Source organism: Falco cherrug, chromosome 4, assembly GCF_023634085.1.
Source record: "Falco cherrug isolate bFalChe1 chromosome 4, bFalChe1.pri, whole genome shotgun sequence".
NCBI classification, from domain to species: domain Eukaryota; kingdom Metazoa; phylum Chordata; class Aves; order Falconiformes; family Falconidae; genus Falco; species Falco cherrug.
This window is the reverse complement of record NC_073700.1, coordinates 42,925,255-42,997,343: the sequence shown is the minus strand read 5'-3', so window position 1 is coordinate 42,997,343 and position 72,089 is coordinate 42,925,255. Positions and strand designations below refer to the sequence as shown.

At 39.5% G+C, this 72,089-nt stretch overlaps 1 protein-coding gene and 1 long non-coding RNA gene across 3 annotated transcripts; one reads left to right on the top strand and one right to left on the bottom strand.

Moving 5' to 3' along the window:
- Positions 1 to 39,826: 39,826 nt before the first annotated feature.
- On the top strand, positions 39,827 to 62,949 carry EMP2 (epithelial membrane protein 2). Its single transcript, XM_055709207.1, has 5 exons — positions 39,827 to 40,017; positions 55,709 to 55,820; positions 57,991 to 58,084; positions 59,445 to 59,591; positions 60,179 to 62,949. Exons 2-5 carry the CDS (start codon positions 55,743 to 55,745, stop codon positions 60,361 to 60,363), a joined length of 504 nt encoding a protein of 167 aa, XP_055565182.1. The 5' UTR covers positions 39,827 to 40,017; positions 55,709 to 55,742; the 3' UTR covers positions 60,364 to 62,949.
- LOC129735992 (uncharacterized) lies at positions 53,919 to 71,698 on the bottom strand. Of its 2 annotated transcripts, none has more exons than XR_008732047.1 (5): positions 71,345 to 71,698; positions 70,797 to 70,841; positions 68,688 to 68,749; positions 65,989 to 66,061; positions 53,919 to 54,418 (listed from the first exon to the last, which is right to left on the bottom strand). It is a non-coding gene; the product is annotated as an uncharacterized LOC129735992 (long non-coding RNA). The 2 variants fall into 2 exon arrangements; XR_008732048.1 differs by lacking the exon at positions 53,919 to 54,418 and adding an exon at positions 64,484 to 64,599.
- Positions 71,699 to 72,089: the final 391 nt, after the last annotated feature.

Here is a 72,089-nt window from a genome sequence, read left to right as displayed (position 1 = left end):
TTCTTAACTTAGGAAAAGGTTAAATAACTAAAAGAAGCAGCAAGACCAGCATTCTTAACAGTCAAAAACCCCCACATACTTCAAACAACAGAAGTATTGTTACTGATTGCAATGATGTTATAGTTGCATGACCTGGCAAGAATAATATGCAGTTTCCAGAACTCAAACAGAGGTGCTGCGAGAGAAATATTATAGACTGCCATTCTTTCTTTTGCAGCTGAAAACAGAAAAAGTAGTCAAAACAGATACAGGCCCCCAGCCTGCACAGGCCACATGCAAGTCAAGAATTTACCTGTTTATTAATTAAAAAAAAAAATCACAGAAATTACAATAAAATCCTGAAATTCCACTGCGGTTTCAAGTCTGGAATGTAAGGCTAGGATTTGGAAGACACACACAGATGTCCTCTCCAGCACAGGAAGTGTCCTTTCTTGGGAACATTCTGAATTTTTATTTAGCAAACTTTACAGTTATTGCAATGGCCCAAAAACTTGTGGTGAACTTCATCCTCTTGCTGTCTGTGGCTTTGGGATCTTCTTTACTGATACAGAATTTGTTATATGGTTTTGGAAAGCAGTTTTACAGCCCAGTGGTCTATATTGTTACCATTTTATACCCTTTTGAACTGGCTACTGCTGCACTGTTACTTGTAACTGCAAGGCTGGCCCTATCCAGTTGCTTCCTTTCAATTAAATGGGTTAAATTTCTTCCTAAAAGGGAAGAACAGGAACCTTAATTTGCATTACTACCAGTAATTTACACAAAATGCTACAGCCAGCAATATTACAACAGATCTAGCGATACTACAGGATACCACAAGTAAGAGTTCTTTTCCTATTGTAAATGTGCCCATAGAAGTGCAACACAGAAAAAGGGAAAATTACTGGGGTAATTTTGGGTCTGTGCCTAAACTCAGATTTCATCACTTTCATGTATTATAGTTTTCAATTCTACAAGTTTGTTACAAATCCATATCCAGTCCAGACACATACAAATCCATATCCAGACACTTTTCTATATAAAAATATCCCCTACTCTAACTAGTTTATGGGCAACTGTGTTGCCCATAGAAGTGCAACACAGAAAAAGGGAAAATTACTGGGTTTTTTTTTTCACATTGCAATTTTGACAGGCTGTCTTTCAGAATTTTAATCTGTAGTCCATGCACTCTTCTTTTACACTGAGAAGTTTGTCACGTTTAACATCAAGTTCGCTTGCAAGGAACAATATAATGTCTTATTCAGAAATCTGAAAATACATCTCTATACCTGTTGATATAGTTTGCTCAATCAGCTCTGTTTATAGAAGGCTTGATCCTCAGAAAAAGAAGAATTAAGATTCATGATTCATTGATTTAACTACATCTCAGTGCTTCCTCTATGCTTTGAAACCCAGTGCTGTCTCAACTATGTTCGCTCCCTCCACAGGGAAATCCTTCCTACAGCCCCAATCTACAGCAGAAATCTGCATTCCTGCTGAGTGCCTATGTTTAATTTTGAAAGTATACATTCAGTCTAATAAGGAAAAAAAATATGAAACTGGGTGCCTAGACTGATGTAAGCACACCACTGAATGCACAAATTCAGGCAAGGAGTAAGCATGTTGTTTATTTCCCACAACAGGTTTCATCCACTGAGAAATGCCTTGAAACTAGAGGCTAAGCAAAAAGCTTAATAGAGGCAATGAGAAGCAAGATGAAGACAACCCTCTTCAGCCATCCTCTTTGCCACTTTCCAGACTACTCATGTTTAATCTTGCCTTGAGGTATCATTAATAGACATTACACAGAAGGGGTATAAACACTTGTCCACATCTACACAATTCTAATGGAAAAACAGTTTTTCCTGACAGTTCTCCTTTATTTAGTCTTAAACTGGTGAAATTCACTTGTCCATAGTGTTTTAGAAGATCAGGCAAAGGTACTGCATCATCTCCTGAAAAGTCTTCAGAAATAAGAAGCAGAAACAACTACTCCACTTCTGCACACCCGTCCCAGCCCTGTAGCAGAGATTGGACTATATGAAGTGGTGCAGTGAACTTGGCAGTCCTGGGTTAACGGTTGGACTTTATGACCTTAAAGGTCTTTTCCAACCTAAATGATTCTATGGTAGTCAGAGGAATTGTATTCTGCCTAGTCTTTGTCAGAAAATGTTTTCTGGCTGGTATTTCTTTTTCATATTCAACACTTTGTTATGTTAGCTATCAAATCAACCTCTGCAGCTTGTCGGGAAAGTCATCCTGAATTAGCTTCCTGAACCTCTTCTGGATTTCAAGTTCTCTATTACACTATAATACAGCTATTTTGGGAAAAAATACCAAGATGCATTATACTTGGCACAATTGCATGAGGCTATCGTTGATGGTAGACAATTCCAAAACAGCAAATAAGTGTAGTCTAGTGAAGCAGAAGGTTACATTCTTGATTACAAAATAGGAAATAAAAACTTATCAAAAACAAAACAATGGAACATACTTGAAACAGCTCAGTTCTCCCAGCTGTCTCAAGACTTCTGAGTCATGTCCCAGGAGCCAGACGTGGGAGAAGATGTAATGTAGTCATACTGAATCCTGAATTTTTATTTTCAAAAGTAACCTCATGTTATTGTGGAACTAGAGAGGTAGCTCTGCTGAGGTTGCTCAGAGCTGTTACCACTCTGTTCACTTCATGCAACATCCTTTTCTTCCCCTTCATTTTTATTCCCATCTTGGATAAATTAACATTTTCTCTCCTTGGGTAGTTTTTTGACTTTACAGTCTGTCTTCATATATTCTTTTAGCTTAAGTAATCTTCAGGAGGGATAAAAATATTTCAAGGCTCATACAGCACTAAGTCACATCTCTTAAGCAACACCACCATACCTACTCTTTAACTGGACACATTTTAGTATGTCGTTTTATCGTCAGAGAGGTCACTATACAACTTGAATCATACGGATGATACACTTAGTTATGAACACTTTAGTGTTCCCTCCCTAACGTTTAAGGGAAGGATCCTTCAATTACAGTGTGTTCCCATTTCCCCTGTTAGAGAATGGTTGAGGTTGGAAGGGACCTCTGGAGGTCATCTGGTCTAAACCCCCTGCTTGAGCAGGGCCATCTTTTCCCCTCTGGAGGGAGAGAAGAAACATCTCCATCTTTGGAGTTTTCAGGACTCTACTATGGCTTATCTGATCTAATGACAGCAATAGCCCTACTTCATATTAAGAGGTCAGGCCAGAGGTACTTTCCATCCATATCTCTAATCCCATAAATATGAGTGTGCTTCATTCAGCTGAATGCTTTTTTTCCTCTTTTCTTGGGCAAAAAGTACCTCCACCCAGTGAGTCAAAGATCACTTCAGACAATGTGCCGTATTTCATCCAATTTCATTTGCACATTGCAGTTCTATGTCAACTACAAGTAGATAAGTCCCTACAAAATGAACACTTCAGGTGCTGCCTTACTAGACCATATACAGCTATGTATTCTTAATGCTGCAATGGCTGGGTTCCTCATCAAGTCTGGCCGAGCCTTGTCTTCCTTTCATGAAATGTTTACAGAATTTCAGTAACATTTGCTACAGTTTTCCCCCCCATTCATCTAAAAGCCATCACTAATGGTTGGCTAATAAGGGATTGTTTTAGTGAACAAAGATAACAGTAGCTAGGGCCAGAACAACATGAACAAATTGAAACAGGAAATAAAACCACATGGAACAATACAATACACACAGCCACGGTAATTAATCTTATTATTCCCTACTATACTGTTTTTCACAGTACATTTTTCTTTAAAAGAACAGAAGTTCAGATGCTATATTCCAGCCACCTAAGGTAGCACTGGCAACTTTTACTAGACGTTGCCGACAGTTCTGCTGTGTTTGAAGTAGCATCTACATATAAGCTTCTATTTGAAAGTGACAGAAATAAATTCTGATCTGTCATTAAAAGCTACACAACCAGATGCTTTTCCTTTATTCACAGGTTAAGTCTGTTCTATGGAAAAGTCACTCTTTATCTTATCTTAGCATTCCCCCAGGAGCTGGCAGTTCTTTAGTTCCAGAAGAATGCAGCCATCACTGGCACTTTGAACATTTTGGCACTCTAGACTCAAACCCTGTTGAAGGTTGTCATGCAGGTCTTCAGCCTGGTATGGATTTTTATTCAAGGGGAGCCAATACAGAGAACAGTGCACAGGAGCCAGGTGTTTCATGGAATCATCTATTCATGGAATCATAGTGCTTCCATTTGATAATGAAAATTTATCTTTGAACGCATACAGATGCAAGCTACAGAAGAACATACAGCTTTGGTATGAGTTAATCACTAGGTAGAAGGCTACATCCAAAGCTATTTACTAGTTTATGAATGAAGGAGAACATACATCTAAAGTATTTATAATTTTTATTCCCTTTCAGTATCCGGATGAACAGGTTAAATACAGTAGTTTTATACTGAATGAACCTGGCAAGAAACAGGACAAATAAGCAATAATTTGATCTATTGATCTTACAATAATTTAAAAATCTTTAGCTACATACTAATAAGTTAACCAAATTCTACTTTGTACACTTTGACAGTCCAGAAGCACTGGATGCACACTAGTGGATGGATTTTAAAGTTATATTGTGAAAAATGTGATCTAGCCACTACCTGCACTTTGAGAACTATCTGCTACAGCTACATGCTAGAAGAGAGACAGGAGCAAGACTCATCATTTCCTTAGTGGAGGTGAAACAGGATTGATGGAAGAAACTGCTTAAGAGTCCATGGAGAGAGATCATGTAAACAAAGGGGTGGATCACCATTCTGATAAAGAACAGGACATTCTTTCTTGCTTAATGAGAATTATTACACTTAATATATGCCAATAATCTTCCCACCTGCCCTGGAGACCTAAGTGAGCCTATGCATATTGTTCTCTGATGTTTTTGATGTCTGCTAATTAATCTTAATGAGAGGGAGGGTTGAGTTTAGGGGTTTTATCTCACTGCACTGCAATTTGTTTTCACTGGCAACTGGTTGACTTTTCCTTTAAAACATGCAGGTTACAAATGTCTTGTTTATTTTGACAAAGCAATCAAAGATTGATTTTAAACATGTTTTTAAAAATAGCAGTTCAAAGTCCCATTTAGATACCAAGCCAACAGTGATTTAAGGGTTTATTGTGTTCTCAATTCTACTAGTTCAGTTACTTTTGGACCTTTTTCTCTGGCCTCCACCCTCAGTTGCTCCTTGGACACTCTTGCACATCCTCCATTTGCTATTTTCTGAAGACTTTGGTATCCAAACCACTGCCTTTTTTTTTTTTCTTGCTCACTCGACAGCAGCGGAGAACCAGTGGCAAAGGAATCTGGCAGAGGAACGAGTCACCACTAACTAGTTCATTAATCATCTGGAAGAAGTTACTGTATGCTAAGTATGCTGCCTTAAGCTTATTACTTAATAATAAAATTCTACTTTTTTAGACTATAAAATCTGTAAGATAAGTAAATATAAAAATGAGAAAGTAATTCACTATGCTGATGAAAGCAAAACAACCTGTTCCTTTCAGCTCCTGAATTTGTGTTATTAAAAATGCATAGCTGTTTAAAGTGAAAAATGAGATATGGAAGAAGTCTGTCAATATTAAAAATTATTTTTTTCATAGAGGAAAAGCATGGGGGGGGCGGGCGGCAGCAACAGAAGAAATATATTCTAAGATGTTGCTGCAGGCCCTGGACTGTGCGTTTGCACAGGCAATATGCCATCTGAGCAGTTACTGTGAAGAACTGTTTTATTTCACATTATTAGCTCTACCACAGCTTCTTTTTGCTGAAGAATATAGCATTATTTAAAGTTTTCTCTTTAAATCAGATGAAATATTTAAATGCTTTAGTAGCAATTGTGGTATTTGTAGTGACATTTCCCACGGGGAGTATTATAAGCTTCCACCTTCCTACTTATGCAGGAAAGTGGAGGATGTCTGAACATCAGATACTTGTTGGAAGAAAAAACTTGTTTCACTAGGCTGTAGAGCAGTCATGACTTGTCAGAAACTCTCTAGTAGTGGGTATGTCTGGTGGATGGCAGCATGTATACAGTAGGTTTCCTGTTTCCACTTCAGATAATCTTTTGTTTCGTTGGTTGGCACACTTCCAATTGCATGTGTCTTTAAGCAAAGTCTTCCCAAGGGGTTGTAAGGCAATAGGGACAGTTTCTGATTTTTCATGAAGTCCAGCCAAACTCTTCTAGCCTAAAAGAGAAGGCTCATGCAATAACTTGATGGTAAAACAATTTTGAGTACCTGAGTCTAATTGGCACCATCTCTGTTCTACCAGTGATCCCCTGTGAACCACCAGTACCAAGTCCTAGATGCTTTCCTAGGCAGTCAAGGTCCTTCCACACCACCCAGAAGTGGAACCTAACCTTTTAGCTTAAGGCTTTAGTACCCAGACCCATCATACAGAACTGTAAAGATGCAAAAGTGGAGCCAAGACTTTAAAAGGTTCAGTTGTACTGCATTTCCTCCATTTTATTTCCCAGCACATGCAAATCTGATTTCAAGTATAGTCCTAAATAATGAATTACAACAACAACAGACTCAATACTGTAACACCAGCCATCTCCTTCTGGTTAGCTATGGAACAAAATCTTCTAAGATGTAAGCAAAGTAAAATAAGCCCCCCTGCTTCCCTCAGGAAAAAAATAAAAATAATAAAAACCCCCAATCCTCTCAGTCAAAATCTAGTTTGATTTTCAAGGCTACTGTGCAATAGAGACTACTTTACTGCCGATTTACCTTTTATTACCCTACAACTCCTAGGTCACTTGAAAAATGAACATTGGTTTTATGTTAAGTTTTTAAATCTTTTAATGATCTCAACCTGCCCAGACCAAGCACTCTCAGAATAACTAGCACAGGTCACAGCATTGCCATAAAAAAGAAATATGGCTTGAGATCCAGCAGTATCAGTGCTGTTGGAACTTGAATGCATTCAGGTTTAATAGGCTACCAGTAATTTTCTGTATTACTCTTTGCCAATGCTCTCTTGGAAAGAGATGATGAAATTTGAGAAGTACTCTGGCCCTAGTTTCAAAAACAACATCAAGAGTTTCTCAACACATCCCATACATCAGCATAATGAACTTAAACTACGCACTGGCTAGTCAATTTACAACAGAAAAAGGAATCCAAGTTCAAAACCTCAGAGTTACTTTGCCATTACTTCCTTAATCAGACATTAAGACAGAAGCATTTTATTATTGCACTACATAGGTGTTCTTAAAGGCCACAAACTACTTGCATTTTAAATTGCAGAGCTTGAAGAGAATATTAACTAAAAAATTTAGAACAGAAGAGTCATGAAAGTTCCCGAACTTGCCTAGTCACATTGTCCAGAAGCATGGCAAGGCAAAAAAATAAAAACCCTTTAAGTTATTTTTCTATCTAGTCCATTGTAGATTTATCTAACATTCAGAAAATCTTCCTGCTGCTTCCCCACAAGTTACTCAAAAAGGCAAGTGAGGGCACCTAGTACCTTGGGAAAGCACTCTAGCAGATTAGTCACCTTTACTGGATTAATTTTCATCTAACAAACACGCATCCTATTTGTGGTTTAGCGAAGTCTCATTTACAACATGCACTTCTATATAGGTTTGTTTGCTTTTTTTAAAATGCAGATAACTTCACCCACAGGAAGACTTCTGACATGTTGTACTTCCTCTGCCCCTTATATTTTTGCCAGTGTTTTGAAAAATGTAAGGTAAAACCCAGAAGGCGAAGATACACAACTTCATCAATGCTTGAGCATACTTCTATCACTGCACTTACATTTCTTGTAATGCTGATGAAATCAATTTCACAGCTCTCTGGCACAGTGGCAGAAAGTTTAAGTCCAAATCCTATTATTTTTTTCATTAAAATTAAAGTTAACTTTCCACAGAAGTGTTTCTTATCTCCTGCAAGAGGAGAGGCAAGTGACCAAATGAAGATTTAAGGATAACTGCCACAACTTCAGACTGACCACGGATGATCTCCTAAGACTCAACTACATTTACTCAACTCCAATAGCATAAATACACTGTCAAGACATGTGAAACAAGCCAAATACTTGTGTGCAATTATGTACTTCTCCTGTTATTTTCCATTTCTTTTCTTCTTTTACTGTACATCTTACACACATATTGTCAAAAGTTGCACTTCTTCAGAAAAATTTCTGCTGACAGGAGGCTGTGCTTATGGCTAAAACATGCGAATAAACAGCGGGAGTTACTTTCAATCCCTGCTGTACTATCCAGGGACCGGACTCCGTATCTTATTTTCCAGTATATAAGGTAACACCTTTTCACAGAGGGACTGCAAATCAACATTTCTTAATGATTAAGACTATGTGGAACTCTTATCCACAGATGTTTCTCATTGGTATCACGTGACATAATCCCGCGTGTGCATTTCTGTTACTTGGACTTCTCCCTGTTTTCCCCTCACAGGAATACTGGCTTGGCTTCCTCTGCTCTGGACTGCTGGCTGTAGAGGGAACTGGGATAGGCTACTTTTAACAAGCAGCAGATTTCATTTTAAACCTTTTTGCACAGAATACAAATCCTTGAAGGCTTTCCAGAAATCTGAAGTGTGTTGACCTCTGTACTCAGAATAAAAAAACCTGTGCTTGTCTAACCAAAAATAAGTGGAAACACAGTTCTGTTCCCCATTCATGAAAGAGCAGTCAAAACACTTTCATGCTGTCAACTCTATCAATATCATAACTGGGTTTCTCTGAGTGGGAGCAGCAGAGTTTATTTTTTATTTTTTTTTTTTAAAGTTGTTCCTTGAACTACAGCCAAGATTTCAGATAGTTCCCATTACAAAGGCAACAAATAATCAAGATGCTCCCCAGCCTCTACCACTGACTTGTGCAATTCCTGCAGTAGAGCATTACCCTATGCTGTGTGCAAACAGAGTGTGCCACTTTGCATCAGCAGCAGACACCCTGGGAAAATAATTAAAGAATTACAATGCCAGTCAAGCATTAAAAAACCCCAAACAACAAGCCTTCAAACTAAAGCCTCTAGGGATGTTAAGTTTAGCTAAAAATCTAAATGTTAAATTACACCCAACGTGAATGCATAGAAGCATCTCGAAGTAAGATGCTGTGACTAAGGATATGCAAAAAAATCCCAACCAACCCCAATCAAAAGCATAGACATGCCCAAGTTAAGTGGTTTAAAGCCAACTCTGGTATCGTAGAAAGCAAGTAATGCCAACTCAGAGGGAGGAGTTATCCATCTTCTCCTAATTCTGCTCTTATTTTTATGCCTAGGCAATACCAATGCTCAAGCCAACACAACTATCCACAGTCCTGGTATCAATGCCATAGTAGGCTTACTCTGAAAAAATTAGACTGTCAAATTGTTCAGGTCACAGTCCAGCTGGAGCAACAGGAGATCAGCCAAGGACATAGATTGTGGCAGCTCCCTCTGAAGTCAGCATGTGGTCTTATTATAACTATTTCTTATCAGAGCATCAGCCAGAAGAAAACAAAAAACCCAAATGTGGCCAGATGAAAGAGGTGCATTCTAGGTACTCATATTGCCTGCTTTTGTTTATGCCCATTTCTGCTGTATATAGGCAGAGAATATTTGTCTTTAGCTGTACATGTTCATCTGGTTTTCTAATTGCATTTGCGCTGCTTACAAGTGTGAGAACAAAATCTGGTCTTCAGCTTAAAATATTTTCTAGACTTTATGAAACCTTAACTTATTTATCCAGTGCAAGACATATTGTGTCTATGCTTTTTATTAACAATCTAGAGAAGCTTTTGGATTTTATACTACAATAGAATAAAATATGACATGGACTGAACAACTGTGTCACCTACTCTATCATCAAAATGCAGTAGAGCTCACAGAACATTTAAGACAAAGAAAACTGCTGTTTGCAGAATGACTTTTTAAATAGGAAGCATTTTTCTTTCAGAAAATCCCCTTTCCCAGTTTCATACAGGAAATCACAAGGGTTTCAAATAGAGAATTAGTCTGAGACAATGTATGGCTGTTGCTTTCCTACTCAGTGTAATCTACTAGTTTTCTCACAGCTTCCTTTAATATTTGAACTAGAACAAGAAGTCTGTCAAAACCTTTAATTCCTTAATCCAAGTATATAAGCTAATGAATGAGATTTTCAAAAGGCAAAAAATTGGTTCAGACAAGAGCAGAACAAAGTTGCTTCCCTTACACAAAAGCACATAAGCATGCATAAATTTTTATAAACTTATAAATATATATAGAAAAATCAGTAAACAAGTGTAGCCTCAAAGGACCATTCACTTAGTTCCCTCAATGTCCAAAAAGCAAAGAACTTCAGAGGACCATGAGGTCAAATCACAAGATTCCTGCTAGTTTCCCATGGAGGCTTTTAAATATTGCAAAATATTAAAATAAACATTTTAATTATATTCCACCAGGTGAAATCTTCACCATAGCCTTTGGCACAATGTCACCTCACAGTAATTTGTACAACGTCCTGCTGTTGATTTTGGAAGCTCCTGGAAGGCTGCCTAACTTACGCTTGCTCTTCAGTTTTGTTCCGATTCTCCCTGGGCCAACAGACATACAACTTAGTACACATGGCTCCAGAAATCCACTCTGGATCTGAAAGAATTATGTAGGTACATTTACCATTTGATGTGGTTGCCCCTTGAGAATAAAAGCAAAACTGTGAGATGGAGTTTCAAGCAATCACTTTCCAAAGCTAACTGGCTTTGCTGACTGTGGCAGAAGGTTGCCCTGAAGGGGTCTGCAGAAGGACTTAATGCAGACTGACACAAAACCAACCAGGCTGGCTGCCACAGTGTTGGTAAGACATTGCTGTTAGTATCTCAATGTCTGCTGCACTTTCAAAATTTTCTATTGCATAATCCAGAGGAGAGGGGAAAAAAAAGGCACTTGTGATGTAAAAATGTCAGCATTGCGAGTCCCCTGAAATGTTCTTCTATTAATTGGTGATAAAACCCACACATCACAGAAGCATATTAACAGAAGAATGGGAGGAACTAGATCACCTGCTTTTCTGTATAAGCCATTACGATCCACTAGATTAGTAAGTAAAATCAGAGTAAGATAATACACACATCAACACCAAAGGTTTCCCTTTCTGTATGCTTCAGATTCTACCTGAAGATCTCGGTCTTTAAAGCCATAAGTTGTCTATCAGTGCTATAAAGCACTGTGAAATACTCCTGCCATTGATAACATTTGCTCAGAATCACCAGCTACAGGGCCATTGATATCTTAATACCTGTTGTGTGCTCCTTAAAAAAAACAAACACACAAAACAAAAACAACCCACAAACCCCCAAAAAACTAGGTTACACAGACGTGAAGCTACCTGGATGCCCTTCTACTCCAGGCTTCCCAAACTGTTACATTAATTATTGGATTAGAACTAATAATAAAAAACCACCTTAAAGATATGAGTGAAATACCAAACTTGGCTTAGTCAGAAACACTACCTATTCTCTTCACTGATAACAGCCAAAACAATAATCCCTTTTGAGCGGGATGCAAAGCAAAGTTCTAGAGATAGGATCCTCTTGATAAAAGTGCTTTAGAAACAAAGCTCCAGATGAGGTCAAACTAACAAAAATCATACTAAGGCACATGCAAGGCCAAGTTACAGCAGGAGGACTTTTTGAAAGAATGGAGAGTGGATTATGGAGTGATATGCATATTTCAAACATTGTCTTAAGTAACAGGGAAAGGGGAAGATAAGATGCTGTGGGAACAAAGAACACTTGGGGAGTCCTGTTGAAATCTAATTTACCTAAGCAGCATTTAGTACCCTCTGCAAGGCTCAGTGACTATAAATATTTAAGAAATGTGAAATGGTATACAAATATTTAAGGAACTTTTCAATTAAAACCAAAACAAAGAGACACAGTGGAGTCTTACACATTCTCGATGCAACATTTCAAGGTGGTTCTGCAGTCTCTAGCACACGGTTGTGCTTGTGATGATGTCTTCATCAGCAGTGAAATTATCCCAGCAGTTTCTGCTGAAGAAACATACTCAGGTAGTAATACCTGCTTTGAGTAGTCATCTTCTGAATTTCCTTTTGTTGTGAAGCAAAGGGCAACATGTACTTACTCTGCTGTTCATCATGAATTCATTGTACCTCAGTTTTAAGGGACTAGACTCAGCAAAATCTGTTGTCTATCAGAACAGGTAAGAGAACTACTAAGTCCATCTACTAGATGACTACATTTCTAATTCACTTGGTTAATGACTATTTTTTGACTCATAATACTAGAAAACACTCGTGGGTAGAGGATTGGAGTGAACGTATTTGTCTCATTATCTATTAAGAACCAAAGCATTCTAGGGGATGCTCATCCACAGTGTGATTTTCTACCGAAACATGCGGCATCTCCACGTACAAGACAGTGCTGGTTATAATTGCTCCTTAGTTTTCACCATGCCTGTACCAGTGATGTTGGGCCTTGGCACTGAGGTGGTCACAACCTCACTTCCCCTCCAAAGAAATTACTCAAAGGCAGTTTTATCTGGAGATATCTTTGAGCAGTTTGCTGGTTGTACAACATCCCAAGATTCTGAGGATTAATATGCTATGAATTCTCCACTCAACAATATCCTTTCATATAATCTTTTCTTCAAAGATCCTGTTGGCAGAGTTCTCCCCTTCTAACAGCTGGAATCAACAGAGAGCATAAATGCAAACCTGAACTCAAGACAGGACATTATGTTCCACAGGTGGCCTCAGAAGTGTCTCTGTATTGAACTACACAGCACTAGATAAACAATTCTCCCCTGGAAAAAAGTTTCAGCAACTAAGTCAGAAGGCAAAGCACAAATCCTATGCAAGTATAAATGCAGCAGTCGTGCCTTTTGCTTTCTGTCCTCCTGCCATTTCTAACTTTGGCTGACAGTGTTTCCTTTGGGAATCTAGAAAAAACATGCAATTCCCAGCAGCTCCAGCTGCAGTGATGAACTTCCTCTTGGTTAGAGGTACACAGAACTAAATCTGTTTCCTTAGAACTGGTAAAAATCTAGATAAACTTCAGAATTCATTAGTCAATCTTCAGAGGTATTACAGTAAAAATAAAAATCTGCTCCATGTGATTTTGTCATAACCACAAGGTTCAGACTTGTGGGGACTATTCTTCACCAGTTAGGAACCAAAACTTAACAGCAATAACAGCTGTTACTGAATTGATGTAATATATATCTCTTACCCAAAGAGCCACAGCAAGTCTAAACCCATTTATTTTCAGAATTCTCAAATGGAGTAATTTACTGCTTGAAGTCTGTAATCGAGACCTTATTTCTTCTCCTCTGCTTCCCAAATCAAGTTTTTGTAGACTGGCAGGCAAAACTTCTATCAATTTTGGTCATAATAAGTGCTACCTTACTCCATGAAGAATTTCACAAAACTATTATTGATCCTTAATGAATATCCACAATATCAAGCTGATATTTCTTGAGCAAAAGTGGTATCCAATCACTGCTCCATCTTAACTGTCTGTTTCATTTAAAAAACTAAACATAACAAAAAAGGAAATTACCTTTTGTGCATGTGTTACTTGGAAATATTTTGCCATTGATTTTGCAGAGAAGACTGAAATAAGCCATCAGGTAAGAACTTGTTTCATGCAAGAAGATATTCTGGCTCAGATTTTAGAAGAATTACCTTTAAAATACTTTCTACAACGAATAAGTAATGTTTTCCCAAACCTTTACAGACTCGAAATATAACAGGAGTAAAATTTTGTTAACCCTGAAAAGCAAGGACTGAGACTACACTAGGTGGCAGTGCTACACACAGCTTAAGTTCCTTTACTGTGGGTTCAAATTAACCTTAATTTTTGCACAAATACCTGTATTAAGTTTGAGGGAAGTTTGGCAGGCAGCAAGCAAGCACCCTCTTTGTTCTCCTGTAATTACAGAGAATTTTTGCTATCAAATTTTTATCCAGAAACCAGCCAGTAAGAGCCTTGATGATAAAGCTGATCTCTCCTTCAGGAATTGCATACCTGCTGTTTAAGCCAGTCCTTCGACAGTCACATGCACAACCAAAACCAAACATTGCCTTTGCAACACAGACAGAAGCCCAGTCACTGGCTTCAGCCAGATGGTGAATTTGACCCTAAAGAGCCGGACACTATCAAAGACTGAAAATGCCAGAAGGACGATGGTGCTTTAGAAGCCAACTGAGTTGGCTTGGGTTAGAAATAAATAAGATCTTGTCTTTATATGATACCATCTAAATAATCATTTCATTTAGATGTCATCTTTTAACATTATTCAAAGGTTACTGATGCATTAATGGTGCTCTACAGTTTGTATTTAGACATGAATTACCCTTTTGTTTACTGTTACCACTTAACACCAACAAATAGGACAAAATAGTTGTTGAAATGGATAGTTGCAGGCATCCATTGTTCATATTAATTCACAGCATTGTGCATTGCACAGCAAGATATTTACTATTAAGCGTCTGCAATTTCACTTGTCTTTTAAACCTAATTCCTTCATAGTAGCAACTGGAGTCAACTGAAAACCTTTTGCCATTGCAATCCCAAGGGTGCAGGTGGGTTCACACAACCAGTATGCTACCCACTGAATTGAATCAACTCAACCTTCACTCTTCTTCTTTACAGTAGTTACATAGAAGCAGAAATTCCAACAATCTTTTGTTCTTAGAAAAATCAGAAGGATAGAAGAGCCTGGCTGCACCACCTGCCCAAAAGAAAAACTTACAGAACTCAAACACTGTCTATTATTTCATCTTCCCCAATTCTTGGGTAAAAAGGAAGACAGTGATACTAAAATTATCATAGCTGAAACTGGCAAGGCTTTCTTTTCAAACACACCAAGCCTTGTCACTAGAGATAGTTTAAATTAGTGCCATGCCGTAGCTTTCCAGAGTGAGTTTTCAACACTGAGAATCTGTTTCAGCCAGATTAAAAATACATGAAGCAGTTTCCTCAATGGGAGGAAGAGAAAAAAGTTCTGTTCACATTCTCTTCCATTTTATAATACCAAAAAGAAGCAGTGAAAAATCTTCGACCATACATTTAAGCAAAAGCTAAAGTTCTGAAAATTGTGCAGTCTAACTGTTATTGCAAGTTAACTACCAAGACACTTATGCCATTACAAAAAAATCAAACAGATGGCTAGAACTACAAAAAAACATATAGGTAAAAAGGAGAAGCAAGAGGCTGGCTCTACATAATTCTATTTTTGTGCTGAATCTGGCAAGAGCACCGCTTATTCCTCTGCTTCCATCCCTGAACGGCTGAGGATGTTCATGCTTCAAAGTCCTATTACATCTCATGCAGATCAGGGTGAAAAAGCTCACACTGCTCAGAAAACACCCTGTAATATCATATTACTTGATAACTAAAAATGTACCATGAGCTATGCTCAAGCCTCATTAACTCTTATACTTGAGAATCATTGTGTGATAATAAGAGAAAGGCATCACCACTTTGCCACATCCACTCAATTTCAGCCCAAATGTGAGGATGTACCATCTAGAGAAAGCCACTTGATATTTAAGCAAAAAGAATTTTCTGGTAATCCTGCAACCTATCTAATAACCTAACATTTGAGGGTATGCCTCAGAAGCTGGAAGTCAACAGGCTTTGGTCTGAATGATTTTTAAACAGATCCACTTAGGAAGATTTACTCTATATTGTCATACAATGAAGAGGAGCAGAGTTCTATTCTCCTGTTCCACTTTAAAAAAGCACCTTGGTGTTATAGGTTTTATAGGCATTAAGGTTTGATAAAGTTGGTTGTGGTTATCACTACAAAATTTTTGATCTTTAGACAGTAGGTGTTCAAATGTAATAATTCAAGAGTGCAAATTAAACTCCTCCTAGTCATAGTGACTGCAGAGTGGCAGAGTTGCAAGAATTCCTCCAAAAGCAAGCAGGACAGACTGATCTTTAGATAGAAGCATGAGCTTGCCTCGCAGAAGTACAAAGTTTCTGAAAGCAGAATTTATTATGGACAAATTAATCTTTCATTTTAAGTGTCACAATTTTGAAATCCATTGTCAAATAATGTACTGAAACAGAAGAATTAGTAAGTCAAGTGTGTTCTCATACACCTAGAGAGAACTATAAGCTGGGTTTAATCCTATCCACATGACTTTGTAAAGTTATACTGCTATCTTGCTGACCATCATAGAATTCAGTCACTTTTTTTTTTTAATGATCCTACAAGAAATATTTCCATGACTTGGGGGGCAAGGAGAAATCAATGGAGTTTTTATTATCAAATAATCATAAACCAGGTATTTTTACTCAAAATTATTTTTAACCGTATAATCAAAAAGTCAGTCTCAGTATGGAAAAATACAATTATTTTTTCCCTTTCACAGTAGTATCTTCACTATTCTTCCCCAGAAAACACTTAGTCTGTGAATTTTAGTGAAACTATATAGAATTTTTTCCTTTTTTGCTTGATTCAAAACAAAGAAAAAGTAGAACTATGATCTTGGCAACCAAAATGGCTCCACTGTACTAAAAAGCCCTAAAAGACTGAGTTTATAGTGGCCCCTTCTTCAAAGGAAGCATTAGCAGACACAGCTACACCAAACACTGATTTGTGGGACTACTGTTACCTTTATACCAAGTTTGATTCAAATGTCACGATCGGAACAGGAAGCAAACAAACTGAAAGCAGACATTCCTGCTCCAGTCAGCTTTTAATATTCCTTTGCTTTGGTTTCATTTCAAGTGTGTAACTTCCATTTATCCAAGAAGGGTGGGTTGGGGAGGGTGAGTGGGAATCAGCATTTTATGGAAAACTGCAAAATGGAAATGTTGAAATGCATAAAACAGCTCATTGGCAGGTCCTCTTGACAGGAAGTAAAAACTATTCCAACAGATTGCATCTTTCTTGGAAGGCCAGAAAGTATCAGGCTGTCCTAAAATTATTGAACATGTTCTACCACATGTATTCAATTAAGAGAAAAAACATACTAGCCATTACCTGTATGAACTTGAAAACTTGTACTGAAAGAAAAAGTCTGCATAGTCAGGCCTCTGATCCTGTGATGGAGTCCCAAAGCACAGAATTAAACTCTGATAGCATCCTACTGAATTTTGTAAGACTAGGGCGGTGATGGGAATCATGCTCATTTCAGAGAGGGAAATTGTTTCACATCCCATGATGCCATATGATTTGAGTACCATCTTCTCTACACAGAAAAGACAGGTATCACTGAACTTTTTTTTTTTTTTTTAAATGGAGGACAAGAGAAAACACACATGCATATGTTGATCCAGCGTAAAAGGGTAAACAGCTTCAGAGAGGCTGCTCAGAGGTAAGAATAAAACATGAATTGATCACTTCAGAACAGGAACTACCTCCATTCAATCACTCCTCACCCACCAGATTATTGGCAAGTGCTTCCCAGGGCAGATACCTGGCATGTGCTAGGAAAAGCAGTATAGGAATTTGAACCAGGGGATTTGCCTAACAAGGCTATGTACAGTCAGTCTCAGTTCTGTGCTGAAAGGTAACACAGGGAAGAAATTAAAAACATCAGTTGGAGAGAATAAAAACCCGATACAAGTTACTAGGCAAAGCTGCCAGCAGAACTGCTAGCAGAAACTTGGGGACAGCCAAATTCAAAGGGTCTGGGGACACACAGCAGAAAACCTCTCGTTCAACTGAGAAGAAGCCTGCTCTGTCAAAAACTCCAAGAAAATTCTTTGTTCCCACAAAATGATTTGAATTTTGACAAGTCAGTATTTTCCCTTATATATTTTATGTAAAGCAGTCATTTTAGGTAAAGCCATTAGGAAAATTCCCTAGAAAAGCTCATATTAGTATTCCACCGCAAGTTCAAGATCTGAAAGGCAATACTGCATTCTGCAAGGTTTCAAAAGAAACAAGCTCCTGCAGTTCTTCACATTACATACAGTCTATTCACAAATCAGTGTTCTGTATGTCTTTATTTACTGGATGAACCTATAACACTGGTTTCCTCATGTTTCTGAAGAGCCAGACAAGATTGCTTTTCTTTTATGAAAGCTTTGATTCTCACATAATCCTATTTTTCCATGAGAGAATAAAGGACAGACAGGACACAAATAAACCAGAGATGACAAAAAAAAGAAAAACAAATTTAAGTGTTTGCTGTCTTCAAGCCCATTAACACAACAAAATATGGAAACCCATCTATATCTAAACTGAATTTGTTTATGAAATAAGAATTTGCATTCCAATATCTACTGACACATGCAAATATCCCATTCAACAGCAAAGCTACTGCAGAACTTTAGTACAGAGTTTAACACAGTGGCATTGCTTTTCAGCTGGCTGTACTGGTCATGGGCCTGTGAAATGAGGCCTTCAAAGCAGACTATCACTATGGCATATGGTGTTTTTTTTAAGAAAACCAACATGTCACTCACTACCTGTTCTGAATATGCAGCAAACTGAGAATATAGCAAGTTCACGAAGTAACAGTTCTGCTTTTGGAAGGGTGGAAAGTGGTGTTCCCTCAGATTCTAATGGTGCATGTAATCTTTACACTTAGTCACCAGGAAAAAACAGAAGTGACATTCTAAAGGGACAAATTCTTTCTTTATGATGGGTTTAATTATTCAGTATTAACTGATACACCTCCACTGCAGCAGACGGGGCTGCTTTCACTGCAGGTGGTCATCTTAGACTTCATGCTCTAGCACTCAGAGCTCCCTACCACAGGTTAGTAAACGCAGGTTTCTCAGCAAAGAAACTCAGCACAAGGCAGTTCAGCTCCCATGCAGCCACACCCTGCACCTGGCAGAGCTGCAGGCACTATCAGAGCAGGCAAAAAAACCCACCAACACACCCCACACCAGAAAGCCTGTTTCTCACCTGTCAGGCTGGTTTTAGGTGCATGTGAGGGAGGAAGGTGAGGGAATGACTCTCCAGCCCTGGCTCTTCAACAAGTTCAATCAGTCCCCAATGTTTTCAATGCAAATGATTCAACATTAAGAGTTGTTTCATTATGCCATGCTTTGATTTATAGCATATATTTGCAAATTCCCTGTTTGGACAAAGCAGTAAGAAGTTTGCATTTAATTTGTCACAAATACAAGCCAAAGAAAGACGACTGCAACTGCTAGTCACCCAGAAAAGTTTAACAAACAGGCTTAATTTGAAAGCTGATGCCGCTATTACTTAAGAGTATGGACAGAAAAATAAAAGCCTAAAAACTGTAATATCCAAAGGTTTGAATTAAAAAAATAATACAAAGAAGATAGCTTGCTGCAGTTCTAGGTTAGACAGCAGGAGAAATGGGAAAATGTGCATCCACACAGCCCCCTCATTACTTGCAACACACCCACTAGGTCTGGTTCCAATTCCACCCTCTTGAGGAATTCAGCAAGCACTGCCAATCAGCCCCAGTAATCTATAAACTATCGTGAATATTTTGGAACTGCCAACAGGTTTATTGACAGTTGATTACTTTAATCTTTTGTTTTGATGCAAGTAAAAGCTTTAATCCTATTTGCCAAACACTGAAAGGTTAAGGCAGATGAGAAGGCCTTACAGCACAGGAAGAAGCTTTTATCTTCTACAAATGTGACTGTCAAAACTTGCAGGGGATTAAAAAGCTCAAATATTTGTTATGACAAAAAAAAATATCCCAGAACCTAGAGTCTCAAAAGTGTACACAATTTTAGGATCAAACACTAAGCACTCTGAAGTCAGTGTCCCAATTAACACAGCATCAAGTAATCTTCTGTGTCCTATTACAATAAATTTTAATATATTAGTAGATCCCATATTGGCATTACAAAATAAAGTATCAAAAAGCCTTACCTTCTCTCTCCCAAGAGTAACACTGCAAAAGTAAGGATATTACAGGAATGGTTGAAAGACAGTATAGTTTATATACACAAGGGAATGAAACATAGTGCAGTACTGGCTGACTATATACAACAGATTCCATATGTGCAACATAGAAGTGGTCGGAAAAAGTGAATCATCTTGTACAGAATGTGATGAGCAGTTTATGGCATTTGAAATACACATGAATCTGGATTCAGAATTTCACAACAGCCCTCACTCATAGCTAGATGCTTATTTATGGGGGAAAAAAAAGTCTTTAAAGCTCCCCCCCCCCCTTTATTTTTTTGTAAGTATTGTACTTCTGTCTCACTGAGGCGAGTGAAGTAATTTTTTTTTTTCAAATGTAAGTAATTATTTGCAAGTGCACCTTGCTAACATACAGCAGAATGCTTTGGGCTGAAGAAGTTAAACTGACACTGTACAGTACTCTTGTGGTTTGCAAAAAGAGCTCTTGCTGTGCATGTTTTGATTAAGTTAGTGCCTGAAGCAAACAGTAAGTGTAGCTAACTCCAAAGATTAAATCAATTTTTAAAATGCTGATAGCAGTCCTAGGAAGGAGAAGCTCCTTGTTTATAGTAAAGTCTCACTGGAGAACATGAGTAGTGCTGTGGACCTCAGTGGACTCACTGTCTCCAGTTCTTTCATATCTACCTCAGGGCTGCAGGTTCCTTTTCACCCCTTGTCTACCCTGAGGCTGCTGCCAGGACCAACTCTGCACCTGGCTGAGCAAGCAAGACAGAGATGCTTGGGCTGTCCACAGAGCCAGTCTCAGGCCATTCGTCTGGGCTGTCTCAGCAGCTGTGATCAGCTCTTTGCTCCGGGCCTGTAACTACTGGGACAAGCAGTCAGCAGCTAGCGTATGCAGACCTGAGAGGAAGGGGAGTTTGACAAATGTTCCAGGTTAAACACAAGAGGAACTGAATATATATTCTTGCAATTAAATGAGGATGGCTATATATAGTTATTGGGAATGTACTGATAAATTGGGGCAATAAGTCACTAGGGTGGCAGCAGGTTTGTACATAATTAATAAATAATGAGAAGATGATACATAAACATTTTTTCAATTATGATTTATGAGACTATGAAATTGGCTCTCAGTGAAAGGGGAATAAACTGCTTGATATGGTTCATTCATAAGACTTCATTAACATAAAAGGCTCAAAGTTCTCAGACCCTAGATCTTTCTGAACTTCAGCACTGTCTTCCTAACACATTGACTAGAATAAATTCTGTTCCTCCCAAATAAAGGCAACGGCCCATCCCAAAAACAGGTAGAACATGTAAGGAAAGAGAATACATGAAGAAGAAACCTAATGCTGCTGTAGGATCTTTCTTATTTGTGTCCTTCTGGGGCTTAAATAGAACACCATTCTTCCTGGGTTGAGTCAACGCTGTTCATAGTGAAGGCACAATACCAGCTACATTTAATTCTAAACAGATTAAAAAAAAACCCAAAAAACCAGCTCAGCAGAGCTTTTTTATTCAACGGGCAGCATTAACTTCCTCCAAAACCACATCAACAAGGCTTCAATAGAAGTTTTCTTAGCCACATGACCAACAGGGCATGTGGGTGAAGAGGGAGAGGAACTGATCCCCTTTGGGATGATGATTGGAGGTACCTCTCCGAGACAGTGGCCTCTCAGGCAGAACAGGTACTGCAACATTAGACACACATGTCCAAGAACATGTGTAAGCAGCTCTGACCAGGGGCCCACTGGGAGGAACTGACACACAAAAATCCAGCTTCCATTCAATTCATACTGTGTTTAAATCAGACAAAGCTTGTTAAGACAGAACAGAGAAATGCACTGAGAAACAGACGTTTGCAACATGAGAGCCAATGCAACTTTTCTTAAGATGTGGTAAAAAGCTCCCCAGGAGCTTCTGCAACGCCATCATGAAGTGAATGAAGAAACCCAAGACAAATAACATCAATGGATGAGACTAATGGGGAAACTAGGATGAGAACACACTGGATAAGTGACTCATCACAACAGTCTTCACATACTCTTTCAAGAACAAGTCAGAAATCCCATACAGCTTTCGAATTTCAACGCTGATGACAGAATATTGCTACATCCCACCAAAGCCACAACCACTTACACCTACAAACTGTTGCTTGGTCCATATTTTCACAGCAACTGAAGTCTGGTTTGATCTGCTAACTACAATAGCTTCCACGTACATAAAAGGCTGCTAAGGACAAGACCTTCACCTTCTAACATATTCCACAAAGCAGCACTGCACTGAGACTAGAGCAGTCCTATAAGGTTGAGGGAAAGCAAGGGAACAAGCTATTTTATCCTGTTTGAGAGGAGGAAAAATCCCAGAGTGACTCAGAAAAAAACAGAAAGAGCTTCTACCTTTCAAGTAGAATAGAAGGATAAGAAAGTAAAGATTACTGTCTCCCTTACAGCTAGGGAATCAACCAACCAAGAACAGAATCCTGGAAAAAGCAGAATTCAGGGACCACAGCCTTACAGAAATGGACAGGAAAAATTCTGTTCTCCTCCTTCAAGGGGAATTTTCCCCAAGTACAATGTTTTGGGGGATTACCTGTCATCATTCTTCCCAAACTTCTTAATGATGCCATGGACTCTGGACACATTTAGACACTGTTCTTTAGTACCTCAAGCCAAACAAAGCTCTCCAGAAATGAATAGTATATGACATGCATTTTCCCAAGGTGTAGCTTTCTCCATCCTCTCATTCCTGTGCAAGTATGAGTATATCTATAACTGTTCTAGGAAAAATAAGATTATATTTTACATATCCTAATTGTGTTGTACATATCCTAATTGTGGGTTCTTTCAGGGGGAAGTTGGGGTACTTCCCCAAACAGTTAAGAAACCACTGTTTTTTTGATACCATACTGCATCACCAAGGTTGAGAGAAAACAATAGATGCCAAACTTCCAACTCAGCTGAATTACCTGACAAGTAGAACATTAACACAACAGATGGCCATGCTATCACTAAACTGAAGATGACTGGCTTCACAGATGAAAAAACTTCTGAATATGGCTCTTTCATCACTTGTTTGGAAAGTATCCATCACATTTGGAATGCTCTTTTTTCTAATCAGATGAAAGGAAATACCTACTTCTCAATCTACAAGCAAACACACTTCACACAAGCTTCATATCAAATAGAACATTACCATCACATTTCTGTCTTCCCAGCATTCACCACACAAGACAAACAGGGATAAAAAGCAAAAATTTACTTACTTTACCAAAATTTCTCTGATTAGCTCAGGCTACAGACATTAAGATTCTCTCCCTTCCACCACCTGCTCCAGCCTGCAACTCACCTAAATGTGCCCAGATAGATTTATAATATGCATCTGGGGTACCCTGATAGCATAGGAACAGCACCTGTTCAGACTTCAAACACCAAGTACTCAGTATCCCAGGTCCAGAGGTAACTTACACAGCCCATCTTGTATGCTATTATGATTATCCTTCTCTGTACCCCAATTAACTGGTTCAGTTAGCCTAGACACAGCTATACAAGTTACACTCCACCTCTAGCTTACAAAAGATGTACCTTTTCGGACACCACTGATAAAAGATCTAGAAATTCCTACCTTTGTTGCACACCCACTTGTTGACATTAATATTACTTACTGTACTGAGGAAAAAAGAATCTGAAAGATAGATATTGCACCAGCTGAACAAAACTAGTATTACAAAAACCCCAAAGTAGGTAACTAGTACTCTAGATTGGACAAAAGTGTTTTATCACAGCTTAATCTTTTGAAACTGTTAAAATTAATTTCAAGCTCTTTCACAAAACACCACTTGAAAAGCCTTCACCCATTTCCAAGGAGATGATAAAAGCATGCTTATCCAGACCTTGATGATAAGATCAAATATAAACTCTCAAAGAAAGGGAAATACATTACAATACTCCTGAATAGCCAGTGGAGACTGGCAAACATGTGAGTTTCAGGTTACATTCACCCACAGTTTGTGCATCAACACTACTGAAAAGTATGCTTATAAACTAGAAAGAGAAGCCATTAGGAAAAAGTGGAGAATAAGATTTGAAGAAAATCCAAGGATCTTCTATGGACACGGAAATGGTCTACAAATGAGAGAAAACCCAGAATCAAAGGATGACCCAACACTGATTACCTGTAGCATGTCTGCTCAAAATGCCCAAGGATTTTTGACAAAAGTTAGCAACTTGTAGGTTCATTGTGAAGATGCAGATTCACAGACAACACTAACTAGCAGAGGTATGTATAAAGTGGTCATTATTATGCAGAGTTTCCAGGCAAAATAATTCTGTTTGTTTTAAGGAGGACACTAGAAGGAAGAGAATGGTTAAGTAATAGGTAGAAGATTTAAAAAGAAAAAAACCTTTAAATACCTGTCTCTCAAACAGATATACATTTATCTACATGAAAATCTGTTGCTTGTTCAGGAAAGAGGGGGAAAAAAACAACCCAGATCATCCCTTTTTAAGGTTATTGGGGTTTTTGAAACTGAAAGACTCCACACAAGGATTTGACTCCAGATTTTATTACCTAGTAAAAGCTCTTAGAAAGAAGAATATAGAGATACATAACAAAAATAGTCAAGGGAACATCTTGAACGAGGACACCTGAAAAGAATGAGTCTCTTTAGGTCATCGAAGGATGAGTGAGACAGTACAAAATAAAAGTAAACAAACGAGTGAATTACATAGTTAATGTACTTCAGAAACATTTCTTGCATTACAAGTACTGAATATTCACTTTAGAAGAGGTGACAACTTCAGAGCTGGAAAGTAACACCTTTCAGCACTGCATAGCTGACTCACTGTCACAAAACATCCCTGATGTTTATTGCTTCACTGGACTCAGAATCGGGTGAGATGTTTCTATTAATAACAATATCCACAGTTCTAAAATAAGTATTACAAAATAGCCAGGGCTTTGAAAGTGATATAACCTCTTCAGCTGTGGAATGGGAATAACTTTGGCCTTTTGAAGGTTAAATGAACTGTTGTAGTAGTAACTGTAGTATAACTGGCAGCAAATTAATAGCATTGCTAAAATTGGGCATTTTTCCATGTGATACCTAAATATTTAATTTTTTAATTTATTGCATTATTAATGATGAGATTGAATGCCAATACAGTCTGATTTTCCAGCAATACTTTTCCTTTCTTTCTGTGGATGCAGAGCAGCCTCATCTCCTTGAGTGGAATAAAGGAGACGGATAATGTGAGATGTCTAAAACATTATGTTCACTTGTCTAGTACAAGGGCAGAAAGTGGAAATTACTGGGGGAATAAAAAGAAACTATTCCATATTATATTCCACTTTATTATGTATTCCCTGTATTGCCTAATCTCTTCCAACTTCCATCCAACAATGCAGTCTGTCTGGCAGCAGTTGGCAGGCACAACAGCAGACTAGGCATCATGCAACCTTGCATGTGTAGAGACAAATTCTGCTCTGTGATGTGATCTTAATGCACTTCTTTCCTTGTAACCCTCCAGCATGAAGAGAGGAAAAATCTATGAACCTAGTAGATGTACCAGATAAATAATTAAAGAACTTCTTGAACAGACCTGTTGGTGGACAAAGGTTACTGTGGAAGTGCACTGCAAGTAATTAAAATTTAACATAGATTTTTACAGGTTTCTTTACAAAAGGCATTCTTACTTTTATACTGATCTAAAGCCCAATTCTTACAAGCCCTGCTGTGAGTGGCTAGGTATCTTGCCTATGCATTTAGTGACTCCATACTTCGTAGAGTATTAATGTACTGAAACGTGTTTGCTAAGCAGTAAATCTCCTCAAAGAGGGATTGATGCTATCAACCAAAAGTTAAATATGAGAGACCCTAAAGAAGTTCAACACCCTTCCTGTGAATTTAAACTGAACACATACTACATTGCAGACTGCTCTACTCTTTGCTCTTTAAACAAAATGGCAGATAGATAGTTCTCAGTCAAAAAAAAAGGAGGTATAGGAAGCAAAACTACTGAATGATATTTAGGACTATGCCTTGGTAAATGAAAGTTTGTTAGAGCATAGAGGAAAGATTTGGCAGTGTTTTCCAACAAAAACAGCTGGTACTTATGAGCTCTACTTATCCCATTGCACTTTTTCATATGGAATCTTGCAAGATTCAAGCAGTACAGACAGTTCCAGGCCAAATCATCATTAAAGGTATTTCTGTTTCTGTAAATTTATCACTAGAATATACTTCAAAAATAATGTACAGTTTATATTAGTTTAGTTTATATTATTTCTATATCTCTTGATATAAGGTCAATTGCAGTATATTATCTCATCTATATTCTTAGCTTCCCCTTGCTTTGTACTGTGTTTGAACAAATCATTTTGTTCTACTCTCAAAACCCTCTGAGAGAAAGGGTAGACACTTCCATTTGCTGAATGATATGTATTACCAGCCATACTGTCACAGGGACAAAATAAGAGCAATTAAACCCTGTAAACTTTACTAAAACTGAAATATTCTTTCACCCTGATACAGTGACAGCTTCAGCTAAAAAAAAAGAGCTAGCCAAACAGCTCATGTCTTCTAGCATGTTCATGGCCCTGTGCCACAGGGAACAATTTCCAAACACATACTATTACATAGCAAACACCTGCCAGCGTACAGCAAAGCAATAAAGAAACACAGAGCTTTAAATTATGAACTTATAACTGGGAGCAAGATCATCTTGTTTCTCACGTGCTGTTGAGGACCACAGTTTCTTCATTCTTAATATAAACTGTAGGTTATACAAAAATGTAAATTATCATATGTCTTGACTGATAGGTTTTAAATCAGATATTCTTCTCTCCACATTGAGGTATCCAGAACATGGGCCTTGCAGGCTCACAGATCTTTGAGTAATTTGTGCACATGTGAACACATTCAAGTAGAAACAGTAGATAATAGAGACATAGTATCCACATTTTACGAATAGCTGTCATTTTGAGAATTTTCAGCTTCCTAATAGGTATATGATTCACTTATCTGTGTCTAATACCTGACTAAATAGGGAACTAATGGCATAAATACATATTTAGATTATTAAAAAGAGTAATTGCTAAGAAACTTCTTGGCAGACTCAATACCTGATACCCTCTGTTGAACTGTGCATAGCAAAGCGTCCTGCGCCTCTCCCTTGCAGGTGGTGCAGTGCTACCCGCCTGATGTGGCACCATGCTCTCTCATCTGGTTTTCCTGCTTATTCTCTCCCTTCTGGTTTCATTCTGTGCTGTGCAGGAAATTTTGCACGTCCTACAAAGACAGTATTCATTTAGGCTGGCAAAAAGGAGGCTAACAGGAATTTTAATAACTGCCTACGACTATTTGAAAGGGATTTGTGAAGTGAAGGGATTTTTGTGAAGCGATTTTGTATGCTAAACAATACAGCAAGGGCAATGACCACAAACTGCAGCTCTGAGGATGCAGATTGGATGTTAGGGAAATCTTTTTACCAGGACAGTTAGAGTAGCACTGAGACACCCTGACAGACAGATGGTAGCATATCTGTCCTTGGGAGATCTAAATACTTGACTAGGCAAGCCTCTCTCCATCTTCCTACCAACATTTTTCTGACCCTATCATTCTTCAGATGCAAGTGAATCTCAGATCGCCATGAAAGTAATGCACAAGTACTACAATAAGTACCATATCAGATGTACGGAAATAATCAAAACCACTGTCTTGAAAGGTTCACAGAATTCTTCATACATGGGCTGCTTAAGCTTTGTAACAAATCTAGATGGCAGGTAAGTATAAAGCCCATTTCATAGGTAGGAAGTTAAGTCACCAGCTAAGCATTATGAGAAGAGTAAAGCAAGCAAAGGCTCTGCAGTCTTGAATTTGTGTTCTAGCCACCAGAATGATTTACCACATAAGAGAAGCAGTCTCCCAAACCCTCTGCAGTGTTCAATGAGCTACCCAAGAGGGGGGGCTGGTTACCAGCCCAACCTCAAAATATCATAATCATCATCTGATTTTGAGGCTCATTGCTGCAAGTCCCCTTTCACCAAGCTTTTTACCTTCAGGACAGGTTCAAGAGATGCACTTGGCCCCTTTAGTTAAAATCTATAGGCTAAACAGACCAAGTAATTTACATAATTCCTGTGGAAATAAATTGCAAAACCTCACGTGAACTTCTGTTATTCCTTTACTTCTGAAGTATTTTGCATTTTATCTGCCATTAAATCTTTATGAATACACACCTATAAAAAAGTTTTGTACAGGAAAAAATAAGACAGATTCCCTCAATACTTAACTGCCCCTCCTTGAATCTTAGTAGCTATTAGCCATTCAGTTTAAGAGAAAGAGGAAGAACTGCAGGGCTAGATATTGTATGAGAACACGCTTTTCCACGCATAAGTTTGTAACAGTCCTACATGATGTTTTAACCATGGAGAAAAGAACACAACACAGTTTAAGTGGAATTCTTAAAAGGAAAAGAGATGAAGCTGCTGTGATTTTCTGAAAACGGGCTAGCCTGGGCACTCCAGCCACAGTTTGTTCAGTCCGAGCAGCCCACATGCAGCCAGGGAGACATATGTTTCCTTAAAATTGCCAGGAATGCAAAGCAATGCTAGACAAGTCTAGACTGATCACAGGATAAATGCAAGAACCGAAGAAGTGTATCCAGCTGTGTGGTGGATTACATTTGCCTGGCAAGCGGGGAGCTACAAGTGCTGAAGTCCTGGAACGAAGTGGGAGGGAGAAAGAAACAGTTTTCCCAGAACTGCAGTTGGTTCCAAAGGAGAATTTACCTCCCATCAGTAGGGAAACCCAGCTTAGCTAAGTTTGCTCTCCTCTTTGTTAGACAAATACATCTCCCTCTTTCTTAACACAAGTATGTGCAGATCCGGTTGAAAAGCAAAGTCCTGAACACAGCTACTGCACAACTCATGCAAATCAATCTCACTCAAATCTTCCTGCTTCTGCCCAAAACACAAGATGATGTATGCCCTTAACTGTTGCTCTCCCCACCCTTTGAAGGGGCATACCGGATGTCCCTTCAGTTATCTCAGACTTGTTTGCACACTTCCCATACTCTGCCCTGTCTCACTTCCTGAACATCCTAATGATACCCTCTCTTATAAATTAAAAATAAAAATACAGCCTTAATAATTTCTACTTAAAATTTATAATGCTGCTTCTGCCTTCAACAAGCTCCTGCTCCCTGATCTAAATCCTACCACTGTCCAGTTTACTCCCAGTGATGCTGTTCAAATTGCCGGACTAATTCATGACCTATAATGCAGGGCAGATGTCAGTCCTGGACAACTGGCCAGCGTGGTGGAGCACACTTAAGATTTCTTTTTGACTTACATGTATGTATTTCCTTCCTGTGGAAACAGGAAGTGGGTCAGAAGGAAAAGGGAGGAGGGCTATACACACTCAGGTCTTCGAGCCCAGTACAGACAGACCCAGTACTCTCATTAGTATGCTCCTTTTCAGCTTCAAATCTTCTTCCAGTCATTAACAGTCTTTTTGTCTGAACTTATCAGTATCTCTTCTTCCTTTCCTTTGCATCAACCTGATTTTTACAGTCTGCTGCAAGGCTGTAACATTTACTTCCTTCCCAAAGTTTACTTAAAACCAGAATACATATACAGGTCCCACCTGTTACAATACAGCTTCACCTGCTTTGTGGAATTACTAGTATTTTTTCACTTTGACAAAGACCCATGTGATAACATCTTAGTATTGGCAAGTATCTACATTCAAAAACCATGAGTCAGGTCACAGTACATTTCATGATTGACTTAAAAAATGATAGGTTTCAAAAAAAGAATTTTGGGCTTCCTTTACATGACAAATATATTTTCTTCCTTTTTTTTTTTTTCCTTTTTTTTAGTATGAGGATAAATGGCTCTCTCATATTCCTGTGGCAGTCTTTGAGAAAACACTAAATGCCTTGAGATTCCTAATAATGTTGCAAGAGCTGCAACACACTGCTGTTTTCCTGATACCCTTATGCACTGTTTACATAGTAGGACTTAAAACATAAAATTTGTAAGAATCATTAATACTTCACATTTACATTTTTTATTTAAATGGTCTGTAATTCACTAAAAAATTAACTCTTATTAATGGTAGGGCTCATGCTGTGCCCATTTGGTATTAAAACTTGCAATCACTATGAAAACCATTTCCACTTTAAGAGTACACAGGTCCAAATCCTGCCTGTGGCAACATCCACTGAATTCAATGAGATTAAAAAATGCGTATCTGCAGGCAGAATCTGGTTCATTGCCACTGTCTGTGTCTAATGCAGCACCCCAATGCTCCCATGAAGAGTCAGATGTGTATTCCATTGACTTCAGTGAGTGTTGAAATCTGTAGAGGCTGAGTTTTCTCTCTTTTCTGTACTGCTTTTCCTGTGAGAATTTGTTACGTGATCAGGAAGATACTTAAACTTACATAAGAATTCAGTAGGAATAACAATATTGTGTTCTTCTGATAGACAGAAGGAGCTAACATTCACATGCATGGAGATGCATCATAATAATAAAGATGATGAATTTCCAAATGGTGTACAGAATAAGAGCCTTTGTAGCATGTGCTAGTCCTCAGAAGATACGCTAATCCAAAAATTCTTTTCAGGTGACCCAGTTTCTGGATTTGAATTTTTATGTGCACATATTTGGAAGCGTACATGTGTATGTGTGTACAAATTTACATGGAGAGAAGTGTATTTGCACATCAGACTTGCTATTTAAGTAAGAAAGCTGCAGGAATGCTGTGGTTTGCCCTATGGGGAGGGCAGCAGAACCATCTTACAGATAGGTCAGAGTCTAGAGGTGTTTGTTTACATGTGTGTTTTGCAGAATAGATTCATACAGAAAGATAGCATCCTTACTGGTGGAGCTCTTTGTCACTCACCTTTTGCTGCAAATGGATAAGTCCCTTTGTGTGTTTGGACACGAATAAGAAACAAAAATGCTACATAGCTTATTCTACTTTACAGATCAGATGGAAATGTGAAAATGTGATTTATTCATTCCTTATATTCTAAATGTTTGATATTATTTGGAATGTGCTGAGAGTAAGCAGTTCTCTTGGGGGAGCAAACAGGCATGTTTTCTCATTAACTCTTGATTTCTGAGTGATTAAAGCTTTGTCCTTTTTCAGATTACAAGGTCAGTAACCAAAGTGACAAAATATATTGTTGCTCTAAGCAGTACAAGTGGCTACTTTTCAAAATAGTGTCTTCTTGTAGGGCACTTTGACCTTTTTTTGGATTTTGTTTGTACAATGAAGTTCCAGTCCTGCTATTTTAACCACACACTCCTGCAGATTTCAAACAATGGTATGTTTCCTGTGGCCAAGTCCCTATTACCCCTCTTTAATTTTAGCCTCCTGTATTCATATCTCTAGTGTAGTGACTGTTAGAAGTTGTTTCCTTATATATTTGATTTGTAAAGCTGTATGTTTAGAGGGTTGGGTTGCTATTGCAATTGTTTTGGCAGGATGGTAAGCAACATAAGAGTTTATTTGTAATGTATTAAGTCCTTGACATACTGTACTGTACTTCAGAGGCTCCACAATTTATTTTTTGTTGCGGCTTGCCTTTAGTCCTTGCCAATTTATTTCCTTTCCTTTTCCAAACAAAGCTAGTGTTGTCAAATCATAACGTTAAAGAATTTTAATAGCTAGATTCAGTTACTGAGCTAATTTTTAATTTACTATTGTCTGTATAACTTTTGACTAAATAGAAAGCCTCTGCAGATGGGCTACCAAGATGTGACCCACTAGCCAACAGCATCAAAATCCCCTTCTCACTTAAAGGCCCCTGGACTCGATGCTTTTGCTACCATCATCCATAAAAATTTTCTGAAATACTGCTTTTAAGAAGTTCTCATAATGAGATCACTGTACTGGCAAACAGCTTTGTCTGATCCAGCAATAACATTTCCAGGGGCAGCACTACAGTTTGTCTTGGCTAGATTTTGCCAGAAATTTTTATTGGTTTTCTTAAAGTAATTACAACATTAATGCAAGAGTATTTTCCAAGAGAACACACAAGACTGGGGAAGAAAGGAAGGGTAAGCTTTTCCTTTTCATTTAATTTCATCTCCACAGGTCCTGCAGATCAGCATGGTAAACAGAAATTTGATTTCATATATTCTATATGTTTGCTGTATAACCCATGGAATATAGTTCCCTGACATTTTGTGCTGTTTGTGCCTAAATCTTTCACTTGTTTCAGCAAAGCCTTACTGCAGCTAACTAGAGGCATTCATTCTCAGGAATATTTTTGGAATTTTGCATCTTTTGGTTTGGAAGATGACAGTGGGACAAGAGGCAGTGGAGAAGAATGCTAACAGATGGAAGCGGTGAATGAGAAAAACAAAATGTCTTCAGATCCCTCAAGATTTCACAAGTTTGTCAGAACACTTTACAATCTCATTGTGCTAGGCTTAGCAAGCCTAAACAAGGACTTCAGTTCTCAAGAAGTTAAGGATTGTTGGGAAGCTGCTGCTCTTACTTAATCACATCATGTTCCTTTGAGGGGAAGGAGGAAATGTTCCCAAGGTTGGAGTGGGAAAGGGTATGTGAGTGAGGTTGTTTACCAAGGACACACTAAGGTTTGTAAAGATATGAGACCCTTTTTACGAGTATACCAGGACTCTCAGGGATGAAAGCAAAGAGGGAAAGAAGAAGGGGGAAAAAACTGTAAGAACCTTGATGTGTCTCAGTGGCTTTTAAGGTGACTAACAAAATGATGTCCTACGTTGGGCATGGCAGCTGCCTTTGTATGGACTTTTGAAGAACCATGAGAGAGGAAAAGTCCATTTCGCTATTTTCCCATTGTTTTCTACATTCCTCCCCTCACAGAGCTGTCCAACAGTGGAATTGTTCTACAGCATACTTCCTAAGGTCCATCGTGGGAAAGAAGTTGTATTTATCCGGATTTTGAGCATTAGTGGAGTGTGATTTTGCTCTGAAAGACTTAATACATATTTATGGTAAATTGAATGGCATCCCTGTCTCTCTATCTCTAAGACTATGTGCATCACATCATAAGGCATGGATGCTTCCCAAGGAAGCAGTTTAGGAATCTCAGCTCCAGATTTCCATAATTTCCAATGCTGAGCATTTAGTGTTAAGTTTCACATTACCTTTGAACTCTCCAGACTCCATCTTATAAAAATTCCTGTAAGAATTCTGAATTCTAAATAAACAAAGTCTAACTTTAGCATTTCTGCAAAGCTTTTTTGCTTGTCAGACCTTATGTTAAGAAAAGGGGACAAACAATGGAAGGATAAAAGCTGCAGCATGGGAGGCTCTGTGGATGACAGCTCTACAAATTGTGGGCAACATTTTGCTGTTGACAGGAACCGCTAGAAAAAGTATTACAAATGACTGGCTTTTAAAAACAGACACATTTATAACTTGACCTTTCAATTACCTAAAGCTGCATGCTAATTTTCCCCATACTACTGTACCTGGTAGGTACTGATGGGAGAAACATATGCAGTTTCTTCCATCAGTGCTCTTTTAAGAATGTTATTAAGTCCATTCTACTCCTCCCTAAGTATTTGGCAGCTACTGCCTCTTCATGAGAAAAACTAATGTGGAAAAAACGTAGCTCAAAAAGGAGTATGTTCACTCAGACAGTGTTTTTTTTTTGCAGCCAGAGGAAGCAATGACTGGGGTAATTCAGCATCCATCCTGCTAGAAGAGAGAAACTAAGAGAAATCTAACAATATACAATCTACTTTTTAGTTAACCAAGTGAAAAAAATAAATGAGCAAATTGCAATGAAAGGGTTATTCTCTCACTTGTCTAAACACAGCAATCACTGGGAAAAATACCCAAAGGAAAATATCAGGTGTTTCAAAGAGGTCTAATTTTTTACATTAGAGAAGAATAGATAAGTGAGAATTCACTGCCTTATTGGACTTTAACTCACCTCATATGTTGAAGAATTTATAAGCCATCTGCTGGCACTGAAACAACAGGTCTAAGCTTGCTAAATAAAGCCATTATATTCAGACTTTCATTCTTCTAATTCAAATGCAAAACTAGAAGTGTCTTATGAAAAACTTTGTAATAGAAACCCCTTATACAAACCATGAGCTACCGTTTACAGGTGTAATGCATAAGTCACCGAGTCTAATAGTGGTAAACATCCTGTATTCCAACACAAGAAATGGAGTAAATAGGAAGTAAAATAAAACTAACCAGGAATGAAAGAAACAACTATTGGAAGAGAAACAGTCCTTCATCTCCAGAGCCTCCAAATGCCTTGTCCAAATGGTTTAATGATATCGTTAATGATATTATTACCACAATGGTGAGATAGAGAGTGGAGAAGTAGACAATACAGTGGTTGGAAAATTGGCTGAATTGCCAGGCTCAAAAGTTTGTGACCTGTGCTGCAATGTCCATCTGGCAGCTGGTGACCTGTGGCATCTTTCAGGGTACAATATTGAGACCAATACTGTTTACTGTCTTTATTAATGACCTGGATAATAACATGGATTGCACACTCCATGAGTTCATGGACTACAGCAAACTGGAAGGCATGGTTGATAAGCAAAGTGGCAGGGCTGCTAATCAGAAGGACCTTGACAGAATGCAAAAATGGACTTACATCAACTGAATAAAGTTAAATGAAGTTCAAAAAGTGCAATGTGGACTGAATAATCACAAGAAATGGTATCAGCTGGGCATCAACTGACTAGAGAGCAGCTTTGCAGGAAAGGACCTGGGGGTCCTTGACAAGGGAGCTTCATGACAGAAGGAAAAACACAGAGCAAAGTAAAAGCAGCATGGTTTTGCCCAGTGGTTGTTCACTATTTTGCATTCTGGAAGGTGAAAGAAGTTATCTTCTTTGAGTTTAAGATGTTCTGGTAAATTTATGCTAGGGTTTTTGCTTCTTCAGTGTTTTCCTGAATTGCTGAAATGAGCATCTCAGAGGAATCAGTTTTTTTCTGGTGATGAGCAAACTGAACATGAGCCAGCAGTGTGCCCATGCAGCAAAGAAAGTTTACTACATGATGGCCTGTGTTAGCAAGAGTTGTCAGTAGACTAAAGGATATGATTATTTCACTCTACTTGGCACTTTTTAGCCCACCTGGGGAATACTGTGTCCAGTTTTGGTCCTCCAAGTTCAAAAGAAACATTGAAAAATTGGAGTGGGTCAAGCAGAGGACCACTTATGATTAGAGGGCTGGAGAACCTGACCTGAAGAAAGCTTGAAAGAATTGGGTTTGCTTAGCCTGGGGAAAAGATGTTTCAGGGAGGATCTAATCATGGTCTTCCAATACTGAAAATACAGTTGCAGAGAAGACAGAGGTACTCCCTTCACAAGGATGCATGGTGGCAGGACGATAAGTGACAGACACAAATTCCTGCACAGGAAATTCTTCTGGATATAAAAAAAATAATAATAAAAAATATTCACTGTGATAAACAGCTTGTGGTTGCCCAAAGAAATGATGGAATCTATGTTACTGGTAATACTCAAGATTCAGCTAGACAGGCTCTTGAATAACCTAATTCTGCTTTCAATAGAAGACTGGCCCAGGTGATCTCCAGAGGTATCCTCCAGCCTAGATTTTTCTATCATTCTGTATGTGCAGACACTTAAAAAAAAAAAAAAAAACCTAATGGGTAAAAATGAACTTTACAGTGGCAAACATCACAATTAATATTATATTGGCAAACTGAGCAAGTTAAACTTCTAATGTCTGAAAGGCTCATGGAAGTCCAGTATTCAACGTCCTACCTGAATGCTAAATTAAAGCTTCTAAACCCTTGTTCAGATCCCTAGATCAAAATCGGTTGTGCCTGCAAGGAGTCCTGTTATTTTGGTTGGGGGTTTTGTTGAGGTTTTTTTGTTAGTTAGTTAGTTAGTTTGTTTTCATAAATACATAGTTTTGGGGCTTTCAGCTTGTAAGCCTCATTTCCTGATCTGTGGCAGTGAGCAAAATTAAGGCTCCAACTTTCAGTCTTGCTTACAGTATACATCCATCCCTATCTCTCTTCCTAGCAGAGTAAGAACAGTTTATTCAATAATAGAAATGACAGCACAGCCATACAAGTCTACATTTGAAGTCACGTTCATTGATGAAACTTCCTACCATTCAGCAACAGCTCATCAGTATTACTTATGTCTACATAGCTGACTATTGGCAGTAAATGTAACTTTTTTTAAAAAAAGCAAGTGTGAAAAGGGTTTGGTAGCATTGTATACTCTGAATCAATAATCTGAAGGATTTCTACTCAGATTCTTGAAGAAAAGTGTCAGTTCTGATGTTGTGCTAAAAGTCTTTCATTGGTATATTGGTTTTCATTGTGACAAACTAATAGATTGGTGTTACAAGGATGCCTATACAAGGTGTTGCCTTATGTTCCTCTCACGAGGAGTTTTGACATAGTATTTCCAGTTTGAGAGAGGTTATATCACAGCCTGCCTAGGCAGGGATACTTCCATCACAAGTCATTTAAGATTTGGACAATAATTACACAATTACCCTTACTGATCAGCAGCTCCCTCGGTCTGAAGGGTTCTCGCAGTCACTGGCAATCATGAGGTCCCTTTCTTGCAGGTTCCCTCCTATCCCTGTTCAGATAAATCCAAAGATTTTGTTAGCCTGTGTTTTTATTTACAACCTTTTACTGCACAGCAGAAAGCATGCCCTGGCCTCTTCTAGCTATGTAAATATTTGACTTCTTTGCTAATTTTGACAGGTTGCATGATAAGGCATAAACTGTAGCTATGTAATCAGTAAATGTAAAAAAAATGCCAACAATTTTATTATTGCACTCCTTAAATTACAAATTAATGAGACCAACACTTACACCACTGTCCCATTTTACATATCTGCAAATTGTCTGTAAGCTGTTTTATATTGAACTTTCAATATTCAATGCACACACATGCCAGTAAGATCAATATTTGAGCTTGGATTTCCATTGTACAGTCTCTCTTGGTCATGATGGCTGCTCAGCCTGCATTTTCAGACCTTGTTCTGAAAGCTCCTCATATATAAAAAGGAATTCTAACTACTGGAAAAAAGTAGTTATAATTTTGTTTGTATGCCTTAAACATACAGGAAAATTGTGTCCACTGTATAACAGCTGATAGTGGGAAGTGGGAGAGATACATCTGTTCATTTATGCATTCCATCTGGTTTCAATGATACAGTCTAGGATGAACTGTCATGGAACAGTTGTCTTGTGTTTGCCTACTATGAATTCCACTGTCAGTAACTTTGCTTTCAAATAGCTTATCTCTCAAGATACTTAGATATGCCACCTTTTCCTTCATACCATTATCCTTCATGCAAATGAGGAGAGCAGGAGGCAGGAAAAAGGTCAACACCACTTTCAGATACTTGGCACTGCATTAAAAAAAAAACAAACTCAAAGCACATCAGTCCAACACAAGTCTGAAAAGCAGAACCTGGATAATTTATTTCCAGGAAAAGCCTGAAGTCATCTGGCAGTGTGTTGATACTACTTTAAAAATATTTATTCTTAGCTTCTAGCTAACATAAAAGATGGATGACAACTATGCAACAATTAAAACCACAAGTAGGAGAAATTGATGGAGAAGAAAAGAGACTATTTTTGCCAGTAAATGTTTTTTACAGGGACAATATTATACACTTACTAGCAAGCAGAGCCTTTAATGCAGTACATGATGAAGTAGAACAGTCAATTTTTCTCTTTCTAGTCACTTCAATTGTAAGCAACAACATCTTTTGTTTAAAAATCAGGTGTTGCCTTTCACACCACAATTCCACTGGCAAACTTAGCTCTCTATGAGGGGAATATTTTAAGTGACTTCAGCTCTTATGCTTCAGTCCAGTGGAAGTCAGGCTGCTTATGCTTACAGTGGTTGGCTCAGCCAGAGGTACTACTCTCTTTCCCGAAATCCCTGGGAGTTGACAAGCACACCTGCCTCCTCCACTGATATTCCCAAGCTTCTCATTTCTGCTCCTTCAGCCTCAAAGCGATGGGCATCTCCCCTTAGAGCTACTTGGATTTCCTATTCTAGTCTCACCACAAGGCAATTACCATAAAATAGGTGATGCACAAAGGAAGCAGCTAGGAGAGGTCTTTGCCAGTCCCTCCTAGCCAGAAACTTGGAATGAGCATACAGAAACCTAAGGTTTTAGTGAACAGTGGGGACTGTTTATGGCACTGGATATTCTTGTGTATGATTTCAAAATGATTCATGAACACAAGATGTTTTTTGACGTTTGGTAGTTGTAACAGAGCTTAAGCTAATATCAGAGTGAAAATGACACTGTAAGAGGGACTATCATGCCACCAAAGGCCATTTTCTCCAGTTGAATTGCCTGTAGTGTTTGATGGAGTTGGTCGCGCTTAGACTGGTGAAGCAACTCTTTCACAGTGTTTCTACAATTTTGCTTTTTAGCAGCCTGTGAGATTCCTAAGAGCTGTACGTGGCCAGTAATGCTGTCCTTCAGAAGGTCATGCTACTAGTTTTTGAGTAGTAACCAACAGTGTTTTTGCTCAACATAATAGTTGCTGTTTGTCTGAAGACTTTAAGAATAGGGATGGTGCTGGAGCTCGGTAATCTCTGGGATTGGGAAACACTGCCCATGAACTTGCATGTGTGGTCTGAATCCAGAGTCACGGTCTAGTTGATTTTTAGGTAACATCCACAACAAATGTTAACAGCAACTTGTGTGTAAGTATAACAGAAGGTAAGACACAAAAGAAAACAAATGTAAAACATGCAGCTTGACAGTCGCAGCAGCATGGCCAGTTTTTCTCACCAGTTTTGCGTGGTGTAAGACCTAAACCTGGACAGCAGGCGAGATCTTTGGCCTTCTCAGTGAGCAAAGAGGCTCTACCAAAACGAAAACCTACCAGGCAGCCAAAAAGCTGAATTAGCCCCCATTCTGCTTGCGAGTTAGAGTAAACAGCATCGTCCAACGGTCACTATTTTACCTCCTTTGTCATGTATTTTGTGAAAACTAAGCTGAAAATGGCCACAGCTTACTACTGACCCTTGCTAGCGGTGGTGGTTTGCAATGCTCCTGAGGGGAGGAGGTTCGTGAAGTGGGTGCAGCTACCCTAGGGCTCACCTGGGCTGCCTGGAGATGACTTGAGGAGCACAGATTTCCTCATCTCTCCGCACACAAGATCTCCCCCCTGAGAAAAGGGCCCCTGGAGCCGAGTCTCGGCGGCCGCGCCAAGGCGGCTCTGCCCCCGCACGGCGCTCGCTGCCGCCCGAGCGCGCGCAGGCCCCCGCCGCGCTGGCGCTGAGGGGCGGGAGGCGGCCGGGCCGGGTTACGCAACGCCCTGACGGGGCCGGCGCCTCGAAATGGCGCCCATTCCTGCCGCTGCCCTACCACCCGGCCTCACCGGGCCGGACTGGGTCCCCGCGGCGCTCCGCCGCCGGCCCGGGGAGGGCGCACCCGGCCGCGTTGGGAAGCGGGGCTCCCTTCCTCACAGACGGCTCCCGCGGGGGCTCCGCCCTGCGCCTCGCCGCCATCCTCCCCGAGGAAAGCCCTCGCCCTGCCGTCGGCCGGGCGCCGTCCCTCCCGCCCCGTCGCTGCCCTCGCTGACGGGAGGCGGCCGGCCGGGCGGCCGGGCACCGCCGCGCCTCGTCGTGCGCGGCTCTTCGGGACGGCCGCGCTGAGGCGGGACGAGCCCCCGCGCCGCCTCACACGCTGCGCTGCCAGCACGGAGCGGTCCCTCTCTGAAAGGGCCGGCGCCCGGCCCGCTCCCGCCTCAGTCGCCGCCAAGACGGAGGGCGAGGGCGGCCTGGGGAGCGGGACGGGCGCTCGCCATGTGGTACCCCGTGCGGGCTGCGCCCCGGGGCCGCCGTCGGGGCAGCGTTCACGGGAGCGGCCCCGGCGGCGGGGGGCGGCGGCCGGGCGCCCCGGGGGAGGGCCGGCCCGGGCGGCGGCGCGGCTGGATGCCCGCCCGCCACGGAGTGGAAACGGGCGGGGAAAAGTTTCTGCCGTGCTCGCCCCGTCCCTCCCTCTCGCCCCGCACACACACACAGGCTCGCACGCACACCTCTGCCCGCGCAGGCGGCGGAGGGGCACTGTTGAAAATTATTTTCTTTCCACACCCAGTTCGCTTCTGACATCACTGCTGCAGGAGGGCGGGCGGGAGGCACCCGCCGCCGCCGCCGCCAGACGGTCGCAGCCCGCGCGGAGTGCTGCCCGCCGGCCCCGCGCCGCGCCCGTGAGTAGCCTGGGCCGGGCGGGGGGCGCGGGGCTGCGCGGGGCGGGGGCGCCGCCGGCGGCGCGGGTGCCTGAGCCAGGCGGGGGGGGAGAGGCCGCCAGAAGTGTGTGTGTGCGCGTGTGTGTGTCAGTAAAAGTCAAGGTATTTGTTTACTAGGAAACAAGTTTTATTTCGGCATGTCGGCGGCCGCTGCGCCGGGCAGCCTGTCGGGGGAGGCGGGCTCGCTCTGACGCCAGCCGGGTGGGCTGCTGCCCCAGCCCCGGCCCCGGCCCTGCTCCCCGCTCCCCGGTCCCGCTCCCCGGCCCCGCTCCCGGTTCGCGGCCCCGCTCCCCGGCGGCGCGACCCGCGCAGAGCGCCGGGCGCCGGGACAGGGCGGGAAAACCGGGCTCTCGCAAGTGACCGAAGGGCTGGGCCAAGCCGGCAGAAAGTTCGCTGTCTCCGCAGGACAGCTCTGTTTTCCCTTTTTTTTTTTTTTTTTTTTTTTTATGTACACTAAGTGGAGTTTGGTGTACTACAATAACGTTTGGTTGATTTTGGCAACTACCCCCTCCAGTGGAAGGAAAATACACTCATGTATAATTCAGTGCAGATTTTGCATTACGAAGTTTTTGCCAGCGTTAAACGTTTTTCCACTTGAGTCAAACTACAGTTTTAATAAGCCAGTCTGTCTTTCTCACTGCTGTTTTTTGGGGGTTTTCTCTATCTGTAATGACCAACTTATACATGGGAGGTTATGTGCCAGCTACCAGACAGGCAGCTTTCAGTACCATGGGTTGTCTGTAATACGGAGTGTTGAATTTTTGAGGTCAGCTCCTTGTTTGGACATCTCTAGGAAGAATAGTGCACTGCACTCCTCAGCAGGCATACCCGGGGCTTGCTCCTGCTCACAGAACACTGCCACCAAGAAGCCTGCAGTTTGGCCTCTCCTTTGATTTCTTGGCAGAAATGCCTTGTTCACATAGTGCAGAAAGGTCTTCCCCGCCCCTGTACCCCCCCCCCCCAACACATGGGAATAATATGTAAATGATCAGTAACTATTGCAGTTGAGCATCTTAGAAGTATCTACTGACTTGGTATGGGGCTGTGAAGAAAGCCACTGAATAGGTGTAAAATACACACTAGATTTTCTTGGAGTTTTCTTGAGAAACTTTGGAAGTAAACAGCTACGGTTAGCTAATTTCTATGAAAAAAAGAACTAGCACTTTCTCTTCAGTTACTTCCAGACTCCGTACGTACAGTGCTGGTATGTTAACTATGTAAAATAAGGCTTCTTGCCTGCCTGAGCAGATGTTTTTTTGTGTCAGATAAAATAGATCGTAATGACTATTCCATCCAGACCTACTCTCTGAGGTTGATTTAGGCTTTGCCATCCAGGCAGGGTAGGGTAGTTCAGGAAAAGAGCTGTGAGGCTGGACTGCCAGGGCTGAGATGGCAGGTGGCTGCAGACACAGACCAGCAGGAGCTCATGCAGATGGTGGTGGGGGAGTACTGGACATCAGTTTCAGTGAGGGGAGAAACGTGAATAGCAGTTTACTGGAGAGTTGGGCTACTTTTTAGTAAGAGTGTGTGACAAATTAAATGCCATGCTAAGGAATGCAGCTGCGATATAGGTACTTACCGCAGCTTATAAAGTCAAAGTGGGAGTGGAAACAAAGGTATATAGAAAACATTCACCAGAACCTGATGTGAGGTTTTTCAGTGTAAGATGTAAGGACTTGACCTTTGCTTCAAGGTTTTTGAAAGAACTTTTGCTATCCTCTGCATCCCTTTGTGAACTTGTAGAATAAAGTTGGAGAAGAGACTGTTGGGATACCTGGGGGAAGATAATTCTCCATGCTGAATAAAGATCTGTACAGATTTTATTGTCAGCTGCATGGCTGACATAGATGTTACCAGGTCAGCTGTCTGCCCAGCCAGGAAACCAGGAATTATTCTGCTCATAGCCATGAACAGTAACTTAACGTGAAATGCAGTAATTCCATGAAAACTCTTAGGGCATGATCAGCTTCTTATTAGTATGCTCATTTGGGAAGAAAAATGGTCTATTAATACAATTTAAAATAAAAACAACATACAATCAGTAGACAAGACACTGCTGGTGTTGTATTCTTTATTTGTGGTCTCTGGAAAGAATTCTGTCATAAGCACCCAAACAGTGTTGATTATGCTGTGGGTCTGCCAGTGAGGAAAGACAGCATATTCTGTTTGCTTACAGAGATTTAAAACCTTGTTAATAAAGGAAGTTGTTCAACTGACTGAGCAGGTCAAGGCTTAAGGCTGCTGCAGCGTCATTCTCTTAGACAAAGGTTCTGTCTCAATTCTTAGGTGCTATATTGTTTCTGGCCGACATTGCTGAGAAGATATTAACATCTCTACCTTCATCTTATGCCTGCTTTCAGTTAATGCACTCTTCACCCCTTGATTTACGCTTCACAGTTGCCTTGTATCTTACTTCCATTGTCATGGCTTTTCTTTTTTGTCTTGTCTCAAGGTTGTTTCCCATCTTGGGTTTGGTATTCCTACAATGATTAGAAGGATGTTGTAGTGATGAGTCCCATACGGATATTTAGAGAAGCAAGACCTTCCTTCACTTCCGCTAAATATATTTATTAGTTGTATTCTGTCTCCTTTCATAATGCTGTTTGCCTGTCCATTTAAAAATGAGATCGATGGATGCACAAAGAGACTCTGCCCTTTTCACCTCAGTGGTTTGTGTATAGTTTGGTTTTCCACTTAAACTTCATGTTCTATTTGTGTCTTGAGCATCGTATAAGACATGACACCACCACCTAAATCAGTACAAGAATGTGTTTAATTAAAGAGATAAGTAGGTCGCTGGGGACAAGATCTTCTGTACTGCTTTCTGGCAGAAGACATACAGGTCCTACTGCCATGTTCCTGTTGGAAGAAAACCCGGCAGAATGAGGCACTCTGTTATACAGGAACTAAAATCCATGAGATGCTTCAGCACAGCCAAATTTGAAAGTAGAAAGGAATGCACAGCTTTTATTGAAATCAGATTGGTCTCAGAGGGAAAGCAGGGGAAACAAGCACAGCACTGAGGAATTCCATTCATGGCACTGTTCAGCATTTATTAGGGTTTAGTTTTGGGTTTTTTTGGATGCTCAAAGCAAACCAGTGATCTTTGCGGTGGGGTCTCAGTTCTTCACTATTTTTGTTGAAAGCTTTACTGTTTTAGAAAGAAGATAATTTTGTAAAATGTAACTCAATATGTCAGGTGATGCTCATGACTTCACTAGGAAGATAAGCATCTCAATTTTTAGAAAATAGATCTTACTGGGTGGGATTGAAGAGAAAGCCTGATGGCCTGAATTCATCCATCAAAGGAATTATTATTTCTTCACTGAATGGGGAAAATGTAATTATGCCTTTTTATTTTTCCTATGAAGTTTCATGGGCAGGTTTAATGGTGATATGTGCATGCCAGGTGAAGCCTCATAATTTGGGTGTGACCTTAAAATACAACCCTCTGGCTGTGTAGAGGTGTTCACAGGAGTCTGTAGGTGGAGCAGAAAGTGGACTGACTCAAACACCCCTTAGAGATGGCTATAGGATATATGTTTATGGTTTACTTCACTGATGTTAAACACTACACTGTGTTTGGAATTGCACAGGCCACAAAGAGCCGAGGTGGGCAGTAGGAACACTCCCTCAGGTGTTTAATGCAGGTGTTAAGTGTCCTGAAATACATCAAAGTTATGGCCTTCTTCCAGGGAGAAAGTGACCTTCCAGAGCACCCAGGCATCTGTGCTGAGATGTGTGTGCTGATGGTGGTCTCTGCAGTCAGGCTGCAGACTCATCAGATCTCTAAGGCTGACAGTTCTCAATCCATAGAGGCAACGAACCAGCTGCTTAATTCAAACGCAGAAACAACCCAAAGTCTAGAGTCTTCAAGGAGAGTCTAATGCAGATTGAAGAGAACTGGCTGAGCCTGCCCATTTGTCACGTGCCAGCATGCTTGACAGGGCCTTTACCTGTCATTGTGGCTTGCACAGAGAGATGGGGCTCTGCAGTGACCCAAGCGCTATATGGGCGGCCAGCCTGCTTGAGGTGGAGCCGCAGGGTAGAGCAAAGTTGACGCAGGTAGTAGCAGGAGGTGACTGGGCTCTGTTTCCGTAGAGCAGCCAGAGCGTAGAAGAGCAGTGCAACTAGTGTGCTCAACTGTGCAATAAAACGAGTGTTAGAAATCCTTCTACCTGAACCAGTAGAGTTCACATGGCAACCTTTAATTATACTTTAATTGCACCAATTACAAATTAGAATGTAAATATTACATTCTGAAGGTAGGCGGAGTATTAAATCCAATCACATGCTACAGTATTGCTGTGAAACAAAATAGTAGCAGTCATGGAAGAGTTCACTCTTTATTTTATAGCCAACTGTTGTACTGTCAAAAGAGATGTATTTTCAAGCTCGTGATAGATGATGTGTAAACTCTGAAATAACTAAACCGAAAAATTTTCAATACAGAGCTAGTCAAAGCCAAATCAAAAGAAGCAGTTTGAAAATTTTACAGCAGTGAATGTAACACATTTAACTGCTAGCAATTTCCATAAAGCATCTGCCAAAGTTAAAACAATATCAGCTTTCATTTCTACTGAATTAAATGCATTGCTTTGAATCTGGAAAGACAGACTTTTTCTGCCTTTGTTTGTTGGTTAATTAGGTGGAACAACATAAATCACTCAAGCTGTTTAGTTGTATCTCGAATAATCTCTGGTTAAGCAGCAATCTGTAGTCAGTAGAGCTCAGGGTCTGAGATTTGCTCTCAGAACTGTTTTAATGCTGCAGGTCTACTTTTTTTTTTCTTTTTTTTTTTTCTCTCCTTCTTTTCATTGGATCAGACCGAGAACACATTTAATCTGTCAACCTGATGAAAGGGTCTGGTGTTATACTTGTCTGTCCCTCCCTGCCCTGCCAAGGTATTGAACGGGGACAACCTTGACACCGAGATGTGGCCACACAATGAGTGAGCAGGGGTGAGGCCAGGCCACACCTCAGTTCAGTTATTTGCTTCAGAAGCAGGTTCCCAGGAGGCTTCTCATAGCTTGAATAGCTGATCAGTACACCCCCATGCCATTGTCCCGGCTCCGTGAACTGCTGTCTGATAGCCCAAGCCAGAGGCAGGGCTGTGCCAGCAGGCTGCAGAGAGCTCTCTGGTTCCCCAGCACTGCTCAAGTGTTGGGAGGCCATGGTCCTTGGGTCACCCTCAGAGAAGAGGGACAGGCCTTGCTCACTCTTTGTAGCTTTACTGCCCATCTGAGAAATGAGTCCTCCCTTGAAGCTGGATGTGTGTCGCCAGTCCCATGGTTGCCGCTTGTAATACTGCACTGTACAGATTAACAGTCGGCATGGCTCCCAGCATTGCCTCAAGTCTCTGAAAGACAGGAGAGAATTCAGCAGAATGCCAAGGGCATGGGTGTTATGCAGAGGCATGTTACAAAACGTACAGAGACCTCAGAGAAACTGCTGGGATAGCTTTCGCAGGAGTGCAGAACTGGAGGAACCTCTCAAGTCACCAAGTCTGCCCTGCTAGCACAATTGCTGGGTCACATAATCCCTTTTTGTGGAGGTGGGTCTTTTTTTTCCTGTGGCGTGGTGATTTTAAGGTTGTTCCAGAACCTGACAGCTCTAAGAATTATAATCTCCATCCTAAATGTGCTCACACCCGATTTATAGCCATTTATTTTCATCTTTAGGTTAAACAGTTTCTTTTTCCTTCCATGTGTTTGCCTTGACCTGCAAGCAAGTATATCCCAAGTTTGTCGTTGAAAATGAAAAAGTCAGAACAAGAAGTTCTGGTCTTGTTTAGCTTAGGAAAACAAGCTTTTAATACTTTTAGACCAGCTTGATTGTTAAGGTTTTAATGTGTACCACAGCTTTGTTTATAGTGAAGTGGTACCTGGTGCACAGAGGATGCATTGAAGGCCTGAAATGATCTGTGCTTTTTTCAACTTCTAAGCATATGATTAAGCTCTACCCATACATACTTCAAGTTACAAACATTTTGTAACGTGAAAGCTGAGAGAATATGTTGCAAGAAACCAGAAAATACAGTATACAAGTAGTTCCTTCTTTCAAATTACTGCTGGGTGTTCTCAAACAATTATGTGCCCTTTGAGAGCTGATGCCTTGAACAGATTGCTGCATGGGGTATCTTTCATTAAAGACCAGTTTTTGACAGCATTTTTCCAAAGGCAAGTGACTCTCAGCATAAAACTGAAGGTGGACAAGCAGATGGTGGAGGGGACAAGCAAGGACTATGATGGAAATTAGAGGTGAACTGTAACCATTTCAGGTATTACTTAGTAATAAGGCAGCCTACCTTATACTTCTGTGGGTTGTGCTGGGATTTAGAAGCAGACATAAACAGGTTAAATCTGAGATGACGATTACCTAATGTAAAAGCGCAGTTACAAGAAAAAGTGCTTTTGAGATTAAGAAGAATATATAAAGGATACACTTCTGAGGAAGATGCTGGTTTGTGCTGCTAGCGAAATGTCTTTCTGTTGAGCACCCAAAACCCTCTGAAGAGCAGTTTTGAAAAGGTGAAGGCTTAAAGACTATTACTCAAATATGCCTGTAGTCAAGGGTCTGTTGGTGTATGTCGCTGGCTTCTGTACCTGCTAAATTGTCTTCTCAGCATATAGTGGGTGTTAACATTTCTCTTCCAGGTTTTGCTAGAGTATTTGAATATGTCTGTCTTGAATCTTTCAAGCTTGAGACTTTTTTAAGATTTTCAGGTAAGATGTCACAAGGCTCATTTCCCTGTAAGTGCCACTTCCCCAGCCTGTGACAGGGCATTTAGCTTGTGTTTTCCCAAAGGTCCTGCCTGCTTTCTTCTGCTCAGCCTGCCCACAAGGGCTCCGTGTCAGAGTGACTTCCCTCTGCAGGGCACACAGTAGGGCCATAGTGAAAGGAGTGGTAGGGCAAGTCTAAACCCAGTCAGAGCTTGTTTGCAAATAAATGACTGACAGAGTTACAAAAGTGGCAGCAATGCTGGCATCCTTAGGTCAAAACTTTATTAAAAGCATTCCTAAGAAATTACAAACATCAGCTTCTTTGGGTTTCAGTACTCAAAGCTAGCACTTTGCATTTTTGCTGCAGTTTTTTTTTTCTTGTTTCTGTTTGGAAACATATGTATGGGATAGCAGGGTTATAATTTCCCTGACTTTGGAGTTGTGGTTTAATAGCATAGATCTGGTGAGGAGGACAGTGAGAAGGAACGGAGGAAGTCTAGGGAAGATCTGCCAGCCTAACCTGTAAGCAGGGTCTGTTCTGCTTTTGATAAACAGGGTTTCTGAGGAGGAGCTAAGATTTAGTGTTTATGAAATAGATTCAGAAAAAGCTGAAAGGGTGCTTTAGGATCCCCTCACACAAAAGTGGTAGGTAGGCCAAGAACATGAGCTTATTCACTGTAAGTTTACTGTTGTTCGGGCAGGCCCACAGAGTAGCAATGGGATGGACAAACACCTAGCTGCCATAGTAACAAAAGGCTTTATTAAGCTATGGGTACATACTTATATTAATCTTGGTGCACACAACAAGCAGACCTCAGGGCTTTGGATGCAAGGCAAGGTTTTCTGGAAGAAGTTGGGTAAAAGCTAGGTCATACCATAGCTTGCCAGTTTGTCTCCAAGCCCCTGTATTTCACTGTCAACATACAACAAGCTGACCGCTTTAATTGTGCTGGAGGTTGCTGGGCCTTAACAGCCTGCTGCAAGGGCACCAACAGAGATCTGGCAGAATGAGCCTACTTTCATTTTCTGCCGTTGAGTTAAGAAAGCATAAACGTAATTTGAATAGAGCTCTAGAAAATACTGGGAATTACTTTTTTGCTGTATTGATCCCCCCCCCTCCCCCCCCATTCTTTACAGTAATTGTGTGCAGGGAACATTGTTTCATTTCCTTCTGATTTCCTTGGTTTGTGGTGAAGGACTTTGAAAAGCAGCTGTAAGTGTAAGTGACAAGCTCTTTTCCTTCCACGTAAAATAGGTAGCACAAAAAGCTATGAGCTTGTATGTGTTCTCAATTAACCAGTTGCTCGTAAGCCAAAGAGCTGATGGTGTCTGACAGGACACTTAAACACTTAGCCCTCTTGATTCCAAGTCCGGTGTCAAGCACGAGCCTGAAATCTTATTTCTTGACGAGTGTACATTGTTCTTCATGCTTAGCTTCATACCAGGAAAAAACTGGGTGGGCGCCCACCTGCTGCAACTCTTATTTTGCCCTTCCCTCCTGGGTTCCCACTCAATATTATAGAGGTCTAGTCAGAGTCAGCCAGCACTTCTTGGAGGTTTGCTAGCTGGCTAAAGAGATCACTGACTGAAAGAGGACATATCATTTCTGTATTCACTGTTAGCTCTGTAGTATCTGAGCATGGAACGAGGTCAGCATTTGAATCTATGCCTGACCGTGAAGAATATGTCAGGTGGGGTCCAGTTCTACAGTGTATTTGATCCCCTGAAAACAGAGTATGTGAGCACAAATACGGACTTCCACATCTGTTGGTAGACCTGTAGTTTTAATTACTGAATTACACTTATCAATAAGACTTTAATAAAAGAGAAAACCCATTATCTGTGTAGTTTGTACACCTGTGAGTACCTCACTTCATGCACCAGAGAACTTTCAGTAGGTTTTTCAGGAATTACTGGCAGCAAAACCTTTGTGTGTTGTTTATAAACCTACATGCAGTGTTAGCTTCAAGATTAGCTCTCCTGTCCTATGAAATGTTTAAAGGCTAGTTTAGGAAAGTAAGGCTCCCAAGTCATCATCTAAAATAGAACTAGATTGCTTTAGTTGTATTTTCTTTTCTTTTTCGATACGCATTGATGACACAGGAAAAAATAAGAAAGAAAGGTACAAGGATGTATTTATCTTTTCCAGACTTCTTGCATGATAGAAGGATTCTTCTGTACCTGACATGGACACATTTGGATCGTTTCCCAGCTGGGGAATGTGCAGAGCAACACACAGGGGTGCGCAGAAACACTGAGGACAGTGAGGATGGGCTGCTGTGCTGGGCATGTGCATGAGGCCAGCCCGGCAGCTCGGGCATGTGGCCAGGTTAACCCTGCAGCAACAAAAAATGACAGACAGATGATCCAATGGAAATTACTCAAATGATAGATTAACGTGCAGATACCACAGACACAAGTCAGCTTGGAGAACGCTGAAAGGACAAAGTGTAGAAAGAAAGTATGAGAGTTTGGATATTATCTGCCTCATTTTAAGGAATATCACTCAGTAAATTATATCTTGTAATGTTGGTGTTCCCAACTGTTAAATTAAATCAGGCAGAAGAAATAATGAAATTGGAGTAAGTTGTTTCAACTGGTATAATTATTCTCTTGGTGTTAAATTTCCTGATTTTCTTGTCCTTTATGTTGGTTGATATTTAGGTATTAGAGGATTGTTGAAACCCTCAAAGCTTTTGCTAGTTTGGGAGAAACTCTGCTGTCTGAACTTAATTCACTTTTGGTTCCAGTTCTGAGAATCACACAAGAGAAACAGAGGAGGTTAAAAAACAAAAAAAAAAAGGGGGAAAAAAAAAGTGAACAGTATCACTCAGGTTCTTATAAACCAGGGGATTTTATGCAAGTTAGAGACAATGGTACAGGCAAAACATGAGCCAACTGCTGAGTTCTCTGTCATGAGACACCACGGGATGTGGCACAAGAACACTGAGCAAAATGAAGTTATTATCATGTAAATCCAAACATCAGATGATGCATCACAAGATGACAGACTTCTCATGCCACCAGTATACAAGCTTTTTCTTCTAATTTTACATACACTGACTTAATTATAGCACCAAAGGGCAGAAGAATTGATAATTAAGAAGGCTTGCTTTGATTCGGTTTTACACCAGTGACTTCAAGAAAGTCCAGCTGAATCGAGTGCTTGTTGATGGCCCAAAGACCTGCTGTTCTAGTTGCAATGAAAAAATCTTGGTGCAGAAAGCTGCAGGTATGGTAACTTGTTTAGCAAGATCCTCTACCCCTTCCTTTGGGTGTGTCTTTACAGGACACTGAGTGTGGGTGTTGAGCAGCCTGCACATCTCCAGCCTTGGTCTGTACAGAGCAGGAGCTGTTCTGCAGTGTTTTGGCCGTGTTTCTAGGAGTATAAACCAGAATTTTCTGTGTTGAGATTTTCTTTGTACAGGTACTCAGATGAAGATGATAGAAAAAACTGACTTGATTTTAGGAAGTGAGGGCAGCACACAATGTTGTAGGATAAACTTTAGCCTTCTCAATGCAAATAAGCACAGGGTAAACGTGCTGTACTATGTACATCGTTTCTCTGGTTGCAAAAGTCAAGTATGCACAAACATGAAAAATAGCCTGGCAGCAGCGTTTAACTGCATGGAAAGAAATGGAAGCACGGGTTGCGGGAATGAGATCTGGACTGGAAAGAGTGATAACCCTTCTGCTAAGACCTGTCAAAGACAAAGTTTTCCTTTTTGCTTGCTCGGTGTACTAAACAGAAAAAAAATCAAATAGGCATGTTTGTACTGTTGGACATTAAAGATAAACTTTATCTTAAAGATAAACTGAGGCTTTTTTTTTTCTTTTTGCGTGGGGATGGGGGGATGTGTGTGCGGAATTTGACATTGGGAGGCAATACAGTTTTGTAATGTGTTTGCTTACTACAATACAGAGATTCTGGGAACCCTGCACTGGATACGTTTTTTGCTGTGCAGTTCTGTGATTGTCGTACTGTTTTATCTTGTAAAAATATACTTGCCTTTGCATGTCTAGATTATAGCAGAGGCCCGTCTTAGCCACCTCTTGTAAAGCACATCAGGCTCTCATAACAAAACTGCTTCCAATAGTCTGCATTACTGAAAAGTTTAAAGATAGGCATGACTGCTGCATTTATCATCCCTGGGCAAAGTAAGGTAGCATTGGAGTATTACTGAGAAAGAGTTCTTCTGCACTAATTGAAAAAACCTTTGTTGTTAATATAACTTTCCTTCTGTTTTCAATGTGTTTTGTGTAACTATCCTGCAACTTAACAGCATTTGTGGGAAACCTTATTACCAGAGCAAATCTGGATGTGTTCAGCAGGATTCTCATAACCTACTCTTTCTGGATTCAGTGGCAGTCTGCGCTTCTAACTCGGCTGTACCTGTACATTTCTGCCTTATGACTTACTTTGTAAAGTGGTATTAAATGCTGAGGCTTTCAACTGAAGACTATAACTCCAAAATCTGTTTTTACTGTCACCTGTGATGAGCAAGGTCAGATTTTGTGTTCTCCTTTGTCAGAGCTTTGCTGGAGATCAGTACAGGGAGCTCCTGAAGTAGCTACAGATTGACAAGAGAGCAGAGCTGGAAGGGGCCTCTGGAGGTCTGTAGTCCAGACCCCTGCTCCAAGCAGGGAGCTAGCTCAGGATGCTCTGGACCTTGTTCCAGTCGAGTTATGAAGATATCCAAGAATGGAGATCCCACAGCCTCTTGGGCCCTGCTCCAGTACTTAATCATGCTCATTGAGTATAATTAATACATTTTTCACAATTGGAATATTCCTTGTTGCAACTTGTGACTGTTGCCTCTAGTCTTTTCATCTTGTACTTCTGAGAAGAGTGGCTCCATCATCTCTATTAAAAGACAACTATAGTGTGTCCAAAAAGCTTTTCTTGTGTGCGCAAAAAACTTATTAAAAGAATTCAAACCACTTCGGGAAATGATGAACAGTATCTGTTGCATCATCCCAGTCTTCCTCCATGCCTAAAGGCAGTGTACTTAAACATCAGCAACACCTTGACTTAAGAGCTTAGTACATACTACTGCAAATGATAGAAAGTAAAAAATTACTCTGCCCAGGAAGCTTTTTTTGATACATACAAATATTCTTGCCTATAATCAAGAAACTAAAACAGAAGAGTTGAGTAATGCTTCACTTAAAGAGCAAGACTCCTGTAAGAGCACGAAACCTTTTCATAGCAGCGCATATTAGCACTGATAATAGGGCAGTGCTTCCAAAGCTGCAAAACAGCTATGGGAAAAAATACTACAGAATCCCCTATCACATCACACACTGATACCAAAGTTGTACTTGGAAGAGTCTGATCATTCCTGTGCATCTTCTTAATGTAGTTGTTTGCAGATTCTTGTTCTATGCAACAGTACAAAATACTAGATTCCCAAATTTATGAGAGGTAAAAGTCTATTTTCTGTTTTTATTAAAATCCCCTTTTAAGCAATATTTTCTTATGGCTGCAAAAATTGAATGTAAGAGGTGGTAAAATTGTAATCTAAGCCAAATTGCTGGCTGTTCTGGGGAGCAGAATTAGTTCAGCCTGGTTAAACAGTAGTGCTACCTTATTTGTTCTTGCAGGTACCCTCCATTTCAAAAGAGCGAGGCAAAAGCCACTGCCAGGTGGCAGTCTTGGTTTGACATGTTTCTGCAAGGGTTTCAGCTGTTGCTAAAAGAACCTGAAGAGAGCCCTGAGAAACAGTTAGTGGTGAATAAGAAACAAAGAAGACTGCAGCTAGTGTGCAGAATAGGATGTTACCAAAGTGTTTGGTTAGTCATGAATTATTAAAGTAAGAATTCTGAATGTTAATGCAGTGTTCTCAGAAATTCTCCGTGTGAAAACGTAACTGTGTCCTTCCCTTGCTTATAGAGAGAGGAAAGGTGCTGCCTGCTGCTAGGAGAGGTACCCAGGCAGGCTGTTCTCAGCGGATTGGGGAAGGAAGAGCTTCCAGCTGAGAGAGTGGAAGGATCTTGAGTCTCCAAAATAGACCCTTAGATTCCAGCATTGTCTGGAGTGGAGGAGGACTGATTGCTAATAGTCCCCCCTGAGAGATGAAGTCCAGAAGTTCTGCCTTGAGAGGGATGCAGATGCTGTAGGAGCTGCTGCTTCATTGCTGGCTGCATCTTAGAAGAAGGGAGCTGCGCTGTTCCTCCTGGGCACAGTTTAGCTGGGAGCCTCTCCTCCCCTTGTTACTCCTGGCACAGGCTGTGACGAACCAGAGACACTCCTGCCTGGACTCCATGGAAAGAGAAAGTTGCTAGGACTGACTGAAGCCCACAAATCTTTCTGTGCGCTTCTGGGATTCCCGCTCAGGCATGACAGATTGAGTAACAAGCTCTTGTTGTCTTTATCTGGTATTATTACTTGGAACTGGTCTGCCTCCTTCCTTTCCCCCCAGCATATTTAATTCCCCGGTCTGCGTATAGTTGTAGCACTGCGTGCACAGAAGTTGTAGCAGCTCACGAAGGGAGCCATTGCCAGCGAGTCAGGAGGAGTATCTAAAAATGGCTGTTACGAAGGTTCTTCAGAACAGAAACATCAGACTGTTCTTACTGTCCTTTTTTTTTTTTTTTTTTTTTTTTGTAAAGACAAAAAAACCCCAACTCTTTCATTCGATCTTGGCTTTATTTGGGTAAAACATAAGAAGTCTTCTCACCACCAATACATGTTTCTCCATCCTGTTTGAAATGCTTCTGTTTATGGCTGAAAGCAGTAAAACAAAAACATTCACGTGACTGAAGATTAAGTGGATTTTTCTGTGCTGGCAATGGCATGATTTTGCAAGACTGGTTTTAATTAGGCTACATTTTTCTGTCTCTTATTGTATGATGCTTCATGTAATAAGATGAAATTGCATTGTTATTTTTAAAATAATACTGAGTACAATTTGATTCTCCTTATATGGCAGATGACTGTTGCATTATTGTCTGCTTAGATACCATCGGTGCAACACATGAAACTCAGAAAAAAACCCAACCACAAGACAAGAGTGCTGTGTGAAGACTGGTACATTTCACAATGAAAATATTTTGATGTGGCATTATACAAAACCACAAAATATCTTCTTTTCCTTCTTCCTTCCTTTCATTCAAGAAGACTCGATACAGAGCCATGAATGACATTTCTAGAAGCAGAAGTAGATGCAGAGGATCTTGAGTCATACAGCTGAATCGTCTCTTTGGAGGAAATTACCACTTCTTTGTTGTGGCTGAGAAGGCAAAGTTTAACTGAGAAGATGGGAAGGAGTGAAAACTTGACTAGCTGCTGACCTTCTTTCAGGATTTGACTTAGCTTTCCCATACAGTCATCCCAATTAGATACAGATATAAGGTTATCCAATTAATTTTTATTTCTCAAAAACACTGTAATACTGTTTGGCTTCGTGTTTGTTGTAGCGCTGTACCGCAGTGAAACACTATACTGTGGTGTAGATGCAAAGGATCAGTCTGGAACTTCTGGTCTCTATTCAGTGTGTTTATATGCTTTCTGTTACCATTTTGTCCCAGTTGTGCAGAGCAGTTGTATTTTGGCTTGATGAGAGTGCCAGTGGAGCTGCTTTAAAATGCTGTTAAAGTAGTCCTTTTATCTGTTTCAGTTCTCCATGTGGCTTGTAGTTCTGGTAAATGGCACCAGGGGAGAGAGGGTTAGACATGAAAAAAATCACAGAAGTCTTAAAGAAAATCCTAACTGCTTTTTTCTCTGGATGTTTGCTCTGTTATGTGAATGGGATCATTTGGCATAAGAGATTGTGTTCAAAGCAGAAGTGGAGAAACATGCATTAATGTACTGATAAGTGATAACATGCAGATAGTGCTACAGAATGGTGGACGTGATATGCAAAGAAAATACCTGCAAGACTGCAGATTCCGTATAGAATATAGCATATTAATTGGCAAGCCCTTTTACACAACAAGAAGAAAAAGGTAATAGATATACCCAACAACTGTGCATTTCTGTGTATTAGTAACAGTAGTTTTCCCTAACCTATTTGTTATATGCCCACAGATTTCCTGGGGATTTCAGTTCAAATAAACTTTGTGTTTCCTTTGTAAATAAGATTTTTTTCTTTTTCATTTGAGATGTGAAATGGTAATAAATAGGTTAGGTAGGGTGTGAAGATGATAGGTAGACTAGAGAGAGTATTAAGTGACATGAAGTAACTAACTGGATTCTTACATGACTAATGGGTTTATTCAGCCCTACCAGTCAGAGCAATATATTGGAGAAAATGGTAGCCCAAAGTCATTCATCAATGGATAAAACTTGTAACTCAATGAACAAAGGACAACCTATATGAAACCTAAGGTACAACATAGCTGTTACTGAATCTCAGAGGTAGTTCTTGGTGCACTTCATTTTGTTCTACAAGCTCCGTTTTGGAATCTGCATTTCTTCCTACTTTGAAAGCATGGTTGAAACAAGACTTTGCTATAGCCAGTGGAAATTCCAGCATCACATGCAAATGAGGCTGTAATTTGAAAACTACTTCTCTAAAAGTAAACAAGAAGGAGTTTTATATCCTTGCTGGAGAGGCACACAGAAAGAAACTTTCCTGTGTGTTTACTCACTGCAACCATCCTACTGGCAGGTTGCAAAATATGCCTCTTGGCTGCATTTCAAGCTGTGATTCATTTTAAAAGCAGTGATGCTAGTTACGTATCACATACAACAAACAGAAAGCTATTATGGTGATGTGAAGTCTGATTAGGTGAAATCTTTTATCTCTGGAGAAAGAATGCCTGCTGTGGACTCAAACTGCGTATAGTGTTCCTAACTCACAGCACCGCGCTCTGAAACGCACTCACGCTGACCTTGACTACTCACAGCCACAGTGAAATAGAGTAATGACAGGTTGATCTGTTGACAGCTTTTAAAGACAGTTCATATATGCTCTTATTTTTAACAGATTTATCTCAAACTAAAGCCTCCACAGATCAAGGATGTTGATTCTTCTGGCTTTCATTATTGTGTTTCACATAACCTCGGCAGCACTGCTGTTCATCTCAACTATTGACAATGTAAGTATAATTTCTTCTCTTTCTCTCTCAAACACACATTTTTTTTTCTTTGCTTCATAAAAATGGAAGTATTCTTCTCCTAGTTGTCTTCAACTTGCTCATTAAAAACACTGAACTTTGTTAGGCACCCTGGTCTCCTTATACCTTTTTGTATCACAAATGCCTTGCTTGAATAGGTATGCTGCTGGTACACATGGATTAAGACTATACAAGTACATGCCATGCATTTGTATGACATCATGTTATAAGCCCATGTTGTGCAGCTAATCTCCCCTGTGAGGTACTCGGCCAGGGAGTATGTAGAGGTATACTTGGTTCAGCTAGATATGAGGGAAAGGGTGGGGGGAATCTGTCGTCTCTTTGTGGTGAATGTATGAAGCCAAATAGCTCGTGACTGATGCATGGGGGTAATTTCAGTCAAGGTATGCTTTGCCTCAGGAATGGTTGTCCAAGATGCTCACTTAAATCATGAAAGAGACACCATGAATTTTTTAGTTTCCATTTGGGTGAAGCGGTTTCAGCACAAAGTTTTAAAATAATTTATGTTACACTCTTTTCAAATTTCCTTTTCGTTTTTGTGACCAGAAAGAATTTACCTCCCAGATTTACACCTAGCCCTTAAATGATTTTTCCTCTTTCCAAAAAGTCCACTGTCATGATTGGTACTCTTACCGGTGCACTGGGAGTCTTTCTGTCTCTTAAGAGTTTCAGTGTACGTGCAGGCTTTTAGGGTTAAAAGAATTTTCTGCTGAAAATACTTTACTGTACTCAGTGAAGCTGGTGTGAATCCCATAATCTTTTCCAAGACTGTGTTCCAACTGAAATGATATATTACCCATAACTTTTTGTTGCAAAATTGTACAAACGCAGATGTTATCTTTCAGTCAGCTGGTTGATTTGTTCTGTTGAAGGAGGTTATTAATTGAGCACTGAAGCAGGTTGTCTTACCCTTTCTTTTGAATAGTTAGAAAGCTAGGTCAGTGGACAAAGCAACTTATTCTTAGTTCAGTTCTGATACATACAAAAAAAATTGTTATAGAAATAAAACCCCATGCATTCTGCTTTGTGTCATTAGTTACCTTTAAACAATTATGAACTTAAACTGTGTAAGCACTTTCTATTAGATTTTATCCTCTTCAGAGGCTTTTTATAGTCATGAAAATAAATAGTGCTCAGAGCTGAAAAATAGTATACTGAACTTGGACTGCAAAATGCAAATGAGTGGCGTGCAAAGAAAGTAATGCTTTTTCTTAGAACACTTACTAATACACCTACGTCTATTAAAATATTTTATAGTTTTTACTGCAGTATTGTTTTCAGAGCTGCGCGGTAAACTGTGAGGTTTCTGGAATGCCTATTTAAACAGCAGATACTATTAGGAATCATATTTAAAAGTCTTATTTTTCCAACTCTAGTCAAAACAAGGGCCTGGGTAGCTATCAGAATGGGAATAGGTTTCCTGAGGAAATGCCACTTGTGTGGAGTGCTTGGCATTTCCCAGGCTACTGTAAAAATCTGTTCAAACATTTAGTTCCATTTTGTGTTACATGTTAAAACATCAAAATAGAACTACCACAGAAGGATCTTAAGTTGTCGCTAGCCACTTCCAGTCAGATGCCACAGAGTACATACTGCATTTGCACATTGACAGCACAGCTACATTAAGTTGGGACTGATTCAATTCAGTGTCAGGAACCAGAAAATTTATAGAGGGTTTCTGTTTCATAGATGTATACCCTGCTATTTCCAGCAAATTTAAAAATGCTGTGCCTTTAAAGAGTTGTGCATCCTAAGCAGGGTCTGGATGAACAAAGCAGATCTCGTCTAGGTATCTTAAGGAGTGAGTAATCACTGACTATCCAAAATTTCTGCCCAAACAGTGGAAAATCCCTTGTGCTTTGGGGTGTTTAAGATTGCCATCTATTCCCTTTTCTACTTTACACAGGTCTAAAATGAAAGTGATAGGTGAATAATGAATGATACACCCTTCATTCCAAAATTCCATTAGATCTCACATTTAGTTTCAGAGTTAAGTATCAAAAATGAACAGAAATTTGTTCCAGCTGATGCGTCTGATCAGGATACACTGGTACAAAGGAGCTTTGTGGGTGTTTTTTGTTGTGGTTTGGGTTTTTTCTCCCTGTAAGAGCCCTTTACTTTTATTTCACAGGCCTGGTGGGTAGGAGATAATTTTTCTACAGATGTCTGGAGAATCTGTGACATGAATACTAGCACCTGTGTGGCTATTACTGACCAATTCCAGGGTGAGTGTCTCTCTGTGCCCATGTCTTGGTTCCTTTAGCAGGAGATCTGGTGAAATCGCTATGAAATTTGCAGGGGCAATAATACATTTGTTCAAAAATCTGCATGCTGCAACTGCTCAGGACTTCTGGCAACTTTAATACTGGCTTTTCATTTGGAAAAGCAAACTCTTCCAACAGTTTCTGTTAGAGAAAGACAGAGGAAACTGTCAAGTGCACTTGAAAACCCAGTGCAAGAGACTAAACACAAACTAATAATGAGTGATAAAGAATTCTTAAAAAACCAGATCTGGTAAAACCAGTGAAGTTATCCAAAAGTGTGGCTAAAGTGATAGGATTTGCCTCAGAATTTAACTTTAACTTTCAAAGAAGAACCTAAAAATACTGGCTGTGTAGAATAGGGGGGAAAGTGGAAGAAAGTCAGAATACAAGAGGACTTAATATAAAGCACAGCCCAAACTCCTGCTTTACAAAAAATAAAAAAAATCCAAAATGTTACATTTACTTTATTTCTACACTTTCTATCTTTGTGTATATTAAAGAGGCAGATGACTTGAAGAGCCACGTACCCACAAAGTGACTTTGCTTTCCAAGCATCAGGTTGTTTTAGGGCATTTCAGTGCTGCAGTGAGATGATCCATTACGCACAGGCATATCTAAGCTAACATGAGTTTAATGAATTTGCATTTGATGTCTGTATTACTATGCATTCCTTGAAATTAGGTACCCAAACGAGCTAGATTATAAGTAGCTCAGGTGTGTCTGCTGTTCACAGACCGACTATCTGCAGTGTAGCTACGCTAGAGGAGAGGTGCCCTAAGGAGCTTACCTGTGTGGCTTAGCTTGTCTGTGTCATTGCAGCAAAGTTACACAGAGCAACTAGATGTAGTTACAAATTTAATTGGAAACTTTAGCTCCTAGTTATAGGGAAGTATTTGACAGGGTGCAAAACCTGAATCAAAGGAATCTTCTGTGCCGAGTGTGGATATCCTGTCTGGTTACATCTTCCTGGACAGAGCTGTCTCAGGTCTGGTGAGAGGCTCGGGTCTGCTTTGTAAGCCGTTTGGGACACCTGGCAGTTTCACTGTGCTCTTAGTACGTTCATGGTAGCAGAGGATGTGGTGTGGGAGAAATAGTTTCTTCAGTATTTTTATTCAGTTTTATGAAAAGCTTGTAAAAATCCTTAAACGATGGGCGGTATTAACGCCAAGGAAGCACAGGAGAACCACCCTAGGCAATGCACGCACAGCTGGTTTGCTGTATCCGCTGAACTCCTGCTTTACATAACATAGCTCTGCCCCTCTGCAGGAGTAGGCAAAGAGAGAAACCATATTTTTAATCAAGGCTGTTTTTGTTTTTGCAGAATATCAATCAATTCAGGCTGTTCAGGCCACCATGATCCTATCTACTATTTTCTGTTGTGTGGCATTTCTGGTTTTCATTCTTCAACTCTTCCGTCTAAAGCAAGGAGAAAGATTTGTGCTAACCTCTATTATCCAGCTTCTGTCATGTGAGTGATTTTTCAACACTTGTGACTTTAATGTTGTTTACATTAAAGTATGAAAGGGAAGGGGAAAAACGTTTCCAAAAGAATGAGCTGCATGAGAAATTTGTAGGGCTCTTGAGGCCAGAGCTTATCCTTCGTATTTGTTTAAACAGTGAACTTCTCTATTCTGTACTATTTAGGCAGTTAAAACATGGATGACATCACTGCTCAGAGTAAAGTCATTTAAACTTTAAAGGGAAAGATTCTGAGATTCTGAACTTGAACAGATTAAATAACTCTGTAATCGTTACAGGCAGTAACAGTATTCCCTTAACTTTTTGTTAGTCTTTAAAACTATCCAGGTGTGCAGAATTATTTTGTGTTTGCTGCAAATGACATAAATAAACAGCAGCACTTCAGATTTAGTCCATTCCAAAGAAAGTGAAAATGTGTCCTGAAATGCTGCCGGGTTACTCTGAGGATGGAAAATGAGTGTCTGCAGAAAAAGGACATTGGTGGAAGCAGCTGACACAAGAGAGACAGTGAATAGTTGCAATGTACATTGATAATATTTTGAGATGCTAAACTTTACTATTTTCTTCCTCCTCCAGGTCTGTGTGTTATGATTGCAGCTTCCATTTACACAGATAGGCATGAAGAACTGCACAAGAACAATCAATATAGCACTGAAGTTTCTAAAGGCCAGTATGGCTATTCCTTCGTCTTAGCCTGGATTGCATTTGCCTTTACTCTGATCAGTGGTGTTATGTACCTAGTATTAAGGAAGCGTAAATAAATGTCAGCAGCTAGTTATTTCTTTCCCTACAGTACAAAACCAAATTCCAGTAACCATTTTGTACATAATCATTTACATGGTTTTGTAGTAAAGGTATTGTTTCTCTAAAAATGTACTGTGTTCTTGATATGAAACAGAATAAAAAAAAAATAAATCCGGCAGGTTTAATGGAATGCCTGGCACCTACAGGTCAGGGGTCTGAGCAGGACAGAGCCAAGATGTTTCTTTTACATATTTCATCATCATAAATGGTTTTCCCTTTACTAGACATTAACAGTTTGTTCCTGGCCTCTAGCAGATTACAAATAAAGCCCATGCAAATCAGTTTGTAAGCAGTATGCTAACTATATTCCTGGACCAGATGTATCCCTTTGGAACGGGTTTAAATATGGGGGAGTGAAAAATGAGGCCCAGATCACAGTGAAAAAGCAAACAATTGTAAAAGCCAAAGCTGCACTTGGTGTGCCTGTTTTGGCAGAGGGCTGATGTCCTGCTCTTCATAATGTGCAGTACATGTCATCAAGCTTTTATTAAAGCCACTTGCTTTGCAAGAGTAAACAACTCCTTTTTGTACTCCAGCAAGTGATTCTCTTGATTCCTTTCACATTTAATTTAAGCATACAGAGCCTTTGGCAGGAGAATTTACCAGCAAATCCACTGCACAACGTGGGACCAGAACAGTCTGAGCAGTAAGAAATATCCCACGCAAGTCCTATATCCTTTTACTTTTGCATTGTGCATAGACTTTCTGGAAGGAAGAAAAGGGGTGGTGGTGGAAAGCATTACTTTGCCTACATCTGCAAATTCCTAAGCAAATTAGTGATCAAGTAATGCCAAATTTTGGTTTTTACAGCCAAACTCAACATGGTTATTACACAGGGCTTTTATTATACCGTGATTTCATGGTTAATACATCATTTACAAAAGCATTCCCCGAGACTGCCCACTAGGAAATTGCCCTTTAAAAAATTCATTCTAAATTCCTTTGTGGATTTCACTTGAACTAAACACTCCTACTAAATAAATCAGAGTGCAGTCGCTGTGCTTACGAATTCCGGGATTTTTTTTTTGGGACAAAATGACTTGGTGATTTTTATTTTTCAATAATTTTGTGAGATAAGACTGTACTGTAATACCAGGCTTAACTGCTCAGCCACTACTGGCTTTGCCTGATGCTGGTGTCGGAGCTGGGAGGTCAGTGTGGAGAACGAATGAAATGGCTTTTTCTGGTTAGTCGCAGCTTTGATGCTTAGATACAGATTTGACTTCTTAAACGCACTAACCATTTATTTATTTCTGTATATTCACTACAGCTGGCCCAATACACAGGCAATAAAAGAGTGAATAGTTTTAAACGAGGTCTTACACTTCATGTAGAACAAATTTGTTATTACAAAGTAGTTTGGCTTTACTAAAGTCGATACTGTGTTATACATCTGCTGATGGTCTGACCCATTCCTTCAGATAATTTATCCTTGATTTCTCACACAGTACAAGTTCAGGTGCACCGCTGTATAGGAAATGCCTCCAACATGAGTAATAGGTCATATAGTTCCCCCTCCATGCATTGAACATCTTAAAATGCTTTGGCATGTACTACTTGTCTTTTGGGAGTGAAGAAAGCCCAACACAACTGTTAAGAAATTAGACGATAAGCAGGACAGCATGTTAGAAGTTGTAATCATAGTAAACCCCCAAATCAGTCTGAGCAAAATGCATTCTCACCAGTCCAGCATGATGCTAATATTTTGCCAGGTTTTTTCTCTTAGTGGGAATGCTCTGCATTTCAAGAATTATTACCCTACTTTTTAAAAAAGTGTTTCTACAGTTTGCTGAATACATTCCAGATTTAAAACCTGGATTTTGCTAGCAAGCAGAATTTGTCTTAAACAAGCAGATGCAGATTTAAGGTTGAAAGTAGATAAGAGTATTAGCTAGGCATTTTGCTAGTTCTATTCAAACATGAAGTAGTAAGGGAAATTCTTAAGCAAATAGAGATTAATAGTATCTTATATCTAGAAGACAGTCCTGTAAAATTCTAAGTTAAGCTGTTGTGCCACTGACTTAAAGAAATGCTTCTTCAGTTTTTTGCCTGGATAATGTTCTGGTCATTTATAGAGCAAATATTTAAAATAAAGATGTATATATACATGAACACACAGCTTAATTCCACAGTACAAGCTCTGTTCCTTTAATTAAAAGTGGAAAGCACGCACACCACCGTGTACAAACAGCGGCATGCACATGGTACCACATAGAACAGATGGGAATGTTCTGTCTACCAAGAAAACAAATGCCAAACCAGTGTGAACTAGAGTTTTAACAGGACAAACATATTTTAGGATATTCTTTCTACCTGATATGCCTTTAAAATATACCATTTTTTTATGCTCTCTATATTCTGAAACTGTACATGAAAATAAAGTTAAAAGCAATTCTTGTACTGTAATAGCAAGCTCAATACATTTAGCAATCTGACCTTGTCTTTAAGCTTGGGCTATACTTACACAATGTTGGATGAGAAATAGTTGAGTATTTGTATGAACAGGTAAAATTAAATTCTTCTTGCCTGTACTAGAACCACAAGCTGGTTATTTTTGTCCTTTGTTGAAGACTTCCCAGGGTAAGCAGAGTAAATATCAGTGTATTGAGCATCTAAGTGTATGGTGTCAGAAGAATAGCTACTGAGTAATGCAAGATCCACAGATGCTCTGAGAAGTAGTTTACTTGTAAGTTGGTGGATTTTTTCATCATTTGCAGAATGAGCTGTGTATTTAAGATTAGGCGGAGTGCCTTGACCATGTGAGAAAATAGGCCAGTTCTGTATCTGCTCTGGTCCAGCCTTCAGGTTTGCACTGAGATGATAACAACACAGATGGGTTTGTACAGATTGATCCGAAACAACACCCCCAACTCCTCAGGAACAGTTACCCAAGCCCCATAAAACTTCTGCCTTCTATTTATAGTGAACAAAAGGGAAAAGTCCAAACTATTAAAATATTCAGTAGCAGCTGTGAATCTACCTGACATTTTTTACCCAGCAAGTAAGCATCTGAAAGGAAGTACAGGAAACAATGATGGAAAAAAAATCTAGAATATTTATGTCAATTAGTTTTTCTTTTTCAAAAAACATGTATTTTTTTAAATGTATTCCATCCAGGACAAGAGAAAATGAAGTTCTGCACTACCTTGCTATGAGATATCTTGTGAAAAAAACCCCAAAGAACCAACATTGTAGGTGATAGAAACTGTGCTGTTTAGGCATTAACTATGTTTTTACCCGAGTTATACCAACTATTAATTTTAAAGAGCTCTTAATGGCTTCAAAATAAGGGAGGGACTACAGCAGTAGTGTCTTATCTTGAGTGTTGTGGAAGCTTGTGCCATTTAGCTAGACACAAAACAAAAGAATTCTTCCTGTGATTTCTAAAAAAAGAGTAAGACGAGCCACTACCTTTCCAAACACTGAAGAGAGCTAAGATCCCTAAAACGGTTCATCAATGCCACTGAAATAAAGACCGTAATGAAGCTTAAAATTTTATTATATTTTTCATTTCTTTGTATGTGCAATAATCCTTTCTGGATTAATCAGATGAAAGAAAGTGAAATGTGGAAGTAAATTGGTTGTCAAAACAAGACTTCCATTTTCAAGGCTGTAGAAACAAGCTTACAGAATTTAATGGAGTGAAGTTCGTAACAGACTAACAAGTAGGAAACACAAGGAAATGAACACTGTCTGCTGTATAAACAATGCTCTGACAAGGAACTCGCTGCAAGTAACAACTATATTGTTATTGTACTTAATAGTGGAACAACAGTGACCACTTAAGGTAGTCTGGGTCTCCTAAAGAGTTTTAAAAACAGTTATAGATTCTATATCATAAAATGGTCTGTAACATCCACACACATCTTTTCATTGAATGACAAAGCAGAGCTTTGAGATGATAACCTGTGATAACCAGCAAGCCACTGAAAGTGGCAAAGCCTTTATTTTGCCTATTTTCTTCCAGTGGGATGCAGAAGCGTTATTGAGGTTTTCCCAGGACAGATGTAAGTGATAACTGTGCCGGGAAGCACACTTGGGTCAACTTCTGTGAGGGTCTGGGACAGTGCAGCCCCTTAGGGATTTTGCACATAAGCCACTTCTCATTTCAGGACCCTGGGGAGGGTCTTTGGATTCTGCAGCAAGCTCTGGGCAGGGAGGGCTCCTTGGCAGTGAGGGAATTGCTTTAAAATCTAGGCACCAAGACAAAACCAGTGTTATTTAAACAGCGATTACAAGTAAGCCAGTTACACTACTTATTCATATGAACTTCGCTTTGTATAAATATATAAACTTCTGAATTGTTACTGTCTGTAGAGTTTCCAAACTAACAGAAGTGTCACAGGTGACCTGATGTTCATGTATTAATACTCAGCATGTTGCAGACAATTGGTTTCTACCTGTCCAGTAAAATTTTCCCCAAAGTAGAAGATGCAGGCTCGTAATAACAATTTAGAACAACATCTTGTGCGTTACCAAAAGGAGTTCTGAAGAGGTTACCATTACATCTAGAGTGATGTTTGTTTACTTTGGATCATTACTGCACTAACCTAACTGAATTTCTAGATGTGGGGTTTTTTTGTGTTCTGGGTTTTTTTCCTCCTTAATAAATTTAGCCAAAAAGCCACAAACCTGTGCATGTACTTGGTTACTTAGCTTTAAACAGGTGTACATTGCACAGATGAGTAAAACTGCAGGTGCCTTCATGAAATTCAACTGCTATAATAAATTTCAACAGATATGAAACAATCCTGATAATATCTGAACTATATCATGTGGTGCAGATTTTGATCTACTTTACTGCGGCTTCTTGGAGAAGAAAGCTGGTGTTCTTTTTCCCCTTCAAAAAACCTCCAAAAAGTTAAATTCTCTTTCTAAAAAAGTAATAAAAAAGTGTTACTGTCATAAATGCTGAAGGTCAGAAAACTTCATTTAAACCAAGTACGTACACATTGCTACAAAGGAAAAGGTAGGAAAATAACACGTGTGCACTGCTTCACAGACTCAACCTTCTTAATATATTATCAGCCAGAAGTAAAAAAGGTGACATATTCTCTTATTCTTGAGAGGATTTTCTTAATATTACTTTATATTTTTTATTTGTAGTAAAATATTTTCAGCAGGAAATTCTCATTCTTAAATTATCTGTATTGAAGAATTAAAACTGTTTTGGAACCTAAAAGCTCACAGAGCAAGGGTAGTTTAAATCCTGTTTTCACACATTTTTAGGCATGACAGATTTGGAGGGGGAGGCTGGGGAAGGAAGAGACAAAGCAGAGGAAAATGAATACAAAGGGGGAAGGAGGACTGGAACAGATTTTGGCGTTAGGGGGTTTTGTGTGTTCATTTCTAACGAAGGTATCTCCTACAGAAACTTTCACTGCTCCAGCACTGTTACAATAGAGCCTCCTCGTGGCAAAGCAGAAACCTACTCCTTCAAAACCCAACTTAAACACTGCTCCTTTCCCATTTGAAAAGGTCTTTAAAAAGGTCGAGCTACCCATCAAGTTGCAAACCACCCTGCAATATGCAAGTCCACACTTTAAAAATTACTGTCCTACAAAAGTTGAATAAATGAGTACCTCATTTGATGTTTCTTCTCTCAACTTTAGGAACTGTGCATTCCATAAGTATTTCTGCTCTGTTTCTGTTCTCCTGCAAACAAGATGCAAGCTTTAAATATTATTTTTCTATAATCAAAAGACAGAGTTGTTAAAATCCTTACTTCATATATGATTGATTTTTCTCTGCATGCTGAGGTTTTTTCCCTGTTGTGAGATGTTAATTTCAGGCTAAGACTCTTTTTTACAAAACAATCCACCAAGTGAAAATTTCTTGAAACTGTAAGATTGCTTCAGTTTAGTCCAGCTAGATTATCATTAAGTGAAACCTGAACAGAATGAGGCCATCATCAATCCTTGTAACTACTGATTTTCATCTTTCAGTCATATAGACAGTAGAAGGATAATAATTCATCCCACACAGAACAGCAGGAAATTTATTCCACTGACAAAACAGCTTTCAAATTTCTCTCCAAGCTATGTGCCTGTTACCAAAACTGTGAAACAAGCTGAATGGCATTATACCAATGGGGCAGCTTACAAAAAATGATAATCAATTTCAATACAGTAATTATCAAAGAGTTGCAGTGTACAGCTTGGCATCTAATGTAAATCTGCTTAGATGAGATATTGGGAAGAAATTCTTCCTGTGAGGGTGCTGAGGCGCTGGCACAGGCTGCCCAGAGCAGCTGTGGGTGCCCCATCCCCGGCATGTCCAAGGCCAGGCTGGACGGGGCTGGGAGCCACCTGGGCGGGTGGGAGGTGTCCCTGCCCGTGGCAGGGGGCTGGGACTGGGTGATCTTGAAGGTCCCTTCCAACCCAAACCAGTCTGTGATTTGATGATTTAGTAAAACATTTGTTCAAATTACATTTTTCAAGTAATTTGATTTTAAAATTATTCTGATAAGAAGTGTGACCAGTAGTGACTACAAAGAATCAGGAGTCAATTTTATTAGCACAAAACACAAACCCACCAAAAATTAGGCCTAGTTTCACCAGAAGTATTTATTTGATACGTGTTCATATCAAGAATAAGAATCTACCTGAGTACCTGCAAACAGTGTAGGGGAAGATGCCAAATTTTCTCTTTTTCCCTTGCATTTAGGTACTTAAAATATAGGAGCCAAGGAGTTTGTAAACTATTTTTATAAGTCAGACTACTAGCATATAACAGAAGATCTTCAAACATGCTTGCAAAGAAGGGTAGTTATAGAGACTACAAGTATTTCTTCTTAATTCTAAAGCCATTCTTAATCTGTGTAACTATTAGGGGTGCAGACATCACAAACCACACATCTGCTATTCCTAAAATGGGTTAGGATCTCCCCACCCTGCTTTGTGCTTGTCCTTCTAAGTGTTTTCCAATTTAGATTGATCATCAAAACCACCCTGTAAATGAAGTGAAGAACACGTGAAATACCAAGGGAATTCTTACAATTATCATCTGATTTCATCATTACTTACCTGTTTCTTAAAATTGTCCCTGACAAAAATTGTCAATACATAAAATAGGTATTATGTGTCAACACAGAAAATCATCCAGAGTAAAGGTCTCAGTTTCCAAGGGGAAAAGCAGTATGACATTCCATCATCACTATTCACATCATTCTTTTCCTTATAAGTTTATCTTTAAAAAGGTAATAGAACAATAACAAAAGCAAGAGGTATGACAGTCCGCATACCTACATTATGTGTTCATATATTTACCCCAAATCTAAGCACCTACATACCGTTAGCATTTTAGGAATATTTGGAACAGCTGTAACACAGTTTTCACAGAAGGTTAAAATATGTAAACAAGTTTTATCTAAAAGTCTTAATTTACACTGTTGCAATCACACTTTTTAACCCTTATCAGAGCAGCAGAATATTAAAGACCCCCACTCCCAAAACACATGGGACAATAGTCTTACACAAATGACAGACGCACCAAGAATGCTCAGTATTGCCTCTAAGAAGCAGCTATCTAGCACGTCAGCTCAGCCTGCCCAGAACTGGCTTAGAGGGGCTCTAAATATCAAAGACATCTCTGGAAGGCAGCACTGTTGGAAAGCATGCATTCTGAGATGCTATTCAAGATTTTGTGGGCTAGGGTTTCTCTGGAAGTTTTTTTCCCAGTAAATTAGTCCAATTGCAATGAAGAAAGAAGTGTAGAGAGGACAAACAGCCTGCTGTGTATTACTCTTGATTAAAGGGTGATACTTCCTTTAAGCAGCAACTGCTATCACAGTGAGGAAAGTGCTGCTCAGAATGCTCACTACATATTTACATGAGTCAAGCTTAACAGAAAAAATGTAGTGTTTCTACTATTTTAAACTATCTTAAGTTACAATAATTTGATTTTTAAAAACTTAAATTAATCCTTGTCTTTGTATGCTATCCCCTGAAAAGAATGTTGTAATAATAAAACAGAGGCTTGGGTGTAAAAAAGTTTTCATTAGTGCACCTCATACTAGACTTCTAATAGTTTTAATTTAAACATTATAAAAATAATGTCAGTCTACAGGCAGACATCTTAATAAAGTGAAAGCATGTTAATGTTTCAATTAAAAAATCACACACACAAAGATCTGGCACATGTGAAAGCGTTTCAGAATCACAATTGGATTTTAATGACATTTTTTAAATGAAAAGACACGAGTAGTGGGCAATATTCTAGATGTACTTTTTATATTCTGTAGTAAATTCACTAGCATGCATTCAACATTAAATTTCAATACCTGAACTATTTGCAGTTGCTGGATTTTCATTTTCCGTGGAGACCAGCATGACTTCGTAAGAACTGATAAAAAATAGGAAAAATTTGTTTGGAAATATACAAGAATGAATTCTTTTCTAAAAAGAGCATGGAAAATAGCTACACAAATATATCAACCATTAAAAGTTGCATTCATTTACCAAGACACAATTAAAACAACAAAATAATGGCACAGTAAAAAAATGTTACTAAACCACTTAATAAATGATGGCACAGAAAAAAAAATTAAATGCATTTAACTTACTAACTTGTGCATTGCTACAATTTATTAACAGCAGAATCTGCTATGCATCAGGAATGTTCATATTCTAGACATCTTTTATAGAAATAAACCATATTTGCTTTCATCTTAGTAAAACAAGTTATTCTGTTTGCTTTATGAAAACAGGGCACACATTAATTGTACTACATTTCTGTGCTCTCTAAACCACCAATTACTCACATTACCCAAAACCTGGCAATTTCATCATCTCAGACTGCATAGCAAATGGCATTAGTGCGGTACGTTGTGAGATCTACTGGGGTACATTCTGTTGTCTCAGACCTGGGGTCACTTAAAACTCAAAAATATCAGTAGATGCCGTTAGGCATGCTGAAATGTATACCTGCTGAGAGGTTCATTTTACAGTGTAGATGGTAAATTACTTCCTGCAGACTTTGTATATGTCTAAAATAATCCAGTTGATCTGAGGGTGTAAAACATCTGTCTAAGATTAGTGGGTCTAGAAACATATGAAGTGCAATTTACTCTGAGAAAAAGATAAAATCGACTAAGGGGGTATTTGTTTGCCATTAGCACTACTTGTATCGTGGGACACTTGCCTGGGCTTGCCTGGTGCCAGCCATCAGGACATCGTGTAAGTGGAGGAAATGCTAAGTACCCAGAAGCAGTAGATCTACTGCATCGGGTTTTGATCAAAAGAACAGCCATTTAACACAGTCGATTCCCTGCAGATTTCTCCGTAAGAAACAAGGGAGTCCTAGGCACACTTTGTGATTGTTGCAACCACACAAATGCCAGCTTTTACCTTCTTTCCTCTGGATACCCTGGTTTTAACTGCTGGTAACAATATAACCAAACTACTCCAGCTGTGTCAAGTTAATGTTTTGGATCTTATTCCTATGCAATTATAAACCAACAAATCTTCTTTACTGATTTCATTTTTGCCATAAGCAAAGATTAATTTGGATATTCAGAAGCCAAAAACCACATTAATATTTTTTTCTGTAAAATAAAGTTTAAAAATGCAACTTGAAGTGAATGTACTGAAAAATAATGCTGACTACTACCTTCCAAAGCAAGGTAAGAAACCTCATGCATGCTTTGAGCAATGTAAATTTGACTTCACAATGAAACCCAAAGGCTGAAGACATAAACCTGGTGTCAGCCATGCAAGTATCAGCCATGCAGGATCCTATGCTAAAAGAAATTTTACCCATACAGACATATAGACCATCCTGTCATATTTTTCCAGTCCCATATCACACAGTTGCACATTCATAAATCATTGCTTTTTGCAAACAGCAGACAAATAATTGGCAGATTATATGCAGTAATACATACAGAATCACAGAGTGGTCAGGGATGGAAGGGACTGTAAACACTCAGAAAATCTTGAAAATACCATGAGAAGGGAGCATTAAATTAAAAATGGCAGGTGGACTGTAATCAGAAATAAGATTTCATATTATTCCAGTAACACAGCATACAGTGGATTAATTGCCAGATTAAATAAAGCAACAAAACAAGATCAGGTAGCAGATAAGTGGCTTCTTCACAAGCTTGAAGGCCAGATTCCAACTAAACAAGGATTCCTGCAGCTTGCACAGTATTTTTTTCAGTACTGACCTTGACTGTGCACTTTAAATTCTTTTTTTGCATTTCTGATTTGGGACAAAAAATATTTGATAAATGGTAGTAAAATTCAGACACAGAAAAATCAGAGTAGAACTGATTCCTGCTTGCTTACAAAATTTCCTCAGGAAAGAAGTTCTGTGGTAACCTGTCTTTCATTTTTTTACAGTATTAATGATGTCTTTGTTTTACATCATCTTGCAGCTGTTTACTTACGAGATCACAGCAGTAACCAAGGGTCTGATCAGATCTCTCCTGGCACTAGAGAATAAGTGGAAAATATAAGGAAAAGAAGGCAGTACATGAAGTATCTGTTTAAGGAAATAAAAATGAGCCTATGCACAAGAAATAACATTTTTGTTATAAACCCAGTTATTTTGGTTTTGTCTATAAAGAGGCCAAAGTAAGTTATTATCTTCTTACTAGCTGGTGCAGAAAAATCCCATTGGATAACAGAGAGGAAGAAGAAAAGGTGGACACCTGATCTCCAACCTTTCCACTGCATTTCCTGTCATTCAGTAAGAAATCAGTGCCCAAACAGCCCACGAAGCACTTAGGGCTGATCACCTGGCTTCGACCGCAATGGGTAAGCTGGAGATACTGCAACCGCAGTGGACACCTAATGATAACATTGTTTAAATCCAACTATTAAAATTTAACAGCCAATAAAAAAGTTGAGAGGAAAAGTAAATTTTCTCATAAATGCTTTAAAGCAATATAAGGACATTAACTAGATTCTACTATTCAACTCTATAGATACATACCCTGTATAGTCTAAGACATGTGCTAAAGTGAAACCAGAGTAAGGTGATAGCAGAAGTGTATTTGAGGAGCTTGGTATATTTATGATATCAGGACAGAAAGCAGAGGGTCCAAACTGGTTTACTACTGTATTTTGATGGTCTGCACTTGGAAGCACTGTCTGACAAAGGAGGAAACAAATATTACATTGTCATAAAACCTACAGTAAAAGCCTAGTCATATTTGCAAAAAGTGCTAAAGTAATCAAGGTGTACTTAAACACAACAGAAGAAAAATCACGTTAAATACACAGTAACACCAAAGCATTTTTTTTTCCTTGAAGGTCAACTTGTTTTTAAAAACCCCAAACACTTACTTAAATTTTGAGGCTTATAAGCATCTTACTTGACCTTATCCTTTTTTTGCTTTGTTTTTGGGAAAAGTTTTTGAGAAAAGATGAAGATACGAAACTAATGCTGTAAAACATATGATAGCCTTTAACAAAAAGACAAGATTTTATGTTTGTTACATGCAATTCTTTTATATTTTTAGATGTGAAAAAGACTTAGATTCCAAAGACTTCTTTTAAACAAGCTTATTTCTGTAAAAGTAAGTGAGTTTTTTTTTAATTAAATATACTGTCCACATGAAACAGGAGGCTGACAGTTCACGGAACTTCTCTCATAAAATTAGCTAAAAGAATTTCAGCACAAAAAATACAATCATGCTAAGGACATGAAATATTCATGTTCTTCATAAGAATCATAT

Bases quoted from the DNA above. Each gene is read 5' to 3' on its own strand.
- EMP2 (XM_055709207.1), top strand. From the start codon at position 55,743: ATGTTGATTCTTCTGGCTTTCATTATTGTGTTTCACATAACCTCGGCA. The intron at 55,821-57,990 runs GTAAGTATAATT...TTTATTTCACAG, and splicing joins TCATCTCAACTATTGACAAT to GCCTGGTGGGTAGGAGATAA. The intron at 59,592-60,178 runs GTGAGTGATTTT...TTCCTCCTCCAG, and splicing joins TATTATCCAGCTTCTGTCAT to GTCTGTGTGTTATGATTGCA.